The following is a 72,089-nucleotide window of genomic DNA, read 5'->3' as shown; positions in this document are numbered from 1 at the left end:
TATGACATCCCTTAGGGTTTCAACATCATTCACTTTCTCTGTCAATGCTCTGGCAGTGACATCTTCATCACCTTGTCTGAGATCAGCATTCCAAAGTTGTGTCTTTGGAGAAGTAGCTTGGCTGCTAATAGACTCCTCTGCAGTTGATTCCTCAGTGCGATTTAACTTTTCTACTTTCAATCCAGTTATCTCAAATCTTCAGAATTCATGTTAAGGGACCATGCAAGCTCTCTCAAATGTCGAAGAACGTCAGCAATGTTGTTATGATACACAATAACAGCTGTTCCGTTTCCATGTACCAGACCTCTTTGGTTGCGTGCATGAGGATCAAATATAGTAAACCAATTGCCATCTCTACTTACCATAAATGTGGTACCCTTCATAGTTATTAAGCATGCATTGAAATCAATGAAGACCATTTGCAATGCCATATCCAAAGGCTGCAGAAAGTCCTGTGCATCGTCATAGATAGACAAAACAAGCTTCTTTTTATACTGAACCTTCCATCACCCTGATGGTATGAGCCTTGTACAGGCATCTTACCTTCAGCAGCATATGATGTGGCAGGGATTTGACCATCATTATTTCCAGTGGAGGATGAACTAATGTTACCTTTCACAACATCTGCGTACGTTTTTTTTATAACTGGTTTTATCTTGGATGGCAGGTTTGGGAGATTCTGTGTCACTCAGACAGCTACTTGAGGCTTTTTCAGCTCCTTCTGTAGCTTTTCGCTTTTTCATTGTCTCACTCTTTTTACCTTTACGGGGCATCTAAAAAACAGAAAAGTAGAAATTAGAAATCAGTTTATTCACAAAAAAATCTCTGTATGATGCACTTGAGGAATTAATTTAAGGAATTTTAGGATTTTCTTCTGTCACAGCAGACAGCAATAATACATACTTTTACTACTTCTTGATCTTTAATTACATAAATAACAACATTGTATTTAAGCCATATAATTCATAACAAGAGTAGGTGATGATGTGAATTAGTGTTAATTAGTGTTAATTAACAGTTAATGTTAATTAGCATGCTAGCAGTTGATTCAATATGTGATGACATAGTCATGGGTCAAACAATTTCAGACAAAAAATATTTACGGTAATTTATTTATTTATAGTAGCATTGAGCTAACTCATTATTCACTAAAGTCACTCACTCACGGCTGGCCCCTGTGGTCCTGCCAATAACATTGTTAAAGCAGAAGTAAGCGCTTTTTTGTTGTTAGTATAAGTCTTAAATAGTTCTGTCAGTCACTCTGCAGTAAGCAGAGGAGAGCGTTTTCTGGTATCCTTCAAGCTTTATCCAATGAGGAGAGAGAACTCCATAAAGAGTCGGTCCTCTGCCCATCTGAAGGAGATGACTCGCTGTCGCTGTTCAGGGATGAGGACGAGGACTGCTAATTCCAGCTGCTGCTTTAACTAATGGTAAATGCAACCCATTTCAAAGAAACAATACAAGTCAAATCAGCATACCTTTTACTAGTATCTTGATAGGTATTCTTCTTTCTAGAGGGATGAAATCAAAAGTTAATTTACATGTAGTAGTTTAGTAGTTAGTTTAGTTTGTTAGTTTAGTTGCGTGTTTATGGATCCCCCAGGAACAGCAGGAGGAAAAGACGCCTGGGCTGCTCCTTCTCTTGCCGTTGACCTCTGACCCAGGCGGCTACAAAATGGACAGATGGTTATGCATACTATTATAAAGAAGCCAAAAGTGTGCACATCCAGGAAAATGTGTGCAGGTGCAAGACCGAAAAACACTCACTGTAAAACAAAGAGAAAGTCTGCACACTGCAGGGCTCCCAGGGAACATTTCGATCAACAGATCTTCCTCAGGCAGTTTGTGAACAGAGAAAGCATAGTGCTTTTAACAGAGATGGCAGTCAGTCAAAATCAACAACACCTGTTGACTAAACAAGAGAAACACCACAACGCTTTTACATCAATATTTAAAATAGTTAAATGTGAAAATATCAAATGTTTAAAAACCTTAACCAGGCAGAAATATTTGGTAAATATCTAATCCACATTCTGCAGACTGAAGTCTAAGTGTGAACAGGCACAAGAAATCTGCATTCAAGAAACTATAATAAACATTTGAACAGAGACAAGAAAAAATGTTACTACAAAAAGCATCCACAAGTTTTTAATGAAAGACCAATAAGGAAAAAAATATTAGAAACTTGTGGATGCTTTTGGTAGTAACATTTTTTCTTGTCTCTGTTGTTTGTGCCTGTCCACACATAGACTCAAGTCTGCAGAATGTGGATAAGATATTTACCAAATGTTCTTAAACATTTGATATTTTCAAAGGAGAAACAATGGAAAATCCAAAGAGGAGTCTGGAGCACACGAGTCACTTAGTTGCATATTTAATAGGTGCAAGGACTAACGTTTCGACGACAAGCGTCTTCCTCAGAGTCAAACTTTTGATATTTTCACATTAGCTTAACTATTTTAAATATTGATGTAAAATCTTGTAACAATTCTAATGTTTTTTTTTTTCCTGTTTACGTCTCTCTGAGGATGCTCTCTTGTGGCATTGTGGTGTTTTTCTTGTTTAGTCAACAGGTGTTGTTGATTTTGACTGCCACCTCTGTTAAAAAGCACTGTGCTTTCTCTGTTCATAAACTCCCTGAGGAAGATCTGTTGATCGAAATGTTCCTTTAATAAAAAACAAGTTGTTCACTGGGAGCCCTGCAGTGTGCAGACTTTTCTCTTTGTTCTGCTATGCATACCATTATCCTATATGAAATGGAGACAAAATTGTAAATGACAATCTAACATATCTTGCAATATTTGATACAGTAGATTAGAGTAGTACTAACAACTTCCTGAGATACTTAGACATAAGCATAATAAAGAGCAAACAATAAAGAGCAAACTATTACATAATGTACAGCAGCAAAAAAAATATTATTCTGCATCTTGTAGAGTCCTTTAATACACTGCCAAAAAATAAGGGAACACTTAATCAATCATTACAAAATTTCTAAAACATTTACCTTTAATGTAGCTTGTGAACAGTCCAGGGCCACTAGGACATGTGTACAAGGGGCCCTATGGGTGGTGGCTGTGGTGGTCTGGCCCTTACGGTGTAGTGGTGTGACCCTTTGGGTCCCACACAATAATTGTGGTAACCAGTAGCCTACTGGCAACTTTCTCTGGAAAGGAAATCAACCAATTCATTAGAATTCCTCACAATCACAACTTAACAAAGATGTTAAAATCAAGTCAGAAGAGCACTGTTTTGAAATTGTAAGGATTAAAGGTAACACTTTATAAGTCAGCCTGCGTTTTAGAGCGTACCTCTCCCCCAGGAGTTAGAGCATAATTCCTCCCTGTCACTTAAAGCAACACGGGCTGATTTATGAAGTGTTACTGGATTCAATTCCTCTGATTGGCAGGTATAAATTTACCCCTAGCTACACTTAAAAAAGAAGTACAGATGAGCACATGACATAATTGAACACCATCTTTAAAATTACCATTTAGAAAGCTAAATACACAGAGAGCGAGGCACATAAACCATTTCAAGAGACAGTTTGCATGTTTCGCAAACCTATTTAATTTGTTAATATTTCATTTAAAACTAAGAACATATTGCATGTAGCCTACTCATTTTACCCTCAGAGGAGGGAAAATGATACAGGCACTGTGTGTTGCACAGGTGTTATCACTCTAATTAGGTACTCTCTGCTCTGCTTTAGTTTGAGGTGGAAAAACACACTCTGTTCTGAATCAATCAAAGGGGCTTGAAAGGAATTTGCTCTGTCTCATTAAGTGTTTGCATTTGTGGTCATTTTAAGTTATTTTTAATATTTCAAAACATTACCTGGACTTTAAACATGTTGAATTATAAATAACAATTCTCCTTTAAATATGAGGTTATTGTTACCAGCCAACAGACAAATCTGATCCTTACCAGTTTGAAATACTGCTCTCTTGATTTAATCTTTGTTTTGCTGTGATTTTATATATATATTTTTCTCTCCGTGGTTTCTCTGTCTCCTACTCTCAGCTGGATCAGCTTGAAGTGATTCTCCTTCTTCAGTTTAAATGGAGGGTATCAATCAGCATTAAAGCACATTACCACCACCTATGTTTGGACTGGAATTACATCACCACAAAACAAACACAAAGTAATAAAAAATTCAGTTATTAGGAAAAAAATCTGAAAATGCACATATTGCATCTAGACAGCATGGAGATGTTGGTAATTTTTTTTAACAATGATTGACGTGCTCCATAAGTGAATAACTGATGTTTAAAAATGCTTCTTGCATTGACTGCAATTATTCACATGAGAGCAGAATTCAAAATGTTCTCAAAAATTCAGTTTTTTAGGTAAAATTCTGGTATTTGTCAAACATCATCTACCATGACTCTAAAAAGTGTTCAATTTTTTCATGAACATTGAAGATTTATTTATCAATTTGCAGGTATATGTTTACAGTAGTGTTCACAGTCAAACATTTTCATGCACTGTAGGCAAAAATTGTGGGAGGAGGTTTTTATAAGTTTTACAGTTTAAAAAAAAAACAGAGTGATGGACTTCATAATTTTTAATAGGTTTAAATGTACAAAAGTTTCTTTAGTACTGGGGCTACAGTTTGATGAAAGTGTGAAGTTCTAGCAGGTTGATTTGTTATGAATTTTCAATGTTTTGAACTTTAGATGCTTGCTGTAGCGCCACCATCAGGACTATTGGCTTGAGTTTACAGCTGAGGTAATCTGGCATGAGACTGGACCTTTGTGCAAAATGTGGTTAGCTTTCACCCATGGTCCGGTCCAAGCTATTTGTTTTTATTTAATTTAGAGGCTTGCTGTGATGCCACCATCAGGACAATTGTCTTGTGTTTCATGTTGAGGACATCTGACATTTTGATCTGTCATCATCATCATCACCCTTGCTGGGTCTCGAACCCACAACCCCTGACAACAAGAACCAGCTCCTAATTCCCTGAGCTAATTGGCTGGAAGTGAGACCTGCTGTGTAGCTTCATTTGTCGACTCAGGGACTCACTGTCTGGGCAGCTGTTGTCAAGGCAGATTTCAAAAATGGTCAAAATGTCAGAAATTCTGTTACCTGGACAAAAATCTGATAATGCATAAATTGCATCTTGACAGCATGGAAATGTTGGTGATTTGTTTTTAACTCTAAGTCTTTTGCTTCATAAGAGAAAATCTGATGTTTAAAAATGCCACTCTTACATTTACTCCAGTTGTTCCCATGACAGCAGAATTCAAAATGTTCTCAAAAATTCAGTTTTTGAGATAAAATTCTGATATTTGCCAGACTTCATCAACCATGACTCCAACATATTCTCATTTTTTTCAGGAAGATTGAAAATGCATTTAGCAAGAATTTGATAGTATATGTTTACAGTACTGTTTACAGTCAAACATTTTGATGCACTGTAGGCTTAATTTTTGATAAATCAAAAGTCCGAGAAACAAGTTTTGTGGAGGACGGTCTGAAGATGCTCTGTAGCAAGTTTGGTGACAATTGAGCAAAAATTGTGGGAGGAGATAGGTTTTATAAGTTTTACAGTTTTTGAAAAAAAATGAGTGATGGACTTCATAATTTGTAATGAGTTTAAGTGGACTAAAGTTTCAGCAGTATTGGGGCTACAGTTTGGTGAAAGTTTCAAAACTGTAGCATGTACTGTTGATTTTGTAGGTATTTTTAAAGATTTTTAAATTTAAACGCTTACTGTGCCCCCCTCCCCCCCCAAGGAGGAATATTGACATGTCCTTGGAATTAAGTAAATCTGGCATGGGGCCGGACATTTCTGTAAAGTATGGAGTAAGTATGAAGTATGACTTCCTCGGAAGAAAGAAAGAAAGAATTCCTAGGAATACAATAGTGTCCTGGCAGCTTAGCTGCCCGGACCCTAATAAGTTTGGTTCTGACAAAAAATCCCAACTGTTAGTTGCATAGTCGGCTTTTTTATACCCTGCACCACAGACTGTATAAAGAAGTGAATGTAGCATTGCAGTGTTTCCAACTTTATCACTATAGATTCAGTGACTTTTCAGACCCTTGCGACTTTATTTCTGAAATGCAACTGGCAAAAAAATTTGCGACTTCTGTAGCACTGTAGTGTAAGTGCTATTGCTCTCATGCCACTCAAATGTTTTGAATCTAATTCAGTAGAGTATTAATGCTTCCATTAACACATGATGACACCACCAATATGCAAATAAGCATATGACAACATCTGGTGACTTTTAGCAACGTTTGGAGCTTGTGCTGGTGACTATCATTGGAAACAAGTCGGTAACACTGAGCCTCTGGGTCTGAGAAGTGAAGTTAATGCAGAAGTGCCTTAATGGTCACTAGATGGCGACTCTACTGTCTCTGAGAGAATGACTCTACTACTCACTTGATTTATTACCTTAGTAAAGGTTTTCCTGATGAGTTCATGGCCTCAATCACTAGTTTAATGTCCTCTTCAGTACAGCAAGATGTTCATTTAGTAAGTTATGGTCCCACTTAGAGTAAAATAGACAATAACACGGTATGCTTCAGGGCGTGGCTACCTTGTGACTGACACGTCACTACCATGGTGGTTTGCTTGCGTTCTTAAGTGGGATTTATACTTCTGCATTGAATTGATGCCAAACCTACGGCGTAGAGTCTAAACTGTAGCCTGACGTTCACCTCCTCAGAAATGAAACTACATATCTTGGCGACGCAGACCTCCTGTCTATTATTGTAAGCTGAGACCATTTCCCTCAGTGGAAACAAAGCTTTTATTTACTTTAATTTCACAGATAAGAAACAATGAATTGTGAAGACAATAAAGCCTCCACAAAAAATAGCATTTTAAGTCTTGTGTGTGATTTATCCTGGCTTCATATGAGCAGAGGAAATATCAGCTCTTGGCTAGGCTAATGTATGCAGTGTAAAATGCCATAGGCTTGTGCTAATAACGTTAGCATGTTGTATTTGTGTATAAAACATGTTTAGTATAAGACAGTTGTTTTGTCAGTGAACCTTGTGAGTTGTAACTGAGCCGAATTTTGTAATGTTACCTTTGTTAAATGTTGCTGTTGTCCCTGGCTTCATGTGAGTACAGGAAAAGCCCACTAGCTGCCAGGCTAATTTATACAATGTAAATATTGTTATAGTGAAGCTGATTTGTGTACCTGTGCTTGAAACTGTCTCTATTAAGTCATATTTAATGCGTGTTTAACGTGTTTTGAATCAACTAAACTTTACAGCACAGAAACTAGTGTTCTGGAGGTGTAACTGCAGAGTGACACAGACACACCACCGCACAAGTATAAATGCTCACAACTGCGTAGGCCACGTGTGTAGGCTCTGCATAGAGCTGACACGCAAGTATAAATCCCGCATTAGTCAGATCTAGGACCCTACAATACCAGAGTGACGACACTTCCATTGACCCCTGTGGTATGCTGAAGTTAAGCCTCACGCGCCCTCTAGTGGGGCATGAGGGCATTACCTTCCCGACCAGAAAATCCATTCACTTACAGCATGTCTGATGCACACTTGCTTGTAAGTTGATGAAAACGGCCTTGTTTTTACTTTTAGGTGTCTTGATCATATTAAGTCATGCTTATAATTTGTTTATTTCAAAATGTAGAGAGTAACATTATGGTACATAATGGTACATCATGTTTTTAAAAAGAGGCTCAAGACTCATCTTTTTAATCAGGCTTTTAATTGATCTCTTTATTTATCTATTTTAAATTCCTCTTATAACCGATTTATCCATCTATTATCTATTCTTTATTTATTTTTTATATTCTTACCCTTCCTCTTTTTACATTCTTATCTCATTTAATCTTTATCTTTTGTTGTTTTAGTTTTGATGCATTTTATGTCTCTGTTTTAGATCATTCTTACCTAGCTACTAACTCAATTTTATGAGCTAAATAGCTATTTGTTGGGTGGGAGGGTTGGGTTTTCTCTTTTCTTTTTGTTTTCTGTTTTGGATCTTTGTTGTTTTTAACCTCTGTGAGGCACATGGTGTTACTGTTGTATGAAAACTGCCATTTAAATAAAGTTGATTTGATTTACACATCTGTTTGTTTGTTTTATACCTGTAAACGGGTCACCGATACTCCTATTACAGTAGATTATGGTAGATTATGCTTTTAGGTTTGCTTGACTTTGGAAACACATAAGAATTCCTGGTTGGCAGCAATGCAGCAATACTGAAGTTCAGTCAGTTCTTGGTCGGATATGCAACGGATGTCCTAGTCATATCAACCCCTCACTGCTTTACAGCTCCACTCTCTTGTCCAAATATGGTCACTTCTGGCTCCAAACAACCAAGATGGCGATGGCCAAATGCCAAAATGAGAGGCTTCAAAACAGGCCTTCACAAACATAGACATATATACATAGACGCCGCATTGACTGTCGCTGCCTATTGGAGCCGACATCCTAGCCGGCCGCCATCTTGGATGGGTCTCGCTTCGCCTCCACAGTGCACTCACTTCTATTGAGGAAGGAGCTGTATGCACAAGTAAAATAGAATAACTTACTGAATTTTCAACTGATTTTCACGCGGTTTGGTTTGTTACAAACGGCACACATGTAGTTACGATACAGGATGCTTTCGTACATTAAAAATACGGGATTTCATGCTTTAATACAATAAACAGACAGCAACAGCATGTTATTTAGGTCACAACACAGTTCTTTTATTCACCAGTATATATCTATCTATCTATCTATCTCTCTCTCTCTCTCTCTCTATATATATATATATATATATATATACTGTATATGTATATGTATCCCACTCTGGGGTTGAGGTGAATAAAAGAACTGTGCTGTGACCTAAATAACATGCTGTCGTGATCTGCAGAAAGTATTAAAGCATGAAATCCCGCATTTTTAATGTACGAAAGCATCCTGTATTATAACTACATGGGTGCTGTTTGTAACAAACCAAACCACGTGAAAATCAGTTGAAAATTCAGTGAGTTATTCTATTTTACTTGTGCATACAGCTCCTTCCTCAATAGAAGTGAATGCACTGTGGAGGCGAAGCGAGACCCATCCAAGATGGCGGTGGCGCAGGACACGCTCAGGCAGTCAATGCGGCATCTACATATATATGTCTATGTTCACAAACCAGTGGGCGACGTCATGGTGGCTCCTTCCACTTCTTTTACACAGTCTATGACCTGCACCCACATTTGACTGAAAACAACATGCTCTTTCTTTTGGAAATCACTGAATGAAGTCAAAGTAAAAATGGAAATTGTTAAATGTATGCTTCACAAAAAGCTATAAACTGAAATGTACCTGATGATTTACGCTCATCAAATCTAAAAGGTTCTCTTAATGATGCATGTTGCATTGAGTACTCCCACATCACCCTTTATAGAGAAACTCTACTTATCCATGAGACGTTTTTTGTCTTACTTTGTCTAAAAAGCATGACTTGAAATTGTGTATAGTTCTAGTAATTCCATTACTGCAAACATGTTCAAACTCTCAGACGATTTACTGATATTTATTTTATTTCACATGCTGAGGAGAAACTTATCAAAAATAGCCCACCTCTACCCTCACCTGTTACAAAGCAGAGTCATTGTTGCACTGTTGTGGACACCTTACTGACATTAAAGGGATACTTCACCCGCATATGACCATTTGTATAATAATTACTCCCTGCGTGTTACATTGAATTCTTGAAGAAAACTTTATATTCTTCCATACCTCCACAGTAAACCTTTCTGAGTAAACATATGTGACTCTCAGTCAGCATCAGGGAGAATTTACTTCTCGATGTTGACCGGGCAAGAGACCTTGACGTCTCTGAAGCTGTTGCAGTCGAAGTCGGCCATGGCGGTCTTCTCACCGGCCTTGTATGGGTAAAAAAAGAACTTGACACGAACTTGTCTGTTTGGCCTCAGATCTGGAATCCTGTGAGTAACACAAAGAGTAAAAATAAACAAAGATTAGTTTGAGAGTAAAGCTCTTTATGTTGCCTGGTGTTGTCTGGATTATAAAAAGGAAACACAACTTTGAATGGATGCACTGTTTTGCCGTCATATACCACAAACTAAAGCTGGGTGTCAAACCACAAAACCTTTTTGGTGCCGACTCAAATGTGTCCGTAGCGCCAAGTATCGAAAACTGTCAGGTACCAAAAGATGATCAGCTGTAAGAAAACACACTCACTTGACTTCAACCTCATCTCGCCACAGGCCACTTCCAGAGAGAGTCAGATGGCAGTTTGTCAGTGTCTCGTTGGCCGGGTTCCTGAAAACCACCTCCCCTACCGCTTCACGGTGGACTCGGAGCGTACCGAAAATCTGGAATACACACATTTTAACAGATAATTCAGATACACTCAGTCAGGAAACCAAACTGCAACCTCTTGAAACATCACTTCCCATCATGCATCAAGATGAGAGAAAAACAGCCCAAACACAAGATGTGCTTTTATGTAAAGAAGTTTGCAGTGTACATTTAAGGTTATATTTTTTTATATCATGAGCGTCGACAAAAATTTTTAATAAATAGATGTATGACTTTATTTTAAACCAAAAAAAAAAACATAATTAAAAACAAACAAGACGTGGATAACAGTGTCCAAACAGAAGTAGGCAGAAGTAAAAATTATAAGTCCCTGTCCCTTCCTTACATTTCTTTTTTTAACTTATACAATATTTCAACAAATTCTACAGTCTATTTACAACCCAATTAAATAAATAAGTAATAAACCCAGTTTATTTACAGTCAAAGTACCACCCAGTGTTACTAAATAAATATGCACTCTAACACAACCTGTCCTCATCTATATATCTGCCAAAAATATCCTCGTTGTATATATTTTTTTTAATTGATTGATTGATGATTTATTGATGTTAATTATTATATTTGTCTCCCAAACTCTAACCAAGTAATGACATAACAATGGCCCACATTTAAGTAAAAGTACTGACACCACTTTGTAAAATACTTCCTGCATTCAAAACCTTAAATAAAAGTATGTAAGTATTTTCAGCTAAATATACTTGAATTACTCAAAGTAAAAGTATTTTCTCTGCAGTAAATGTTCCCTGTCAGTGTTTTACTACACTATCTGATGTTTTTGGATTATTATTACTGCTGCATTAGGCTCCGATCAAACAGAATGCATTTTGCAGACCCTAAAAAAGAGGGTGGGTCATGGGGAGTACCACCAGTTGGTCCAGGAGCTTCTCCTCGATGATGGCTGTTTCTAGGCATATTTTGACAACCTGCTCTCTATCGTCCAGCTGTATAGCTCTGGGTATCCAGCAACCAATACCACCAATTTCTCCTCCATTGTTTACCAACTGTAAACTTGTTGTTGTGACCACCACAGAAGGCCCGCCTCTCAAATCATCCAATTGGACAAAGATGACGAAAAAAGAAACGTGGGGCACTTTTCCGCTCTGAGATGAAGTTTTTCAACTCAATGTGTTTAGAGCGCTGCGGCAAAAATGCCAGGCGCCTAGAGCGCAGATATGTGGGGCAGGCTGCAATGCAAAACCGCAAGCAAAAAGCTTCATTCTCATTAAAAACAATTACAAAAAGCCGCCTCCAGCTGCTAAAACACTTTCCGTGTGATCAGGGCCTATATGTTGCATTTTACTGTAGATGTTGAAGGTTGTGCTCATTTTCACTCCTAAATATACTGTTGGATAGTTTCACCTACAGCAATGCATCATGTTCTATAAGATGAGTGAGGAAGATTCTGACATGCTTGTGAAAAATACAGACGTCGTGTGCAAAAGTCAATTTGTCTTGGGCTCTACACTCATATTGCAACTATAAAAATACAACGTAGTACATCAGCAAATCAACATTATGCACCAGATGTAACAAAACAAACAAAAGATGAATGAATAAAAAACTTCAAGCACGTTGCCATTATTTAAAGCTTTATAGACAAAGGTATTAATGAATTATATTAGTATTGCTATTACTATTTCATTAGTTTTTAGATTGTTTTTCTAAAATCCCAGACTTTGAGTGTGAGATGAGATACCAATGTGACAAACAGCTGAATGAAGCCAGACAATACGGGATATTAGAGACAGAGGTTTTATACTGACCTCCAGGGAAATGGGAGGGTCAAGCAGCACAACTTCATCATCAGCCAGGTACGTGTGATCTGGGTTCTCCATGTCTGTAACCACAGCTGATACGTTCATGCTGTCAGCATTAATCATGTGTTCATGGTAGATGATGAACGGGATCCGGATAGGGATTGACAGAGCTTTGAGAGACAGAGAGGAGACGGAAGATTTAAAGTCGGTTCACAACAAATTCCATAAAAACATACAATGTTTTCTCACCTATCCCTCATAGTGTCTAAACCTGCAGACGGTTTTGGTTTTATTTCTCCACCCTTTTATTTATCTGCCTCCAGCAGTCAACAGAAACACCTCTGTCCAGTGAAAGAGATTCACCTTTCCCAAGTTCCAGTGACCTCTCCATAACCTCATGCTTGATGTTGACAGCTGGCCTGCCGTTGTAATGCATGGCTTGGACGCTGATGTTGATGGACAGCTGCCTGGCAGTACTGCTCTTCAGCGTCAGCTTCAAACTCACATCCATCCCGTTTGTCGGGTGAGTCACCTGCCATGGCAGGACGGAGACATAGATGAAGGGCCAAATGAAACTTAATTGAAACAAAGCTAAGTTGGTCTTTAATAAGGTTGATCAGTTCAGTGTTACATAAGAGTAATTATGCACTCGAGCTTGTGCTCTACCATGGGATGGTGAGAGTGTTTCTGCATGGGCACGCTATACAACAGTGCCAAAAAAACATTCCTTATTTGGGTGTGCTTTACGCAAATAAATGTGAAACCCCCATTCCATAATAACAGTTAAAGGTGTGTGTTTGTTTAAGCATGAGCCGGATTAGGGTGATTTTGTAACAGCTAAGAGGAGGTGTTAGGCACAGTGGCGTGCACAGACTTTTTGAAGGGCAGGGGCGAAAAGAAAAAAAAGGGCACATACAGCCACTGCAGAGGGCACTAAGTTCCACGTGTTTTCAAGGGCGCTTTCGACATGTTTATACAGTACAGGCCAAAAGTTTGGACACACCTTCTCATTCAATGCGTTTTCTTTATATTCATGACTATTTACATTGTAGATTCTCACTGAAGGAATCAAAGCTATGAATGAACACATGTGGAGTTATGTATTTAACAAAAAAAGGTGAAATAACTGAAAACATGTCTTATATTCTAGTTTCTTCAAAATAGCCACCCTTTGCACACTCTTGGCATTCTCTCCATGAGCTTCAAGAGGTAGTCACCTGAAATGGTTTTCCAACAGTCTTGAAGGAGTTCCCAGAGGCGTTTAGCACTTGTTGGCCCCTTTGCCTTCACTCTGTGGTCCAGCTCACCCCAAACCATCTCGATTGGGTTCAGGTCTGGTGACTGTGGAGGCCAGGTCATCTGCCGCAGCACTCCATCACTCTCCTTCTTGGTCAAATAGCCCTTACACAGCCTGGAGGTGTGTTTGGGGTCATTGTCCTGTTGAAAAATAAATGATCGTCCAACTAAACGCAAACCGGATGGGATGGCATGTCGCTGCAGGATGCTGTGGTAGCCATACTGGTTCAGTGTGCCTTCAATTTTGAATAAATCCCCAACAGTGTCACCAGCAAAACACCCCCACACCATCACACCTCCTCCTCCATGCTTCACAGTGGGAACCAGGCATGTGGAATCCATCCGTTCACCTTTTCTGCGTCTCACAAAGACACAGCGGTTGGAACCAAAGATCTCAAATTTGGACTCATCAGACCAAAGCACAGATTTCCACTGGTCTAATGTCCATTCCTTGTGTTTCTTGGCCCAAACAAATCTCTTCTGCTTGTTGCCTCTCCTTAGCAGTGGTTTCCTAGCAGCTATTTGACCATGAAGGCCTGATTCGCGCAGTCTCCTCTTAACAGTTGTTCTAGAGATGGGTCTGCTGCTAGAACTCTGTGTGGCATTCATCTGGTCTCTGATCTGAGCTGCTGTTAACTTGCGATTTCTGAGGCTGGTGACTCGGATGAACTTATCCTCAGAAGCAGAGGTGACTCTTGGTCTTCCTTTCCTGGGTCGGTCCTCATGTGTGCCAGTTTCGTTGTAGCGCTTGATGGTTTTTGCGACTCCACTTGGGGACACATTTAAAGTTTTTGCAATTTTCCGGACTGACTGATCTTCATTTCTTAAAGTAATGATGGCCACTCGTTTTTCTTTAGTTAGCTGATTGGTTCTTGCCATAATATGAATTTTAACAGTTGTCCAATAGGGCTGTCGGCTGTGTATTAACCTGACTTCTGCACAACACAACTGATGGTCCCAACCCCATTGATAAAGCAAGAAATTCCACTAATTAACCCTGATAAGGCACACCTGTGAAGTGGAAACCATTTCAGGTGACTACCTCTTGAAGCTCATCGAGAGAATGCCAAGAGTGTGCAAAGCAGTAATCAGAGCAAAGGGTGGCTATTTTGAAGAAACTAGAATATAAAACACGTTTTCAGTTATTTCACCTTTTTTTGTTAAGTACATAACTCCACATGTGTTCATTCATAGTTTTGATGCCTTCAGTGAGAATCTACAATGTAAATAGTCATGAAAATAAAGAAAACGCATTGAATGAGAAGGTGTGTCCAAACTTTTGGCCTGTACTGTGTGTTATACAAATGGCACATTATATAGCCTTAAAACAGACTAACTAGACAGACTACTCAAGTTAGTTTGTAGTTAGGATCAGCATCCACGAGAACTGTGTAGATTCAACATTGGACTGTGAAGAACACACAGACACATGGATGTATGAAAGAAATAAATCCCTGGGGGAGTCTGGGGGTCCTCCCCACAAACATTTTCAATTAAGTAGATGCCATTTCCTGTATTCTAGTGCATTTTAACACCATATTAGCACCAGATACACATATTAGCACCGGTGGTGTGTTTAGTATAAGACAGTTGTTTTGCCAGTGAACCTTGTGAGTTGTGATGGAGCCGACTTTTGTAACGTTACTTTTGTTAAATGTTGCTGTTGTCCCTGGTTTTATATGAGTAGAGGAAAAGTATGCTAGCCACTAAGCTAATTTATACAATGTAAAATGCCATAGGCTTGTACTAAAAACATTAGCATGTTGTATTTGTGTGTTTAAAGTGTGTTTCGAATCAACTTAACTTTACAGCACTTCACAGAAACCCCGCTGTCGACTAGTGTTTTGGAGGTTTAACTGCAGAGTGACACAGACACACCACTGCACAAGTATAAATGCTCACAACGCCGTAGGCCACAGTAAAGGGTCTGCCACACAAGTTTCAATCCCCCTTAACTCTGCACGCTGTTGTCTGTTTAACATTTAGCTTTCGCTCAGTGCTACATCACCAGCCACATCACTGGAAGAAAATGTTGGCATCGTATGTTTCTTCAAACCACAGATTCATAACATGGGCACATTTCATACGTATCATATCAACATCTCTAAACTGATGTAGTTTATGAGCTGACACTGTGATCTGGAGGTGGAGGAGAGGGTGGATGGCGTATCACCTAGGTGAGAAGACTGCCAAGCTGCAGACCATTGTTTGTGACTCACAAACAACAAAACCGGTTGTGATTTAGCGGGTCATTGCTGTGTTTCCAGCAACTTCTTAGCCACCAAACACAGTTGTTTTTTGTCCTTGTGTTTCTCCCAGGGTAGTGCCACAGATAGCGGTTGATTTTTACTGAGACGTCACTGCATTTCCAGCAGGGATCGGACCCCCAAAATGTGATCTTTTCCTAATCATAACCAAATGGTTTTTGTGCCTAAACCTAACCAGAGAAAAAAACATTGAGAAACAAAATTGAGACTAAAAATAAGATAAAAAACACACTGTTCAATTGCACTAAAGGGAAACTCAGGGACTTTGCTTTCTGTGACGCACCTCTACAAACGTCATGACCACTGGTGGAACTGGAGCTGGAGCTGGAGCTGGAGCTGGAGCTTCCTCATCCTCCTCTGTCTCGTCATTGTCTGGCTCCTCCACCTCTTCATCCTCAGCACCCTCCTCTGTCTCGACGCTGTCCTCCCCTTCTTCAGCGCCGTCATTCTCCTCCATCTCTTCTTCTTCTTCTTCCTCCATCTCTTCATCGTCATCAGTTGCAGAGTAGTCTTTGGTGACGTTGACGGCATACTTAAAGACAGCCCTCTCCTTATCTGACCCTATAAATGAAGAAATTCGGTCAATTTCCAGAGCCACTACTGTAGTTCAGTAGTTTGTGTGTGTGATCTGTTTGTTAGGTGAACCCACCCTCTTTTGGTTTGTAGGTGTCGGTGACGTCCACCCTCTTTTTGGAGCCGACAGCCTTGGTGGAGGTATTGATACCAACTCTCCCAGGGAAAGACTCGATCTTTGTTTGTGAGCCATCTTCTTTGACCTGACAGGACAAACAAAAGAAACAACGAAAAGAAACAATGCATCACACAAAATCTGCAATCAAAGTAGCTTTTGCTGCAGCCCTTGATTAAATGTATATGTTGATGAGGTTAGACTCAAGCTCTGCTCACTGACCAGCCATTCAACAATGTCAGCATTGACCTCAGCAAAGACAAAAGGGCAGTCATATTTGAGGTCTACTTGTCCGATCCGGATGGCTTTGACCGAGGCTGGACCGCAGCAGTAAACATCTACAGGAGAAGAGACAATTAAATCATGAAATGCTGTAACAAACTGCTCAACTTAAAGTAGATTTTTTTTTCCACCACAGAAAACCACTGTCTGATCTGAATTCCTCACTTTGCTGCCACGTGATGTCCTAATTGCTGTATTGTCGGCAACTGGAAAATGTTTCACCTCGTATCTAAGAGGCTTCGTCAGTCCTGAACTTAAGACTCCTCTTGGATAGAGTTTCCTTTTAATACAAAAAGAAACTCACATATGCAATCATAATCTCCTGCAGTCAAAGAGAACTTCTACAGGTGATAACTTTAAAAGGATACTTTGCAGATTTTCAACCAGCTTTGTGTCATAACTGTGGGTAGTATGTGTAAATGAACTATGGTAAACTTCCCTCCATCTAACCAGCGCCTTCATCTTCCTGCTCCCCTCCCAGAAAAACTCAACCTGATGATGCAAAACACGTCTTGCTGGCTCTCGGGCTGTTGCTCAAACTGCAGGCTGAACTTCCACATTTTTGTCTTGTCTGTCAGAAGAGGACCACACCCCCTCCCCGATAACTATGATGATAATTTTTCATCAATGACCTTTTTTTCCATGACGAAAACACAACAATGAAGAGCTAAAAATAGATCTTGATAATAAAAAGTAAGACAAAATCGATTATTTTTTATCATCGATGAGACAAGACGTGACGAAAATGTGGTGGACTATCTGACACTGAAAGCTGAGAGCAGCCGTGCTTGTAATTTTCTTCACATGCTGCATAAGAGACAGGCTGGTAAACTCAAGTTAATAGTCCACACCAGGATGTTTACATAGCCAGCAAAAACACTCACACTGGAGCAGCGTGCACCGTTGGTGCGAGTTGTGAGCTGTAATTCAGCAGTAAATAATCAGCCGTGTGTGTCTGACTGTGGATGGTGGAGCTATTGAATGAATTTTGTGGAGTTTGGGAGTTGCAGCGGTGGCTGTTAGCAGTTAGCTCCGGTCATTAGCCGCGGAACGGCAGTGGAGCAAGCGGCCACTGGCCGTCGGACTTCACAGCTGATCCCCGCAGGAAATGACAATTTGTAAGTGTGTAGAAATTATTAGTTGTTGTAGTAAAAATTGTCTAAATTAAATTTCTATACAACCTGTCACCTTGACTCTCATTCACTGGATTAGTTTGACGACCAAAAACATGGAAAACATAATGACTAAAATGTCGGGAATTTTTCTCGACTTAAACGTTTAGAATTTTCGTCAACTAAAACTATGACGGATAAAAATGACTAAAATATGTCTACAACTAATAAGCATTTTTCTGCATTATGAAAAGACTCTTTCCAGCAGTGAAATACTTCTTTAAAGGGGCTTTCCAGCCCGTTCTCATTCCCTGGTCATCATCATCTGCATCAAAGTCATTTTTTCATTGCATGCTACCATTAAATTATTTTTCTAAATCCCTGTTTGGATGGCATTGGACTTATGAGTGACACTGTTGATAAAATCTCAGAGTAGAAACAGGTCAGCGTGTAAAATTAGGGCGAGAAATAAGGTCATCAGAGCAGGGAAGAAAGCACATCACATTTAAAGTTTATGGAGATAAACAAAGGAGTCCGTACTATCGCTCATCTCCTGCGGTGTTGGATCCAGAACTTGCCAGCCGTCATATTTGCCTGTTTCTGACAGGTCAGGGCGCTTCATGTACGACTCCGTCCACACGTGGAAGTTCCTAAAACACAAAACAGCATTCAGATTCTGCCACAGTGGTGCAGTGAGACTGAAATACATCACTGATAAACTGGATTTAGAAGAACCAGAACATTCTGGTCCAACACACGGCCTCCTGCTTGTTTATGGTTGACTCTGTGTGTTGAATACAAACCAACTAGCCAACAGTTTGCAAGGCTGGGGTAGAGATGCATGCTCAAAAGAAAAGCCAACATTTCTGGTTGGAAGGAGAAACACAACTACTTTCAAACATCATAAAAGACTTGGATATCAACAGGTTTGTGGCTATGCGCAAATATGGTAAACTTCCCTCAACCACCTTTTCAAGAAGGTGAGAAAAACATTTTATTTTCTTCTGTTATCAGTAATGTGAGACAGGTAAATGAAATGAAACAGGTGCAGTTAACTCCGTATCATCTGAACCATCCAAAAAGTCAAACGAAAATAGTTCGACATTAAACTAGATGCAAAAAACACGCTCAAGTACACACAATAACAACAGCTACAGCAGGCTCCTCCCAGTCACAGCTCTCTGCTGCAGACGAGTGCATTGCTTACATCAGCAGAGTGACATCTCTGTCAGTCTGCCCTGAGCCTCAGCATTGTTTGTCACTGTTGTAAAATGACAACACTATTAGAACATCTTAATACAGGCAGCCTGATGTAGGCAATAACCCACCGTTAAGTTGAACAACAAGTATGATAGTCTGGCGTAAAACCACACCGTCTCCCTCCAACTCTCTGCCAGATTCGGGTTCAACAGCTGCCTGGTCGGACGGCAAATTGCTTTCCCACGTCCACAGGTCTTATTAAACCAAAACTTAATTTGAAATATTATTTACGTCTCCCACATCACGCCTCTGATAATTAAATAAAGAAAAATGATGTGCAGTTTGGGGCTGCGGTGCATAAAGAGGGCAGAGGAGGAGCATGTTGGTTTGGTTTCCACCTTCCTGGAATAGATGACATCACGATGGGGTCTGATCGCCAAAGACATTTCTCATACCTAAGTGCACCTGTAAATAAATTCTCTAAGAACGAGTCTCTCCTGATTAATGATATGATGATATAAAGATATGGGTTCACAAGAATTCGACGGATGATCAGACGCACAACCCGAAAACACAGCCACAGCTATCACTGGCATGAACGCATAAAACATTTAAAATGTCAACAGTATTTAGTCATATTGTTTTCTGATGTTTTCTGTTTTTCTGGGTGGAGAATGGCGGCGTGCACAGACGCAGCGGCTCAGTGCTCTCTGAAACCTCCAACTCTGAAACCGCACATATCCACTATGTGAGTGGATATGTGTGGGGCTGAGTGAGTCATCGCTCTCATACAGTTCAGATGAACTCTTAAATATTGGAATTGATTTGGGATGATTGTGTACACGTATGTGTTGTGTATTTATTACTGTCTATTTTTCTTATTTTTATATTCAGGCACGGCACAGCAAATTTCATTGTACTTCCTGTGCAATGACAATAAAGTCTATTCTGATATTTGAGTATAACACTTAAGGTGTTGGGAAAGACCCAAAAAAAAAAAAGTATTCAAAGCGTCATGGCATGACATGCTGTCATGATAATAGGCCTGAGAATGTGTTTAATGTGAAACCTTTTTACTCTGATCCGACCTCTATAAACTGGGAACACTTTCTCATTAAAAACATGGCAGATTGCCCTTGTTAATTTGGTTTTTATTCATTTTTGTCATTTACTCAGCTGTAAGGAGTGGCACTGGTCTGGCACGATACTTTACACACCCATGGGAATTTACAAGGCAGTGTGTCCATGAATAATTCAGCAGCATGTGAATATTATATCAGCACAGACATGGAAAAGGAATCTTTAAATAAATTCGAAAACGTCTGTAACGTGTGCTGCTAACTAGCTAGCTAACAGCTTAAAATAACTTGTGTAGTGTGACAGCATGGGTCCTTTTTTTTCCTAAATGCAGTGATATTTTTTAAATATTATTTTTGAATTATGATTGTAATGTTTTGTATACACATAATCTATCCACCTTATTCTTAGCCCCCATGATACCTTGCGTGAACTAGAAAAGCATTCAGAGTGCAGACCTCAGCCAAGTAAGTGATATTCCCTCCCCCTCTGCATCAGATTTTGCAGCCTGCATCACAGTTAGGTTATTTGCATCACTATCATTATTAGGTTATATATGCCTTCACCATGGAGACACTGTGGTGTATTTATTTCATTTTTATTTTGTAACAAAACAGAATATAATATGTTTTTTTGTATTTTTCACTTTCTTTTTTTCCAACACAGCACATCAATTTCAACTTTAGTATTACAACAATATTTAGCAAGTAGAAGAAGACATGCTTTCCAGCCACCAGATGGTACTATTTTCACCGTGTCATTAGAAATTGGAATTGCTGCTGAGGCTGTCAGACGATAGACTTCATTATTTTATCCATTTTGCTTCAATCGATCAACACCAAAATTTTATCATCTGTTCCTTGTCCCATTATCCACCTTTCCTAAAAATTTCATCAAAATTTGTTTGTAACTTTTTGAGTTATTTTGCAGACAAACAAACAAACAAACAAACAGACAAACAGACAACACCGACAAAAACATAACCTCCTTGGCGGAGGTAATTATGTGTTCAACTTCCAGCGTTGAGCCGAAACCGGTGATTTCCAGTGGTAACAGTTTGTTTACAGTACTCTATTCTTCTTTCCAAGAGTAATTGGGAAATAAAACGTGGAACACACCACCTGTTATAGCTCAAACAGGATCATGTGATCATACCTCTGCCATCTCTGACAGCCATCTCAAAGCTTTGTGTTTTTTTTTCTTTTTCAACCGAGCACGCTAGCAATTAACTCACCTTGCTCCGTTAAAATATTAACTTTAACATGGCCCGAGCTAGCTTAAGGTTAACATCTACTCCTTCTAAAGATGATTTCTTATTTCTGATGAATATGAATGATACGAACATAATTCAGTATTAACTGTAGCTCCATGTAAAGTGAATAAATGTGATGCTTCACAGCTAATCCTCCGCTCATCTGCATTAGCAATGCAGTTTACACGTTTTTTTAACTTCCGATATAAAAACTGTTCTGAGAGAAACATGAAGCTGAATTTAGCAGCAGACTTCAGTTATAGTCATATAAAGTAGTAGTTAAAAAAATAACTTTTGGCATTCGTTTTTTTATATGATATAATGGACGTACGGTAAATCAGTAACACATTCTCAGCCCTAATGACTAAATACATATTTCAATGTATGTCGCTGAGTTTATTTTACAATGAGCAATTTTCTAATGTAGATTGAGAATGAAGTCAGACGGGGAATGACAGGGATCATGTACTGACGTTGAGTGACGGACCTGTCAGTCTAAGTGTCATTCTCTTCTGCTAATTCTGATTTGATATTTTTTCGCGATGTCTCGTGAAACTTTATTTCTCAAATCAATGGCCCTCAGGAATAAGGTGCATATGATCAGTCGGTCACATTACAGATCAATGTATTGAATTTAAGGAAACTGGAAACTGAAGGACAGAATGTGGTGGGACATGTTTTACTTTTGATGGACTTGTATTAAAGCGCTGTGTGTCTCACCAAACACTGTCATGGGTCTGTTTTGGTGTGACTCCCTCTTCGGCGTAAAACCGGTCGATGGTCAGATTCCCATTGGTGTCGTGGGCTGACGCAAAATTGGTGATCGTGCGGGTGGGCACACCCAGCAGACGCATCACTGGAACCAAACACAAAGATTTGAGTCATTCCAGTAAGTCCCAAACCTAAACACATTCAATCTACAATCATATAAAACAGAGAAGAGAAACAAGTCCATACATTTGAGTCAAAAATTGTCAGTTAAGTTTGCGATGACTGGAGTTGATAATTATCTTTACATATGTTCCAGGTGTGGGACCTGCAGAGTGAGACGTTACCTGAGCACATCACACCAGCGAACACCCAGCACTGCCCGTACTTGACCGGTTTGCAATCACTGTCGTACCAGCGTTTAAGGATGGCGTGACTGCCACTCCAGTGAGAGGGTGAGAACCCGTCTTCATAATTGCCTCCCCAGTTTCCCTCCAAGACACCGTGGTCATCTTCAGAGTTGATCTGGAAGAAAACAAGGAAACTCTCATTCTTACAATGTGACTTTTTTTTGCCTCAAAATCACAACTCCAAAGAATGACCCTAAAACCGTGTCACGAGAGACATTTTCCAAGTCTTCTTAATGTTTTTATATGTGGCCTTTCTAACAGGCCTTTCTGTATAATGAATAATTTTACTTTTAACCCTTTAGTGATTTGACTGGCTGTGGGGGAGGGGCATGAAGTGGATATCATGGGAAACACTGAAGGTGGGGATGGGTCATGTGGCTTCATACCACCGTTCAAAAATATACTGATAAGGAACCATCCCTTTATTTCTCTCTCTCACACACACATACAGGAGCTAGTGTGAAATTACATAGGAGAAAAACACAGTTTGAGCACCTACTGCTTCACCAACCTGCCTCCCTGCACAGACGAGTTCTTGACTCCACAGTGTCGCATGTCAAAGTATCTTTGTGCAAGATACTGAACCCCAAATTGCTCCCGATGCCTGTTCCATTGGTTTGTGGGTATGTGTGAATGATCACTGAATAGCAGGTGGCACCATGTATGGTTGCCTTGGCCACCAGTGTGTGACTGTGTGAATGTGACGTAGTGTAAAAGCACTTTGAGTGGTCAGCAGACTAAAAAAAAGCGCTATACAAGGGCAGTCCATTTACAGTTTACTCAAGTAAGTTACCCGAGTGCTTCCACCACCACCACCATCTTAGTTTATCATGTTAGCACAATAATACTTGCTAATAAGCACAGAAAACCCAAAATAAAAACCCTACTTTTACTCTCATTTAGGGGTTGAGACTTTAATTTGTTGCAGACTCCATCCCCAGCCCCAACATGGCATCACTCTGAATCACGTAACGGCCGGATTTTGACACACAACAGTCAGAAATGTCGGCCTGTAAATGCTTCGCTGCTGTAAAAGGTTCATGGAGTTGTCTTGTGTCCTACCATGGCGCTGATCACGCGGCCGACGTAGACGGGGTCGCTGCGAGAGGCAACATCTTCAGCTGGGTTCTCATAGTGTTTGTGGCTGATGTCCAACATCTTTAAAGAAATTTTCACTATGTCTTCCTCAAACTGGACAGAAGCAGACAGGAAGAGAGGTGAGGAGGTGCAAGTTCATGTTACTGATGGTAACACAGTGGTGTTAAACTGAAGATGGGATTATTATGTAAACTTTATAAGAGACATCATCTGCTCTTATTTTATATCAGACTGCAATTATTGATTATTTATGACATATAATAATAAAACCTAGAGATGCATGATATACTGAATAAAGGCTACGTATTCAGTAGTGGTTAAATTTCACAATTAGGTATTCAGTTGCTTATAAGATTAAAATCTTTATGGCTGTTATTTGTGTGTGTGTGTGTGTGTGTACCTGTCCCAAGTCCCAGTCTAGAGGCATGATGTAGTCTTTACTTCCTCTGTACAAGACTCCTTGTTCATTCATCACATACTCCTCCACCTCCTTCGCATTTTCCATGTACACCTGGTCGTCTGCAGAGAGTGAATACATGCAGACAGACAGACAGTGTTCGGTTAAGAAGTATTCAAATACTTTACTTCAGTAAAAGTCCTGCATTCAAAGTCTTACACATAAGATAACATCAGCATTATCAGTAAAATGTATTTAACGTATTAAAAGTAAAAGATAGCAGTATATTTACTCAAGTACTGCACTTGAGTACAAACTTATTATACTTTACTTGAGTTGCCACTTTGCCACCTCCCTAATTATGACAGTTGACACGATTCTGGAAAAAATGAGAATCACGATTTTTTGGCTTATAATTGAGATCACGATTCTCTCACGATTTTTTTCAACATAAAGATATATTGTGCTTATTTCCTGATATAAAAGGAAAAGTAACAAAAATTATAAATAAACAATAAAAAAATATCATTAAATAACAAAACCTGTGCCTGATACAAGAGACACAATGCACATAAACTCTGGTCAGCTTGAAGCTGAAGTGTTTGGGGCACCATTACCTGCTCAGATTCAACTAAATGCTTCAAAACTCATTGGACGATGCTTCACAGTGCAGATGGACATTGACCTGAAGCATATTGCAAAAGCAACCAAAGACATTTTTAAGGCAAAGAAGTGGAATGTTCTGCAACGGCCAAGTCATATCATCTGACCTGAATCCAATTGAGCATGCGTTTCTCTTGCTGAAGCCAAAACTGAGGGCAAAACATCCAAAACACAAGCAGGAAGTGCAGACGGCTGCAGTAAAGGGCTGGCAGAGCATCACCAGGGAAGAAACCCAGCATCTGGTGATGTCTATGTGTCCAACACTTCAGGCAGTCATTGACTGTAAAGGATTTGCAACCAAGTATTAAAACTGACTATTTAATTGATGATTATGTTAGTTTGTCCAAATACTTATGAGCCCTTAAAGTTGGAGGACTGTGTGAAGAAATGGTTGTAATTCCTACACGGTTCATACTACATTTTTGAAAAAAGTCTTAAATGAAAGCTGAGAGTCTGCACTTTAAGCAGGTATTCATTGTTTCATTTAAAACCCATTGTGGTGGTGTACAGAGCCAAAATGATGACAACTGTATCATTGTCCAAATAATTATGTACCTGACTGTATATGTCTCTGTATATTTTTACATAAATCCCCAATATTTTATTTGCCTTTAAAAAATCCTCTTTCTTCATTTAATTTGACAATGTTTATCGTATTGTATTATATGTATTAATTCTCTACAGGATCTTATATGTTCTTTAATGTGTGTTCAATTTATTAAAAGAAAAAAAAAAACAAAAAAAATGTTTTGGTGAACCCTGCAGCAAAGTGAACCCTCTTCTGCAGTGTAAACATCTTTCGCTGGCGATTTGACAGTCACTAGAAGCACATTATGACCCTTTGTAAAAGTTTCTGTGTGGTACCTGTGTTGTACATGAGCTAACGTTAGCAGCTAAGGACTGAGAGGCTGTCCGGTGTGTGTGTGTGTGTGTGTGTGTGTGTCTGAGGAGTGTCGGTACGTTAACTTGCCCTTGCCTTGCTGTTTGTCATGTTAATGTTATCGTCGGCAGCCCTGAATAGCTTGTAAAGTTTTAGCATAGTTAGTTAACACATTTGTTATCGGCCCATGTGTTTACTGCTACAGAGAATTAATAAATCTTTGGGTTATTTGCACAACGTCGCCTCTCTGCCGTCTTTTATCACGCTTGCTAATGCTAAGTTAACTTTACCAGCAGGTCTGTATGAGGCACAAACTGAGGCTACAGTGTGCAGTGTGTTTCCCCCCTGTCTCACTGCTTTCCAATCTGCCGGCCGGCTGGTTCTCTGCATCACGTGATATAACACTGCGTCGTTGGGAGCGCTTGTTTTCAAGCAGATGATGTCCCGACTCCCGGCACGGGCGGGGCTGGCAGAATCGCCGTCACTGAAAAATTAGATCGCATATGCAAATGAATCGAGATCACGATTTTATTACGATTAATCGTGCAGCCCTACTCCTATGTAACAACTGACCTATGGCGAAGTCCTGCCCTCAAACGCGATGAGCCAATCACAGTGCGTATAGCCATTCCCATACACTCAGACATTCTCTGCCTGAACGTCCATTGAAATGCATTACAGAAAGTCAGTTTCGGTCGGTTTTATGAGCTTTTTCTGAGATTTGAAGTTTAAAAATGGTCAAACGGTGTGCATGGGGTACATGCAACTCCGACACAAGGTATCCTGAGAGGCTGGGCGACCAGGTGTATTTTTTACACTTTAAACCACATCTCAACCGAGAAAAGTGTCTCCTTTGGATAAAGTTGTGTGGTAACGTTAGACCACAACATCAACTCAACGTGAATAAGATTAACAATGATGTCTACATCTGTTCTAAGGTAAGTCAACATCGTGTTTGAGGCAACATATTGTCACTTTGCTGGAAAGAAATATAAAGTTATCTTTAACATCTCTAGCTAACGTTAGCTAAAGTTAGCCTAACGTTAGCTCCTAGCTGCGTTGTTCATCATGTCACCTTGGTTGCTGGGAGTTCATTAGCATATTTTGTTCTAGTTTTGTACTTTGGTGATCGTACATTATTGTTAGCTGTTGTCCAAAGGGCTCTAGTTAAGCTAACGTTAACTTCTGGAGCTTAGCTTCATTAAGTTATCTGTAATGGCAGAGATAACAAAGGTTGGCAAACGTTATGCTGAATGATTCAGTGTAAATACTGTAGCACCAAACTAACGGAGAGACACTCTTGGTAAAGATGGTAAAAAGGCCGTTATCCTTTTCTCATATTCTGAGCCAAAAACCTTAACTTCAATGGCACTAACTTGAGATGCGGTTCACAAGCGTACACTGTGACCTGTAAATTTTGGCTTGTAATTTAAGCTTTTCATCGACCTTCTCAACAATAAAATGATGAATATATCCCTCCAATGCGTAGTTTAGGCCCTTTTGGTTACTTCTCAATGACTTCTGATTGTTATGTCTCCAAAAATCATCAATTGCCTCCTGTGAAATGCCGTGTACTGTGACACCTGCCATAGCGCCGGTCACTGAATGTTGATTGTTTGTCCGAGTGAGTGGAGGGGGCGTGGCTTAGCAGTAGGTCAATTTGAATGCAGGAGTTTACTTGTAACAGAGTATTTTAACAGACAGACAGATAATTGACCTACCGCGACACCAGGGGTTGAAGAGCACCACAGGCTTTGCCAGCAGTTTTTCCTCATCCCTGTGCCAACCCATGACGGTGTACTCCCCTATGGGGGCATCAGCTGGGGGGGTGATGCTGAGGACCAGTTTGCCCGACTTTGGGTCAGAGTCTTTGTGAAGCTCCACCTTCCACACTGCCTTTGCTGATGCTGACCGGTTTGCAGTATCTGGGATGCCGAACGTTGATGCTGTCCCCGAGTCCTCGCTTGGTTGTTCTCCTGTAGACAGGGAGTCAGACGTTTCATTTACCGATGTAACAATCCATCCATTCATCCATTCATTCATCCATCCATTGGTTTAAACAGACTGGACCATCCAGTTAATGTAGTGATGTGATATTTCACTAGCTGTCAAGATCCCTCAAACTTTAAGATGTGAAATTAAGGAAAAACTGTGGGAAAGTTTCAAGCTAACTTAAAATGTAGTTTTACAATCTTCAGGGGAAACTCAGTACCGACTAGAGTTGAGCTGAATACTCAGATTAAAATGCATGAAATCTTACTTTATCTTATTTCTTACGCATGTGTAGAAGTGTGCATATTTTCAGTTACTGCTGCTCTGCTAAGCTAAGACGCTAACATTAACTTCCCTGTCAGGCCAACGCTAACTCTTCTGTCTCGCTAACGGTGACAATATTTCATTAATAACAATTCATATGTTTTTATACAGTAAAAAGATGCCACATGGTCGGAGTTCTTTCCAGATATTACTGTGTTTTGGCTTCGTAGAGCAGAACAGACCCTCAAAAAATACTCAAAACAAATAACTTAATGAAACACCAACCTGTACTTGCAACAATTTTGAGTGGGTGAAGTTTAGAGTCGAAAGGTTTCGTCAGTTTAACGTCCACGTCGAAGGGCTGGCCTCGCCTCACAATCAGCTCCGTCAATGAGATTTCACTGGTGTGGTGCAGAAAGTTGTTCTTCATGGGGGAAGGCTGCACAGAGTCAAAGACTGAAAGAGATTAAAAACAAACAACCATGAACAAGTTAATACAATACAACATTTATTTACTTATTTGATGGCAGTGATATTTAATTTCATTACAATCCACTTCTTATAAAGAGCAAATCTCGAGTAGAAGAAAAGTATAATTTATCCGTGACACACACGAAGATAGTGACCATAATTTAATTAATTTGCATAAATCAAATATAATGTCTAACATTTACTTGACCATCTCTTTCATATCCAAAACAAATCAGATTAGTGCAATTTTTAAGGTTGTCATCGTAGTCATAGACATGTATACCAGGGATGCATGATACTGGATTTTTTTGCTCATTGTGCAAATTTAGAAGAAGCATGTTGGCCGATTCTGGTAGTTCATTTTAAAGCTGATATTGGCCGATACCGATGATGTACTGATAATATCGTGCATCCCTTATACATAGACGCTTAACTACATAGACCAAAACCTGTTTTTCTTTGTTTGTTTTGTGTATCAGGCTGTAAACATGTTTATTTCTGCTGTAAAGTTTGGCATTTTAACATGGGAGTCTGTGTGGATTGGCTCGCTCCTGGAGCCAGCCTCAAGTGGCCATTTAAGGAACTGCAGTTTTTGGCACTTGAGTGTTGGCTTCATTTTCAGCCTTGGAGATTGCAGCCTGGTGCTGACCCAGGTGAGGGTCACGCTTGGCGAGCTCAGGTGAGGATGTGGAGAGACCCAGATTCACCTCGACAAACTGGCTGAGCATGTTGACAATTGGCGTGCTGTTTCTGGCAGAAACTGGAGCAGGGCAGGGGTGGACAGGCCAGGTTGCACATGCAACCACTTTTGGCGGAGTTACAGTATGTGGTGAAGAAATGTGCGTGGGTGGGGCATGATGCAACAGGACAGTCTAAGAGAAGAAAAGAAAAATGCTCGGCTCCACCTCAGGCCCCCCAGAACAGCAGCCCGGAAAATCACATCAGCCCCCTCCCCAAAATCTTGCGGGGGCGATGCAGTCACGCACAAACACAATCCAGACTCTGATAAAAGCAGTTTCAGCCGCCAGAGGCAATTTCATTTAACGCTGTGTGTGATACACAGCAGAGACAAGTTTGTGCAACATGAAATGACCCCTTGAACATGACACAGTAAGTCTGAAATACCTTTACAATACCTGTGCCTCAAATGTCCCGGAGGCAATTCTTGACCAGCAATGACTTAGTTGAAATTTTTAACTGTTGAGTTTAAGTTTGTCCATTGCTCCTTTGTCATGAGCTTGTTTTAAACCCCAACGTTGCATTTACAAATAAATATTTTTATATTAACAATAGATCAAATGATAATGTATAACATGAAGGATCTGCTTCCTTTGACGAACCCACAGAGAGTTATCACCTGATGTCTCAGCTGTCGTCAGCTCTACGGAGCATTTTAACCTCAGCATCTTGTTTTTTTGTGTCTCGCCACAGTCATATGAACACTTACAGCAGCAGCTGGCATGAGAACAGGCTTTGACTACCAAACCACAGACAGGCACAGTTTGAGACAAACTGAAAACATGTTTTCTGAATTAAGCTGCTAAAAAGACAGTAAAATAACAGCTGATAAACTGCATTGTCCCTGTTGCTTTTAATGTCTTTGTAGTTTTTTGTGTCGTTGTTGTTTTGTTTCTGTTTTTCTGAGAGACACATTACACCTTGTTATGAAAAACCACATGCCAGATAGCTTCATACGGAAACCAGATATGTGACTGAGCCCATGTGACCCGACAGCAGCAGCTGATCTGTGAGGATTTATTATTATGTTGATTTAATTTACTGTTTGAAGTACATACCAAGCTGTATGCATCATCCTCCAAACTTCCAGCTGACTGTACAATACCGTGTGCTTCTGTCTAAACACATTACACAACCAGATACAACATTACAGACTGTATTCATGTACAGCACAATACACTGCACGCAATCAGGTTTGGGGTGTGGATGCAGAGATCGACACAGGACAAGATAAAACGTGAAAGTGAAAACAGATACCTTTGTTAAAAACTCTAGTGTACTTACTCGACATAGTCCCCCCTGGCATCATTAGAGGAGCCTCACACGTCCCACAGGTTCTACTGATTCGAAGACAGTACAATGCAAACTGACAGGTTGTGTGCAGCGCACTGACCAATGAACCAGCTTTGGCTGATTTTAAAGACCTGGCAAGCCCAGCCCCATTCTCACATTCACATACAACACATCTTGCAACATGGATTTTTGACCACTTCCTGAAACTGCTGCATGCGATCAGACTGAAGGTTCGGTTAAGCATTGAATGATTTTAGCAGGCTTGTTACAGATGTCTGTTCACTTTGCTGCCATCACACTGTATTATGAGTGTGTGTATGTGACTGCATTTCATACTATACTGTGGGATGCGTGCAGACGCTTACTCAGCTCCAATTATATGGGCAGGTAGCAACTTGTGTAACTAAGTGTTTATGACAATAAACAACGTATTGATGGTCTGCACACTGACATAAAAATGAAAGTCAGACATGGTTTGCGAGTGCTGATGAAAATGAATTCATTCATTATTTCTAACCGCTTGTCCTGTTAAGAAACCTGGACTCTGGACAGGTTGCCAGACTATCAAAGGACTGACACATAGATTCACACCACACTCAAACCTACAAGTTCAATTTCAAGTCACCAAATAACCCAACCTGCATGTTTTTGGACTGTGGGAGGAAGTTGCAGCTTGCCTCATCACGTAACAAAAAGACGCAATGAAAAAATATCAAAAGGCAGTTGAAGAAGCGAGAGCGTTGTTCTTCTCTAAATTTAGCAAATCACTCCAACACCAGAATTTTATCCAAGTTAGTAGATTCCGTCATCACTGCCTTTCCCCCGCCATTTTACTAATGCCTCACAAGAGATGCTTTTATGTGATGTCGTCTTTTATTTATTTATATGTATTTATTTCCTTGTTATTGCTTTTGTTGTTTTTGGTCTTTTTATTTGTATTTTGAAGCAGCTGAAATGAGTTTCTTCCGTGGGGTTGCTGGGCTCAGCCTTAGAGATAGGGTGAAGAGCTCAGACATCTGGACGGAGCTCCAAGTAGAGCTGCTGCTCCTTCGCATTTAAAGGGGTCAGTTGAGGTGGTTCAGGTGTCTGATCAGGATCCTCCTGGGCGCCTACTGTTAGAGGTGTTCCAGGTACGTCCCACTGGTAGGAGGCCTCGGGGCAGACCCAGGACACGCTGGAGGGATTACATAACTCATCTGGCCTGGGAACACCTTGGAGTCCCTGAGAAGGAGCTGGAAAGTGTTGCTGGAGAGAGCAACGTCTGGGGTGCTTTGCTTGGCCTGCTGCCCCAGTGACCCAGCCCCGGATCAGCAGATGAAAATGGATGGATTTGTGTTTACTTACTAACATTTTGTGTCCTGCATTCTGTATTTTTTGTCATCTTGTTTTAACTTTTGTTTTATTGCTTTCTGAGTATCCTGTTTCTGCTTTTGCTTTGCATGTCAAAAGACTTTGTAAACTCTGTTTATAAAGGTGCTATTTAAATAAAGTGATTAGTATTATAAACGAAGCTGGTTCATCCTGAACAGCTGTATAAACAAACACAAAGTGACAAGGAGTGGCTGAGAAAATCAACCTGATCTCACAGAAATACGTGAAATGACCACGACCTCTTAACACCACATTCCGTGGTGGCAGCACGTAATAGGTTGAAATTACGTGCTGCCACCACGAAAACAATGCCAGTGTAAAGTCAATTAGGGTCCTCTCCCGTGGTGGACACACGGATTCCCTGATTCAATCACGTCACGTCAACCTCGTTTTCCTCAATGATATCTTTAACATTCCTGTATACACACAAAAACGTGGAAGTGTCCTTGATAACTCAACAATATGACAGGTTAATGTCAAGGCCATAAAATAAAATAAATGTATTTTGCCAGCTTTTGATAGCGTAGGGCTTTAAGAGCATTGTGCTGTGGGCGGATGGGGCGCGTTCCACTACTGTTTTGTAGCTGCTGTCCGCCGTCTGTGGGCTTCATTCCATTTCAGATTGCCATCCGTCTGCCGTAACTGAATCCAGACGCCACTAATAAATAAATAAATAAGAAGATAAAAATAAGGCTGAGCACAGAAGAACCAGAGAGGAAACACCATCACATGGAGCCGTCTGCCCCTGGCAACCCGGCCACCCTCCACTCCACCAGGAGAGAGTGGACCCCAAGCCAGCGCCACAGAACCAGCGGCTGCCCCGCTGGTTATACGTCCGACCGTGGCAGCTGTCACACAAACCGCTGCTGAAAATTATACATTTTGATACAGGTAGGCTATATACATATTGCAAAACTCTGTAAAAGTACACCAAAGCATATTTTCGTTTCCAAATATTTATTTGAAAACGAAACCACTCATACGGTCAATATAAAACATTTTGTTAGTAATAAAAAACAAATGTAATCTCAATGTGAGCCAGCCGGCGGGACTGTGGCTGAACCACTTCCAATGTTCATTCATTCATTCATTCATTCAATCGCGTGTTCAGTGTGTGTGTGTGTGTGTGTGTGTGTGTGTGTCAGAGAGGAGTATCAATAAAAAAAAAAGTAATTATTTCGGTGTTTATTTCTTTTATTCTTCCATTTTTTTTAAATTAAAATGCGTAATATAGCCAACAATATTATAGACCAAATGTTAATCTAATTATAATTGTAGAATGTATTTAGCAAATCACCGCTCTCAACTGGAGACAGCAGCAAAAAAAAAAAAAAAAAAAAAAAAAAAAAAAGGACAAATAGTGTTAATTAATTGACGTGAGACATTGAAGAGATTGTCTCCTATAGTTTGTAATTTTTTATTTTTTTTTATCATAACTTCTCGGAAATTACTCAAAAGTAGAACATGCTAAAAGTAAATACAATAATAGGCTAAATAGTATCTAAGCAATAATAAACTGTCTAAACAATAATGAATATTATCTAAGTTATCTATTAGGCTACCATTCCACTCTGTAAATAGATTTTAAAATTTCAATATGATTTTAATATTATTTTTGCTTATTTCATTATTGTTATTATTGGTTTTACTTTTTAGTAGTATTGTATTGTCTGAGGAAGACTCATGTTAGGAACTATCTACAGTAAAAAAGAAAAAACAAGCAAAGAAGCAAACAAAACTCATTTTATACATGGGGCCTTCAAAGTGCTCTCTGAAACTACACCTGGCATGGCTTGTGTCCAAAAAATGAAAAAATCTAAACTTTGTCGTAGAGCTAAACCAAATACATCATTGGAAAGGTCTTAACCTGGAGAGTAACATATGTCAGTATGAAGATTCTACATGGCTCCTGCTTTCAGCCATTGACCTTTGAACCTTGACCTCAGTGCATGTTTGAGGGCTTATAACTCAGCAACTAAAGGGGGTACAGACATGGGACCAACTGTTATAGAGAGCTCTTGACCTCAGCTATCATGTGAGTGTAGTCAACAACTGAGGGTGCTGTCAGATATGGATAAAATATGGATAAAATTAATTTTCACCCATTTAGAAATTAGATATTTAAAATCTGATTTCACAGATGTGTTTACCATCCCCTTAAAGTCCACAGTGTACTCTCAATTCAGTATTTACAACTTCCAAATCTGGGAAAAACACTTAGATTTTTAAAAAACTACAATTCCCTGGGACCGCGCCATGCAGTTTGATACATATCAGCAACATAGTTGTAGTTCTTCTGATTTGCAAAGTAGGGTTCTAAATAGGGTTGTAAAAAGATAGATCTACTGAATATATCTAATATCAAGTAAAGCCGAACTAGTTATTACACTGCACCTAGATGAACTATGGTAAGAAAAAGTAAAGATGTCGGCTAATTTTCGATATTTTAGCTAATACGCTAGAAACGGCGTTTTTGGGACAGTAGGTTCGTTTGCGGCTTGTAAAATAGGGTTGTAAAAAGCTAGATCTACTGAATAAATCTAATATCTAGTAAAGCCGAAGTAGTTATTACACTGCACCTAGATGAACTATGTTAAGAAAAAAAGCAAGGATATTGGCTAATCGTAGTTATTTTAGATAGTACTCTAAAAACTGCGTTTTTGGGACGGAAGGTTTTTTTGCGGCTTGTTGTAAAACAGGGTCGTAAAAAGATACATCTACTGAATATATCAAATGTCTAGTAAAGCTGAACTAGTAATGACACTGCATCTAGATGAAATATGTTAAGGAAAAAGTAGGCATGATGGTTCATTTCAGATATTTTAGCAAGTTCTCTAGAAACGGCGTTTTTGGGATTGAATATTTGAATAGGCTATAACAAATATCTAGAACAGCCGAACTATCACGTTATTATCATTATTATTATTATTGGTGGGAAATTATAACAGAGGAATATATTTGCCGTTTTAATATCAAGGACACTTCCGTGTTTTTGTGTGTATACAGGAATGTTAAAGATATCATTGAGGAAAACGAGGTTGACGTGATGTGATTGAATCAGGGAATCCGTGTGTCCACCACGGGAGAGGACCCTAATTGACTTTACACTGGCATTGTTTTCGTGGTGGCAGCACGTAATTTCAACCCATTACATGCTGCCACCACGGAATGCGGTGTTAAGAGGTCGTGGTCATTTCACGTATTTCTGTGAGATCAGGTTGGAGAAAATCTTAGATGAGATCTACTGGATGAAAAATGAGCACATAATCTGGACGAATAAAACAGTCAGCACCGCCGCTGAGGGCACGCAGGACCAAAACAGCCCAATATTATCATCATCAATCATAATCAGACATATTTCATTGACTCTCCCAGTTGAAGTTAGCATCGTCCTGGTTCAATCGTCAAAAAGCCTGCTGGATTTTTCCATTGGATTTTGACTCATTGCAGAAATTAAGCTCCGTGGCAAACATTTATGATCCCTACACTTTTTGTAATAATAATCTTCAAAAAAAACCCATTGACTTTGAGACGAGGGAACCAGGAGTGCTGAATTGCTAACTCATGTCTGGGTTTTAGGACTCTTTCCTCGGTGAGTCTGTAATGACTCTGTAATGATTTATTTAACTGAAGAAGACTGCACAAACCTGTGTGTGTGTGTCTGCTTTTCCTGTAGTTAGCTCTATAGTGTAATACACACTGGCATTGTAAAGTTCTGGTGTCTTTATTTGGCTTTTTGTCTTTGATAGGACAGTTTAATACTGTTAAAGGCCGAGGGTTAGATTGGATTAAACAACAACTGTCTTATACGAAACATGTTTTCCAAGCAAATGTAACATGCTAACGTTATTAGCACAAGCCTATGGCATTTTACACTGTATAAATTTGGTTGCCAGCTAGCAAACTTTTCCTCTTCTCATATGAAGCCAGGGACAAAGGCGACATTTAACAAAGGTAATGTCACAAAATTCAACTCTATTACAACTAATGAGGTTCACTGACAAAACAACTGTCTTAAACTAAACACGTTTTCTAAACAAATACAACATGCTAACATTATTAGCATGAGCCTATGGCATTTTACATTGTATGAATTAGCCTAGCAACGAGCTGAGATTTCCTCTACCCATATGAAGCCAGAATAAATCACACAAGAGTTAAAATGATATTTTAGTGGAGGCTTTATTGTCTTCACAGTTTATTGTTTCTCATCTGTGAAATTAAAGTTAATAAAAGCTTTGTTTCCACTGAGGGAAATGGTTTCAGCTTACAGAAATAGACAGGGGGTCTGCCTCACTGCTAGGTATGGTGTCGATTCAACGCAGAAGTATAAATTTCGCCTTAGGGCACCCAAATGTCCAGCAGCGGCCCTGAAAATGTCACTACATCTACTTGACTCTTACCCAAACACATACATGGATTTCTTTTATCTATAGAACTGTCTTAACTTTTGTATGCACAAGTTCATTCTGAGGACTTTCCTGTATTTCCAGGTGACTTTTCACCTGCAGTAACAGATTTTTCTGGCCACTTTAAAACCTGTTGTGGACACTGCATAAAGCATGACATAGCACCGCCTTTAAAGTTGTTGTGTTAAACTGTTTGCTGTTCAGTCAGTCATCAAGGAGCATCGGTTCAAGACAAATAGAAGAGATTTGCTTCTTATTGTGATTAATCCAGTTAGCAAACTGCTGTGACACAACTGTCCCTGGAACCGGTTGTGCAGTCAAGTGAAGATTAACTGAGTAGACAACACTACTGACACACAAAGAGTTCATGTTAGGACTCAAGACATCCCTTTTATTTATATGTTACACAAGCATTGATACTGCACAGTTCTTAAACATGCTCTGCATACGCATGCACACACGCACGCACGCACACACACACACACACGTACACGCACACGCATGCACGCACGCACACACACACACACACACACACACACACACACACACACTAGCTGTCTTGCTGAATAAAGTCTTTGGCTTTTTGCAGGTTGTGATCGACAGCTCCATCTAAGAACTGAACCCACGTCAGCTGGGATTCCCCGCACACATGACTGGATCTGCACAGGTGAGAGGGAGTGGAGGGTTGTAAGAAAGGCGAACAACGACAATAGAATAATAATTAAAGGTCGACCATCATCAGCTTCCATCAGTCACAGAAAGCAACCGCACGCACAGGTGGCCTCAGGGCCGTCATTAAGAAACATGAAGTGAACAAACAAACATAAGATGAGCTGATGGGATGTTATCAATTTAACTAAACATATTCATTCATTCAAAACTTTATTTAAAACTAATTTTCAATGATGTCATGCATGAACAAGGCATTAACAACAATCGATAAGCAAACAAAGAACCATCACACATAGCAATTAAAACAGAAATGTTATAACGTGTGCCTTGCTTGATTTACCTTTAAATAAAGGTATTGTGCCAAAGTTAGAAATTCCAGTTCTGTGACAACACTGATAACAGACACACCGCCCACTTGTTTCTCAAACTGCCTCTCACACCCAAACCTTTCTCTGGGGGCATCTGGCTAGTCACTACTGATTCCGTGGAAATGTTTCACCTTACCCACAGTTTCACCATGCCAAGTTCACTCCTCCTTAGCGGCACTGCCTTTAATTGACGATTTCGGATGATTTTTGTAGAGCACTTTTAATCGCTTTATTGCTGAAATGTGCGATTTAAATAAACTTGTCCTTATTGCTCCACTTTAACTCAACTGCAGCGCTGCAATCTCTTTATCATTTACAGCACTTGAAGTAACATGTCAGTGGTTTTGCATGCTGTTGCCCATAATATAAAGATTGACTGTCAGGACAACTCTCCATAGAAGGCATTAGTTTTGTCTGATGAAGGTGAATCAATCTTACCTGATAATCTCCAGAACTTTCTTCAACAGTGCTGCCAATTTAGAGGCCTGAAGAGAAAAAAAAATGTCAGCGATATGTTTAACTGAATATTTAACAACAAGGAACCTTACATCTTTACATAATCAGGCATTAAAAATAATGGACAAAAAGCCTGTCTGCTAGCATCACTGTCACATATCAGAGCAATACAATCTTCTCAGCTTTGAAGAGCTTCATCAACTTTTGTTTCCTGAAATTAGCTTTCAAATGTATCAACAGTTTAGCTCCAGTCTCATTAAACATTTATTCAAAGAGAAGACAGTAAAAGAGTAACAAGGCGCAGCGTGAAGTGCACTTGAAAAATACCACACATTACCAACTGAAATCAAACTGATGACAGATTTAAAGTTCGTCACAAGAAAGGTCGAGTGCTGGCTAAAAGCAAACCAAAGCTGTACCCACTTTTAGTTAACTGCGCCAAAAATTTCTACAATTTAAAATTGGACGTGTATTGGCATATTGTGTATAGTAGTAGATGCATTGTGGTATATGTTGTGATGTATGTATTGTGGTAAATGTATTTTATTGTGCCTTCCTTGTTAATAGTGTAAGGCAAGGCAAGGCAAGTTTATTTGTAGAGCACAATTCGTACACAAAGTAATTCAAAGTGCTTTACAGAACAAGAAAATGCATTAAAATCACAATACAAAATAAAAACATAAATAATCATTATAAAATGAACTTTAAAAGAGAAGAGTGCAGATAAGATCCTTTCAGTCATATGCACAGTGAAATAGAGCTGTTTTGAGCCTAGATTTGAACATTGTCAGAGTAGAGGCCTGTCTCACATCTTCAGAAAGACTGTTCCAGATTTTAGCTGCATAAAGCTGGAATCCTGATTCCCCATGTTTAGTCCTGACTCTGGGCACCAGCACGAGGCCGGCCCCTGAGGTCCTCAGAGTCCGAGATGGTTCATATGGCACTAACATGTCCGAGATGTACTTTGGTGTTAGGCCGTGGAGAGACTTGTACACAAGCAGAGCTGCTTTAAAGTCTATTCTCTGAGCCACAGGAAGCCAGTGTAGAGACCTGAGCACAGGACTAATGTGCTCGTACTTCCTGGTTCTGGTCAGGACCCAAGCAGCAGCATTCTGGATGTACTGCAGCTGTTTTACGGCCCGTTTGGAGAGGCCAGTGAGCAGGCCGTTAGAGTAGTCTAACCTACTAGAGACAAATGCATGGATCAGTCTCTCCAAGTCAGGTTTAGACACTATACCTTTGATTTTGGCAATGTTTTTTAGATGGTAAAAAGCTGCTGATGTTATTGATTTGATGTGGCTGTTAAAGTTCAAGTCTGAGTCCATTATTACCCCAAGATTTCTAACCTGATTTGTAGGTTTTAGAGAGAGAGACTGGAGGTGACTGCTGACACTTTCTCTTTGTTTCTGTGGACCAAATACGATGACTTCAGTCTTGTCTGAATTTAGCTGGAGAAAGTTGTTTTGCATCCACACACTGACCTGTTGGATGCAGTGACAGAGTGAATCCACTGGTCCATATTCACCTGCTGTCAGTGAGACATAGATCTGAGTGTCGTCTGCATAATTGTGGTAGGACACATTATTACTTTGTATTAACTGGCCTAAAGGCAGCATGTAGAGATTGAACAGAAGGGGTCCCAGGATTGACCCTTGGGGCACCCCACAGGTCAAGGCCATGTGGTCTGAGACACAGTTACCAATTTCAACAAAGTACTTCCTGTCTTCTAGATAGGACTTCAACCAATTTAGGGCAGTGCCAGAGATGCCCACCCAGTCCTCTAGTCTCTGTGAAAGGATCTCATGATCGACAGTGTCAAAAGCAGCAAGATCTAGCAGGACTAAAACTGAGACTTTGCCTGTGTCAGTGTTCAGGCGGATGTCATTTGTCACCTTAATAAGAGCGGTCTCAGTGCTGTGATGGGGTCTAAAACCTGACTGGAAAACATCAAAGGAGTTGTTCTTTAAGAGAAAGTCAGTAAGCTGTTGGTAAACAACTTTCTCAAGGACTTTGCCTGAAAACGGCAGATTTGAAATGGGCCAGCAGTTGTTCAGTACTGTGGCATCGAGACTGCTCTTCTTTAGGAGAGGCTTTATGTGTATTGTAGTTTTATGATGTTATAAACTGTATATCTTTAATAACATTTTAGGCTGACATGTAAAAGCCCAATTCGGGACAAGAGTTGAAAATTAGCAGCAGCTATAAACTCTCTGTGCAACACGTCGGTCCCACACTCTGTACTGGAACTATGTTTAAGTGCATCATCCCTATCAAATTAAAATAAAGAAAAAAAGAAGCTGTTTATCAACATTTAGAGTGAATCTATGATTCTGAGCCTGAGCCGGGGTTGCCTGCACAAGGCCCCAATATGGAGGTGTCTGAGCCGGTGAGTACCAGTAAACAGTGCTAGCAGCTAACTGTGCTGACAGGAGAGTGGGCGTTAGGCTTCCACGATAATGCCTTGGGTTGTAAGGGCGATATCAGCTAGGGAGTGGTTTACACACACAGGGACATTTCAGGGTATTTAGAAATCCCAACAGTATGATTTCTACACTCTCAAATATACGCCCATCTTTCTATTAAACTCATATGGAGGTGCTGTATTGAGGATGTTCTTATGTAGTACACACCACACACCACTAGAGGTCAGTCTGAGCTGACAGACATGGTGGCTGCTCGTGGTGGGGATAATATTAAGCGTCGTTTCCACCACACTTTTGGTATAGTACCTTTGGAACCAAAAGTAACCCTAAGACATGGTACCTAGACCCTAGGTCCGCTTAGTGTTTTCACTGCAAACAGTACCCTTAAATGTGGGCAGGGTTGTTGTCACTCACTGCTCCGTCCGGCACTCACTGTATTTCCTAATCAGCGGTGACACAGATAGAAATCTGCACCTGGTTTATCATCCATAGAACGAGGCTGCACGCTGACATTTTCAGAACAAAAAAGAACAGGCTGCAGTGAGAGTCTCTCTCCATGGGACATTTAAAAATAGTGGGTTTGTGCATTTAGTCCTTCTCAGGCAAGCTCAGGGGGTTTAGTGTTGCCAATGGGAACAGTGCGAAGATTAGAATATATGCAGTTCACATAACCTGGATGAAATCAATATATTACAAGTTAACGTTACAAGTTAATGTTCCACCTTAAAAGTTGTCGGCATTAAGTTTATTTTCTCAGACTCCAGCTGCTGTGAGAGGCAGCAAAACATCCTTTCATTTTATAGTTACAGTTTACCAATAAAACTCTCCACAGTATGAACAGTGGTTACATGAGCCTCAAAACCAGACACAACTCAGCCCTGAGCAGAGTGACTGTCCTCTACTGACTGCAGTGTTCACAACTCCACCTTTTAGTACCAGATCTGTGTGCTAGGTACCCCAACAGAGGGGGGACCAAACATGGGGACGGTACAGAATGGTTTCATTGGTACCATCCATAACTTTTCACAGTGGAAACTAGGGGTGGGAATCTTTGGGCACCTCACGATTCGATTACGATTACGATTCAGGGGCTACGATTCGATTATAACACGATTATTGATGCATCTTTAATTTATGTATATTGATGCACTTTTTCACAACACACATTTCTTTTTGTCTCACTGAATAAGCATTCAACACTTGCAATTTTTAAAAACAGTGCATTTGTAATAAGAAAGAGTTGAATTCATTTCCATTATATTTTATTAAACATATAAATGGAAATGCTTGCAAACTGGCAAGTTACAACTTCGTTGTACGGAACCAAAGGTAACAACAGGTATCTTAAATCACAAGATAACATGCGCAGTTTGAGTAACAAATGATTCGGTGGCGACAGACGTCCACGCATCACATGTAACCGTGTTCCTACCTGCCTGCCTTCAACAGTGAGGCCATGACTTCTGTTTTGGTTTGATGGTAGAGTGTCAGTGAAATAGCGTCGGGATGGGATGGTGTATCTGGGCTCCAGTGTATGCAGCAGTGCTCGAAATCCCTGATTTTCCACGACAGAATAAGGACGCAAATCCTTGGCAATAAATGCTGCGATGGCCTTCGTAATTCGCTTCACCTTTTCCGATGAGGGTGGCAGCTTTCTAATTGCTTCCTCGATTGTTCTCTGGTCGGTAGCGGCACTAGTTGCCGCAGCAACAACAGCCTGCCGTCTCCCTGACTCCTCCGTCAGGTGGAATCGAGTTACATGGCTTCTCATGTTTGTTGTGTTGCCAAAGTATTTTATTTTAGCACGACACAGCTTACATATAACGTGGCTCTTGTCTAGTTCGCTTCCGCCGTCAACGTTGTAGAAGCCGAAGTATTTCCACACATCTGCTTTTAAATTAGAAGAAGCTGTTCAGCTCTCACGGAGAGGTGGGTAGTGGTCAGCCATGTTTGTTTTCCTCTGTGCGCGTGTCGGCGTGTCTGCTCCAGGTGCGCATCCCAAAGTGTCCCGGAGATGCCACGTACCGCGCTTCTTAGTTCCGCATTATTTAGAACCTTCTGTATTACTCTAATTAATAGATTTAAATAATCGAAATTTGGACGTTTGTGAATCGATTCAGATTCGTCCACGTCCGAATCGCGATGCATCTAAGAATCGGAAATTTCCCCCACCCCTAGTGGAAACTGAAAAAGAGTGCACCGAACTGAACCATACCGTACTGCTCGGTGGAAACGGGGCTTTAGAGGATTGTAAACAGTCAGTCAGCAACAACAGAGACAGACGAAAGAAAAACATCATATTACAATTAACATAACAAGACTGACCGAGATAGATTTTCACCCAAATACCGTCATATAGAAATTTGAGTTTGGTATGAAGGTATGAAAAGAATTTAACCCCCAAGCCTTGTACTAATGCTCTGAATTTTGCATACTGCAACAGTAATTATATGTACTGCTAGGAATGTTGATAAGTACCTTACGCTGCTCTAAAAAAAATCCTAGGCTAAAGATACCTCTACTGAAGGTAGAACAAAGCACAGCATTGTTTGACATATTGTCTTAGGTGTCCCACTTAAGAAATTGATTCTCGTATGAAAGTGGTTAAACTGACAGATATTGTAACACACTGCAAAATGAAGCCGGGCCGAATGAGAGATGATTCAGCTTAAAGGGAAAGTTACATTTTTTACAACCTGGACCTTATTTCTGGCAATAAATACGGTTGTTTACTCACCCAGATAAGTTTGGTGTCGTTTGGAGTCCTTCGGAAGATATTTAGATCTGCGAGAGCCACGTACATCCATGTAGTGGGAATGATCGGGGCACCGACAATGAGGCTCTAAAACACATTATCTGCCGCGAAACTCGTTCATTTCACCAATATGTTTTTATGAATCGCTAGAGTTGCTTGTCATCATCATCCGGGTCATTTATACTGACCTACTAACCTCTGACCTGGATGATGTCATCCAGGTGCGCACGCCGCCGCACACCCGCGGCACGGCTCTGTTTACAACTGGAATTTGCTACTGTTAGTTTTTTGAAACGGCTGACAAATATTAACGAATATTTGTCAGATTTGAGGTTGTGGATGACGACTTTGAACATGATGGACGTCCTTACCATTTTGAGCCAGAGTTTACGGATGAGGAGCTCTTTGAAAGGAGGATGCGGAGGCAGAGAGAGGAACAGCTGGCCAGAGAACAACAAACCGCTGCATGTCCGAGAACAGATGCTAACTGGTGGTGTTCTTGTGGACAATGTTCCACTATGCCAACAGAGGAGGAATGCCTTTGTTGCTCCGAGTGGTGTTTGAGGCCAGGAGATACACGTCTGTCTCCAGAAATGACTGTCTCACAACTACAGAGGATTTCACTTCTATGATCAACCGGGCTGTTGTAGAGACTTTTTTTCATGTCCCGAAAGTAAACTGGAAGACCCAGCCAAAGCCCGCAGGACCGAATGGGCAACTTTCGATTGAGTAAGTAGGCTACACACATGCATAAGTTGTTTATTTTCCTTGAATTTGTTTGCTTGATAAGTAAATAACTATGAGAATTTACATTTCTTTAGTTTCTTCTCATCGCTTGTGTAGAACGGCCCGCACACTGCACAAAAAGCAGAGGCACTTCTTATGCAAAACGTGAATTTATTATTACATAGTGCTCAGTGACAAAAAGTGAGAAACAGAAAGGTGAAGGTTTCGGTGGTAAAGAGGATTGTTTTTACGAATTGCCTCTGTTTTTTTTTTTTTTTTTTTGCAGAGGTTAGTAGGTCAGAATAAATGACCCGGATGATGATGACAAGCAACTCTAGCCATTCATAAAAACATATTGGTGAAATGAACGAGTTTCGCGGCAGATAATGTGTTATTTAGAGCCTCATTGTCGGTGCCCCGATCATTCCCACTATATGGATGTACGCGGCTCTCGCAGATCTAAATATCTTCCGAAGGACTCCAAATGACACCAAACTTATCTGGGTGAGTAAACAACCGTATTTTGACCTGGTCACAACCTTCAGTGAGAAATCACTAGAATTAAACATCCTAAAGACTAAGGAGTTGTGCTGTGGGGTAGAAACAGAGCAGCAATCTCACCACAGCTTTTTAAACCTCTGCACATTCAGGGAGAGCAGGTGGAACAGGTGGAGTGCCTCAAATATCTGGGGACACAGATGGACACCTGCCTGTCCTTTCAAACACACTCAGACACAATTTACAATAAAGCACTACAGCGCCTCCATCTTCTCAGGAAACTGAGAAACTTCAATGTCAGTAAAAAGATCTTAATGATGGTCTACCGGTAGGGGTGGGGGAAATTTCCGATTCTTAGATGCATCGCGATTCGGACGTGGACGAATCTGAATCGATTCACAAACGTCCAAATTTCGATTGTTTAAATCTATTAATTAGAGTAATACAGAAGGTTATAAATAATGTGGAACTAAGAAGCGCGGTACGTGTCATGTCCGGGACACTTTGGGATGCGCACCTGGAGCAGACACGCCGACACACGCACAGAGGAAAACAAACATGGCTGACCGCTACCCACCTCTCCATGAGAGCTGAACAGCTTCTTCTAATTTAAAAGCAGATGTGTGGAAATACTTCGGCTTCTACAACGTTGACGGCGGAAGCGAACTGGACAAGAGCCACGTTATATGTAAGCTGTGCCGTGCTAAAATAAAATACTTTGGCAACACAACAAACATGAGAAGCCATGTAACTCGATTCCACCTGACGGAGGAGTCAGGGAGACGGCAGGCTGTTGTTGCTGCGGCAACTAGTGCCGCTACCGACCAGAGAACAATCGAGGAAGCAATTAGAAAGCTGCCACCCTCATCGGAAAAGGTGAAGCGAATTACGAAGGCCATCGCAGCATTTATTGCCAAGGATTTGCGTCCTTATTCTGTCGTGGAAAACCAGGGATTTCGAGCACTGCTGCATACACTGGAGCCCAGATACACCATCCCATCCCGACGCTATTTCACTGACACTCTACCATCAAACCAAAACAGAAGTCATGGCCTCACTGTTGAAGGCAGGCAGGTAGGAACGCGGTTACATGTGATGCGTGGACGTCTGTCGCCACCGAATCATTTGTTACTCAAACTGCGCATGTTATCTTGTGATTTAAGATACCTGTTGTTACCTTTGGTTCCGTACAACGAAGTTGTAACTTGCCAGTTTGCAAGCATTTCCATTTATATGTTTAATAAAATATAATGGAAATGAATTCAGCTCTTTCTTATTACAAATGCACTGTTTTTAAAAATTGCAAGTGTTGAATGCTTATTCAGTGAGACAAAAAGAAATGTGTGTTGTGAAAAAGTGCATCAATATACATAAATTAAAGATGCATCAATAATTGTTTTATAATCGAATCGTAGCCCCTGAATCGTAATCATAATCGAATCGTGAGGTGCCCAAAGATTCCCACCCCTATCTACCGGTCACTCATAGAATCCATTCTCACCTTCAATATCACCTCCTGGTACAACTTTCTCACCAACAAACAGAAAACAAAACTCTCACAGATCACAAATCAAGCCAGCAAAATAATCGGTTCACCACAAACTCCACTGTCCCATCTGTATGAGCGCTCTGTGATCAGGAAAGCCACCCTGATCACAGAAGAACCCTCTCATCCCCTCCATCACTCATTCAGTCTCCTCCCATCACGCAGGAGATACAAAGTCCCACTGGCCAGAAAAACAATCTACAAAAAATCATTCATTCCAACTGCAATAACAGCCCTCAACAGCAGAGGAATTACAGTGCCTTGATCATGACTTGCTGCTGGTCCTTTTCTTTTAAGTGTCAATGTTTTGTATCATCTGATGTACCTTTTTTGCGTGTTTTTTGATCCTGTAAATGTCTTGGATGTGTTTTAAATGTCTTCTGTGTGTGTGTAAACCTGGTGTTGAGCCCTGTCGAAGACAAATTTCTGTTGCCTTTTCTTTCCAAACAATAAAGTTTTCTATTCTATTCTTCTAATGCCAAAAATGAGGTCCAGGTTGTAAAAAATGGAACTTCCCCTTTAACTCATGTAATTTCAAAATGCCAGCTCAGTTTGATTCCAGATTTAATGTGACAGTGTGCAGGGGGTTCTTCTGCATGTGTAAAGAAAGACTGAATGTGAATATCTTGATGCATCGATGAAATACATAACTACAAACATACACAGGTATAATGAGCGGAAAATTCTACAGACTGAGTACTTTCACTTTGGAAACTCTGAGTCGGACTATATTTTGATGCTCACAATTTTGTACTTTTAAATACGACTTTGAATGCAGGACTAAATAATTTAACTAATAAATTTCCACACTGTGGTACTGCTACTTCAAATTTCATACAAGACTACGTCTTTCACCGCTGCGTCTGGCTGATCAACAGAGCCGTGCTGCTGCTGGTTAAAAACAGATTCTTTATCATGAGCACTTCACTGTTTCAGTGAGATACGTAAAGAGCCTGCTCCTTCAGCCTCCACCCACTCTGCTCTGTCTATACTGCATGTTTACCCTGTGGGGTGTTTGATGTCTGTAGTGAAGTTTCTCTACTTAGGAAGTTTATTTAAGGTGTTGTGGAGTTCATGTTGAGGCTCCACTCTCTGCAGAGGCATTAATGACCTTTTAGATGAGGACACAATAATACAATGTATGATAACAGACTGAACCGCGAAGCAGTAAATAAAGCAGATATGATTAGCTCCTCCTCGACCAACAATGCTCTTCAATAAAACTGATCTATTAATATAAAACAGGGACGGGGGCCATGCTGTTGCCTATTGTATGCTTTACAAGGGTTAGTGTTGAAACTGACAGGCTGGAGCATGTAAGTAAATAACGCGCGGGAGCAGCTGGCACCATCACACAAAAAACCCCAACCAACCAGATCCTGACCTGTTCTGACTGCAACGCACTGACTTTCTGCAGATGAAAGAGTCCCTTTAAAAACTGCTGACACTGTATTCTGTGAATCATCCTGAGTAATGTGGACTTTGTTTCTGAAAATGGTGAATATTTAAGTGAAATTCCATTCACCTTAAAATGAGCCAAAATTATCTGCTTAGATACGACTAGAGAAGAGTAAGAAATCACATTATTTTGTGATGTATTCTTCTTTCTCTTCATTCATCATCTGTAACCGATATCCTGTTAAGAGCTGCACAGAGGGGTGGAGGCTGGAGCCTGGATACAGCATTGTCGGCGGGGCATGGATTCCTATGACGATTGCTCAGTTGGGCATTAAACCAAAATGCTCTCTTTTCATGGTATGAAATTACCTGGATGATCAGTGCTGCTTCTGCATCACTGGGCTCACAGAGTAAGCCCATTGGAGACTTGCAGCAGCTGAGCACAGCTGAATGTGGCAAGTGGCCAACTTCCAGTTTAGCGCTCAGCTACGAATGTGGATAACATGATTTAATCATGCGGCTCTTTTAGACTTTCAAAATGTTATCTTGAAAACTTGATAGTGGAGCCAATCATTTCGAGGAGATTGGGATGTTCAAGAAAATGTATCCTCTGATTGCTAGACGTCTCTATCTAAGTCTATGGGAAAAGGTCTTTTTGGGCCGCAGGGCAACATGTGACCGAGCCCGGAAAGTGCAGTAGCACTGTTTTGCCACTACGAAAACTTCTTTAAAGCTCGGCTCACTTCCTGGGGGCCACCACAGTCCTGTAAATATTTTACAGGACCTGCATGGCTCCATAAATTACTTAAAGTGAGTGACAGGATGTTCAATATTTGACATTTCTCCAGTGTGAAGCTAGGGTTGACCTGCCTGCAGCACATGAGCGCGTGCTATATTAAATAATAGGGCACTCAGACAGCTTCAAACAACGTCAAAATATGTCTGCTAAAAGTGCATTTTTTTCCACACAGATAGGCTCGGATTGTTAGTATAATTATCCAACAAACACGGAGTACACGCAGAGCTCATTGAAACTGAAGAGCAGACTAGGAGAGAGAGGGAGCAGTGTTACTTCGGTAGCACTAAAATTGCAATAGGCAGAGGAACATGTCCGAATCCAGCTAAAGGTAAACACAGACATTCATTTCTCCTTTCCGTTATGTTGTTGGATAATTATACTAACAATCCGAGCCTATCTGTGTGAAAAAAATGCACTTTTAGTGGACGTATTTTGACGTTGTGTGAAGCTGTCTGAGTGCCCTATTATTTAATATAGCGCGCGCTCATGGGCTGCAAGCAGGTCAGCCCGAGCTTCGTACCGGAGAAATGTCAAATATTGAACATCCTATCACTCATTTAGACAAAAGTAGATCAGAAAATAGGGCCCAGGTTTAAGTAAGTTTAAGTACTGCCTTTAAATGTGGAAACATAGTAGTCATAGCCAGGCCAAGTAAAGCGGGATCACTGTATATTCATTATTTACTTATTTTGATATAATCATGTATTATTTATAACTGAGCACACCCTTCTTACCCTATTTCTGTCTACAATAAAGATAAACTACATTTATAATGAAATGGAATGAAATATGATGTTATTTATGGCTGTTATTAAAGGCAAACTCAATTTAGAAAGATTGGACTGACAGGCAGCGCCACAGCAGCAACGCTGTCTGTGTGGACACCACACATGTACAAGCTGCAGCAGTCCAGCGAGACTGTGCAGGCAGAATTAGGCAGTGTGGTCCAGGCGGCTACAATAAGAAAGAGGGGTTTTCTATTTCTGCAGACACAACAATAAGCCTGGGTGGAAGACAGCAACCGTGGTTTGCTTTGTACAGTTTCATCTATCAACATTAGGGGTGAACTGGTGAACTCAGTCAGTTAATGAGTGAACAAAGAGTAACAGGAACCAAGCAGTGCCGAGGAAAAGAGAGAAAAGGAAGTGATGTACATGAAGAAGAAAGAGGTGTCAAAATAAAGAAAATAGTAAACTTTCCTACAGCTGTGCTGGACACTGACTGGGGATACCTGGCAGGCTATGAAAACAATGAGACTGTGATGCAGCTCAGAGCAAGTGTTCTCTACAAGACAGGAATAGCCTGACAAAGGCGTTTAATTACCTTGATGACTTGGCAGATTTTTGACCTGACCCAAATTTAAGTTGTCTCTTGCCTTAGGGAGTTACAGCGAATGATATTATCTGAAATAATTAACGTTTTATTGATTAAAATACCTAATTTAATCTAATGGACTAAGAACTGCTTAATATTTCCATATATAAAATCCCTTGTAAGGCACACGTGGCGTATAGTGTCAGCTGATGTTAATTTTTGGTCAACAAAGGCGATGGACTTACATTTGTATTTTGTGCTGTCAGCATAATACTCACACTTTTAATGTGTTGGCTAAAAAAAAAAGTCTTAGTGTTTTTACACTGCTGCACTTTAGAAATGCACATGTGCTCCTAAGTTGAAAAAGTAAGGAGCGCACAAAGAACTTTAGGGGCACAATGTAAATTGATCAAATAATGTGTTTTCCGTAATAAACGTGATGCAAATAGACATTTACAAGCAAAATTATTTAATGAATTTGTATACAAAATATACAGAAAGGTAAAATCACCAAGTTTTGAAAAAGTATTGCAATTTAATTTTGTCTTTAATGTTATTATCTTATATATATTATCTTTGCAATATCATTATCTTATATGTTATTACTAGGGCTGAACGATATGGAGAAAATTTCATATCTCGATATTTATGCAAGATATCTCGATACCGATACGATACGATATGACTATGGGTTCAGTGAAAACTAAGCATTCTTTATAAATTTAAAAAAACAAAAAAAATGAGTCCGAAACATTTTCTGGAAGCCCTCTTTAGTGACTGAATACACGGGAATCATGTGTAGCAATATGGTACGTTATAGCATTTGTAATGTCTTTGTGCCTGCTGGACGTCGATTGGTATGGCATTATGCTACTGAATGCATCGGCAATCCGACCTGGCTTGGGGCAAAATTGGGACCCACGGTACGATACCACTGAAAGTATCATGGTTCTGAGTAGTATCAGGATACCACAGCCAAAATGAGGCAGATGTGCCTTTTATCATTTATAAAAAGATAAATCACTTTTCTATAATACATCAATGATATTTCAATGGAATAAAATACTTACTGACTTATTCATACTTCAAAAACAGCATCAATAAGTGATTAACATAGGGGGGATCAAAATAAAATAAATAAATGAAATAAAAATCAAGCAGCCACCCTCCTCCCCTGACAAGTAAAGAACAGTCCCTTCATAAGTAAAGAACAGTCCCTAAAGTACGGTGAGGTTTGTGGAAATGTTAACGGCTCGTTTCTCCTCTGACACGTCACATACCTGTGTGCCGCTACGGCTCGGCTGTTCCGGTACTACTGGGCAGTCATGACACCAACTTATTCACCTGGAGCCGGGGTTCTCGGTTGCCGGTAGCCTCGCGTCATCAGGCTCTTCACGTACGGCGAAACGCCGGTAAACCACGTTATCTTGCGGCGGCCATAGCGCTCCGCCGTATTCCCGTCTTTGACCCCCGTTCAACCCACAACCAGTAAGTTTCGCCTTTCGTTTCTGCTGCTAGTTGAAATCTGTACTCACACAGCGTGCTGAATGATTTAATTTGCTCGAACAAAACTATTTTTAGTTGCAAATGTGTTGTGTGTACTAGCAAGTTGCTAGCAGCAGCACGTCTCCCTCGCTCAAGGGGATGTTTGTGATTGGCTGGCTTTGTTGTCGATCCAAGGCAAGCAGGAAATGAGGTTTGTGATTGGCTGGCCGTAGCTGTACATTTAGGGCAAGCGTAAAAAGGATGTTTGTGATTGGCTGAGCTGTACATGCAGGTAAAGCTGGGGAAACTCATGGGGAAATTATATCATCAATATCGTTGCCTTTTGGGATATTAATATCTTGCATGTTCATATCTCGGTATAGATACGATAACGATATATCGTTCAGCCCTAGTTATTACTATCCTAAAACATTCTCCAGGTCCTCTGAAACTCTGTAGGACTTAAGCCTCTTTCACACAGAGCGCGATTTTCGCGGCGCCCACTGCGGGGTAGAGCACAGAGCAAGTGAGAGCAAGGCGTGCAAGACAGGATTTGGGGGAGTACAGGCTCGTTCAAGAGCTACAGCTCCATGGTGACCGCTTCCGGGTCTACTTCAGGCTCTTCTCTGCTATTGGACGCGCCGAGGTGTCGTCACAGCGTGTTGCAGTGAAATTAAAAAATTTTCAATTCGAGCGCAGGCTGGCGGCGCGCAGACGCCACGGCATCAGCTCGGCGGCAGAGCGGTGCACTCTTGCGCCGCAGTAGCACGTACACAATGAATGGGTTCGTCGGCGGAGGTTTGTGCTTTGTGCGCTCTGTGTGAAAAGGGCTTTATTTCCACCCTGCCCAGCAGCGGTACCGTGGCGAACGGTCCCTAACTGCGGGGAGAACGGAGCAGGCTTCCCCGTACGTAGGTCCGCCGCTTCCTCCACACTTTGACTTATTTTCACGCTGCCGACAGTGGGACCTTTCATTGTGCCGACAGTGGCTTGGAAACCGCCCATAACCGTGTCACACGGGGAAGAGGGAAGAGGGAAGGCGGCTGGAGTTCCTCCAACATTTGCGGTTAGATTATCATATTTTTTTATTGACAAAAATATAGGCTGCTTCGGCTGTTTTTTTTATGCGCACATGTGCCCCTAAATATTTTTTACAGTTCGCACACACCTATTTTTAGTCGCAAATGCGAGTGAAACGCTTGCACTGTCGAGCCCTGCAACCGACATGCAAGATGTTTTTCTGTGGAAGACTCTCTGTCACACCTCTTATCTTACTCAACACGCCAACGTATCCCTATAAACCTGTTGGAGCACATTCAAGCCAACACAGGTCCAAGAACAACATAACATTTGAATTGCATTACCACTGGCAAAAGATCTAGCAACTTAAATGTAGGAAAATGTTTCCAGACTGATGCCAAATGGTTAGATAATTTCATAGTGGCTTGTAACTCTTGCTTCAATAAAGGCTTGTGTGAACTAGGGCTGTAAACCACCAGTTTCATCATGATACGATATTACATCGATTCTGCGGACAACAATATAATATTTTTCGATATTACAAAGTCTGCCACGATACATTTTTGATTCGATACGATTCAGGGATCTGCGATTGATATTAGGCAAAATCAAATGCCCATTTAACACAATCTGTTACAGAAGACGCTGCCACACCTTTCTTTTTTACTTTTGACCATAAAAGAAAAAATCTTTTCATTTTAACCCAACCATGATGTTTTTCATAAAACTTCAGGAATATCTGTCTTAAAGCCCTGAAGCCAAACTTCTCCCAACAGCCATAAAACACAGATTAACAACAAGATCATTCAAGAACGGTATCACATTCAGCTCAGTAATAACTGTCAAGGTTCATGGACAAAACAGCTGTTTTTTGCTAATCACCCATTATTAGCTTAAACATGTTTACATTGCATAAATTAGCCTAGTGGACATTTTTCCTCTTCTCATAGCTTAACATATTACATGTAACATTATTATTTTTCTTACTCACCGGTGGTTTAAGTCACTGCATCTCCCGACAGAACAGAATTCTAACGTTACGTTGTGTTTTATCTCGTAACATCAGTTTACATCTGTTGATCCTTATATGCTGATTTATTCCCAAGTAAACAACGTTACCCTAATCGTCTTTCTCTTGGCTGCTTTCCATCTGCCTGCCGCTGTTTGACAGTGACACAGACTTTCAAAATAAAAGCTTATACTAAAGATGACGATATGGATCGATGTTTTCACTTTGCATCAATGTGATTGGATCATTGATCATTAAATCGATATATTGATCCAGATTGATGGATCGTTACACCCCTACTCTGAACATCAAAGAATTTTAACAATGGTGTGTGTGTTTGTGTGCGTGTGTGTCTTACGTTGCTCTCTACTCCGCTGTAGTCCATCGGTGGGTAGAGGGAGAGAGCCAGATCATCAACACTGAGGAGAAAAGACAGCAAGACACAGATTTGTTTGCATGACTGTTTAAAAATTAATATTTTATTTTGATAAAAAAAAATAAAAAAATCAAACATTAACAGCTTATTGGACAACAGCTGCTTCGCAACAATCACTAAAAGCAGGAATGAACCCTATGAATGCATAAAAACATACACCATCTCATTCGAACTGTTTCTGTGCTGACAAAGAAAGAATTACTGATTGTTTCAATGTAAGAACTCAAAACAAATTTTCCGGGAAGATCCAAAAGATGGGACGTTACGTGCACTTATGATTGCCTTGCCTCTCATCAGTTCCACTACAGCACTAATAGAATGTAACAACAAGAAATGGAGTCCGCTGAAGTCAACAAACAGCCTGTAACTACCACAACATACAGTCGACACATACTGTGTTTCCATGATACATTTTGCAACAGCAGCAGCCTGGAGACGGACCCTCACTTGGCGCCCTGTGACAACTCAAATTCACCAAGAGCCAGATCAAGCACCCGAGTGCTGGGTCTGATCCCATATCGCCCTTTCAACCAACCCAAGTCCCTGTCGGATCAGCAAACTTTCTGTTGCTGCCATTACACATGTTCGACCCAGCCGGCTGAATTTAAGTTGCTACAGCAGCCCACTTTGCTCCCAGGGACGTAGTGTCATGGCGGCAGGAAGTGAAGTGGAGGGTTCATGGGCTGTGCTAGCTAGCTAATTCTTGTCTCATTTGTGGTCAGAAAAACAATACTATGAAGTAAGTGCCCCCTGGCGCTAATGCTGACAATTTATTGATGAGCAAATGTAGCAAAGTACTGTCTTGAGTGATTAGCATATTTAATTCAGACTCCAGTTCTCATCTGGCTGGTAAAATGGCTAGCTTGCGATTGACTGCAAATTACTTCATACGCCAATGTAACAAGCAGCAACCTCCAGCACTGAAAAATGAAGCCAACATGGAAGTGCCATAAACTGCAGTTCCTCTAATGGCCACTTGAAGCTGGCTCCAAGAGCGAGTTTTGGTTTCTACAGCTAATTCCCCCTCCATGACACCTGCGCGGAGGTAAATTTTAATACAAGTCACCCGTTTACATTTTATTAAGGCTTAAAGTTATGCGTGATTAATAGTCAACAGTCTATCTGCTGATAGTGTCCTCGGCTTCTCAGTCAGATCCACCCCTCACTCCTCCGCAGCTCCAGCCTCTCACCCAAATATGATGACTTATAAAATATTGCCATACAACTCAATACAGAGAAAATCGTCACTTTGATGACACAATAATACGACTGTGTGCGTGTTCCTACCCAGGACTGATTTCCTTGGTGATGTCAGCCAGGTCGTCGAGCTGAGCCAGGTTCTGAGACGTGTTGACGTCCCCGTTGGCTTTGACGGCCAACGTCAGCTTCCTTAGACATGCTGCTGATGCTTTCATCAGCCCCTGGCACGGACCAATCACACGTCTGTCCTTCTCTGACCAGTAAGTGTCCTGGTTGCCTCGAGGCTCCTGGTCATCATCAAGAATGTCACTGAACGGGTCCTGGGCCTCAGACAGTGCCTGAGGGGGGGGGCACAAGATTCAGTAAAGGAGGTCTCTGATTAAATTATGATAACTTATTAAAATTAAAGAAAGGCCGGTCTCTAATAAAAGCCTGGATCTCTTTGCAGATGAGTGTGTGTGTGTGTGTGTGTGTGTGTGTGTGTGGTTCTACCTGTTCAATTTCTTCTATGGCATCTTTCACAACTCCAATCTGATTGGACAGAACCACCAGCACTGCTGCTTTATTATCTGTGAAACACACACGCATGTTTTTTCATCAACAAACCTGGTTACAATTTTGCAAAACTCCCAAAACAAAATAACAGAAATAAGACATGAAAGCAAAATAAACTCTTTTCATATTAGATATTTCTTTGTGTTAGCTGACCCAGTCAAAGGTAATATCACTATTGTGATTATCAGCTGTCTTTGTTAACCCAGTTTTCTTCTTCTCTGTTTGCGTTCCTATCAATGTCACATCATTTGACTTTTTTGCCACCCAAAATGGATTGATCGTGTGCCACCTACTTCATTTAAGAGGAACAGGTCATTATAATCGCACCCAGTTTGCAAACACCTGTATTCACCCTCTGTCTGAAATACTCAGATTTAGCCCCTCTTGAAAAGCACAGTCTGCTTTGACTCCATATCTGCCCTCTCAGCATCTCTGCCAGGCCCCTAAGAACATCCACGCCCCCAGGAAGTGAGCCGAGCTTTGAAGCCAATTTTTGTAGTGGTCATACCGTGTAATTACACCTTCCTGTGATGCTATGGAGCCCAAAAAGACTTTTTCACATAAACTTACAAGCAGTGATTACATTTTTTTTTTGAGCTCATTGACTCATTTCACTATCAGAATTTGCTCCATTCAGTCCGACAACATTTGGTAAATCTACATGAGCTGTACATCTCAATCATTTTAACTCTATTCAAGTTTTTCTCTGTTTTCTCTCTATTCTGTTTTGTTTGTAATGTGTTAAAGGTTACTGTTATCATAAATACAAATGAAATAAATAAATGAATACAAACACACCCATGCACACACACACACCCTCAGAGTAAACTTTCTCATTCACACACGCTCTGTATTAAACTTAACATCACCACCTGCAGGCTGCAGTAATCTACTGACACTTCTAACTCCACCATTTCTACTGTTACTTCAACAATGAAATTCAAATTAGTGAATTTGCCAGGATTTCATTGTGTCTGACTTCAGTAACGACTCCACTTATAAAAATCGAATCTATTTAAATCTACTAACCTTGTGGTAACTGGGCAAAGTGGTCGCAGGCTGACCACACACCTCCTGTTGACATCAGCTGTTCCTGGGACAGACTGAAGGTGAGCAGAGGGAGAAGAGGAGGAGGGAGAGAAAAGGAGGAAGTCAGAAAAGAAACAAACCACACTACATACTGTTTTTTGTCTGTCTGAAAATGGAAAATCGATGGTTGTAAAAAGGTTATTTTCTGTACTAATAAAACACATCAGCTAACAGAAGAAAATCATGTTGATCAGATTTCTGTATCACTAATATTGAAATTTCAGGTATTATGACAACACCAGTGTGAGTGTGTGTTTGTGTCTTTCATACATTCTGTTCTACTGTGACTCATAAATACGCTATATCTTACACTGACTCTGTGTCTGTGTATTAATGTACCTCTGTAGCGGTGAGCTCAGTATGACCTCGACCAGCTGTGTGACTCCCTCCAGAACCTGGACTGTGGCGTCTCGGACCTGTCGCCGCAGACTGACACCTGAGACACACAGAGGACAGACAACGGAAACATGGTGACAAGCTGAAGCTGCTAATAAAAGCTTTACATCCATTTTATATTAATTTTGGCTGCATGCTCTTGGTTCCACAATATCAAGTGTAGCATGAGATTCACCGAAGACTTCTAACATCCTGTGATTGTCTCCATATACTGTTGCAGTGATAATATATGAGAACAGAGAAAATACGCTGTTCCTCTGAAGTGACAGCCAAGTAGCCAAAGTCCTGCGCTCTTCAGGTGGTGAGTGGTGGCGTTACCTTGGCTCTTAGGTAGCCAGTAGTACACAGTGGACAGAGTGAGGACACTTTTCAGGATGGACTCTGCTAACTTCTCTCCATCCTGCAGAGAGGAAGGAAAGAAGAGAGACAGAATACACATGAACATGTTGGGAATTGCGTGACAATTTAACTATTAATATTAGAACTAAATATCGATGATCTTTACTGTTAACCTATTTATATTTTTTGGCATTGTGTATATTCTGGATTTGCACCTTATTAATATTTCAATTAGGGATGTCCCAATCAAGTTTTTTTGTCCCCGATCCAGAGTCATTGTTGCTTCGGTGAAACACTACGCACCTTAGATGACAGCAGTGCTCATAACTTTAGTAAATAAAATATGCTAGTCCATACCCATTGGTAGCTTTGACACCTTCTACCTATGTCAATCCTCAATGCCTATGTGCAATTTCACATAGATTGACCACGTCAGTGAGTAGAAAAACATGGGACAGACAGAATGACTGACTGACAGAGTGACACACTGACAGTTTCCGTGATTATGTACAGCATACCATACCATGACTTAGTCATACCAAAAATTAGAACAAAACAACAACATTGGTCCACAGGGGGAGCCACAGCGATCAGTCACATTTTAGCCATTTTGAAGCATTTTTCTGTTGTTATAGCGCCACCCAGTTGCCAATTAGAGTTAAATTTCTCCAGTCACCTTGAGGCGTCCTGTTCTACATATCTACCAAGTTTAGTAAAAATCCATATGGCGGTTAGGCCTAGATAAGAAATTAGCTCTCTAGCGCCCCCATTTTGTTTGATGGGGTCAATAATGGAGGGGTCCCCTCAGATTATGTGTGGTCATATGCCTACAAAGTTGCGTGGTGATGGGTGAAACCCTTGAGATGTTATACACCTTTATGTGATGAGCCACACCCTCCGCAATATTCATTGCCTTATAGAAGCTCAGTTTTAGTAAGTTTTCCAACTTTTGCCAAGAGGGAACTTTAGATATTGGTCCCTAGATTATGTTCACCCAGTTTCATGCAGATCGCTCAAACTTCCTAGGAAGAGATCCATTTGAAGTGTTTTTCAAAAAATTCAAAATGGCGGAAAATCTATATATGCGGAAGTTATGGGTTCTTGAGGCAAATGTGTTCCTCATGAGGAGAGGCATCTCTGTGCAAAAGAGACACAGACAGAGTTTTCGTCATTATATAGTAAGATAAACAGTCTCATACTGAGTTTTACTTTCGTTTATGGCGTGAACATGTGTTTTTTTGCCACAGGCAGAGCTCAGTCGCTGCTCTTATACACACACAGACAGCGGATAGTTGGAGAGCTGACAATGGCTGCACTCGCGTTGCTGTGTGTTACGTGTGGCCCTGCATTGGCCAGTGCCACTTAGTTAAAAAATGCCTTGATCCGTCCTGATAACAATCATTAAGATCCCATCCCTTTATTTTTGTACTCTCAGTCAAACTTCCTGAGAGCTTTAAAAATGAATCATAGCTGATACAACATAAACACAGCAAGGTAAACATCATGATGCTAGTAATATAATCTGACCTGCTGTGATGGCAGCGGGGGTCTGGAGAAGGCCAGGCTGAGTTTAGTGGCTTCCTGGGACACTGCCTTCACTGCCTGGTCTGAGGACAGAGGAGTTACGGTTACATCACATTTAAAGCTCCCACTAAATGAACAGGAGGATAATGGGGTGCTGGTACTTAACATAAGGAGTGTCCTGAGTTTTAAAAGATGAAAAAATATTTGTAACACAATCTGGAGGTTTCTAGAACCAGCACACAAAAATGAGGGTGTTGTTTAATATAAAAATTATGCAAAAATATGTTTGTTAAGTAACGACAAGACATCCAGGGTGACAAGATGGGATTTTTTACTAATTATGGAGCCTTCACAGAAGCAGGGAAAGGAACAGGAAGTGGAGGATGGCCACAATAAATGATACTCAACTCAGAGTGTCCCAGAAGTTGGAGAGATTGAACGCTCCATCTGACTCATTGGACTCTCCGTCTGTGGTGGAAAATGAGTGTTCGGTTAGCAAACGTTCTCTCTTCCAGGGAAAACACCATACTAAATTTTTATTATTATTATTCTTAAAAATGAAAAATGGTGATACGTGAAACCTTTCGTCAAATAATTGGTTATTTAATCACCAAAATGTGAACATTTTCAGCTTTTCTCTGTTTTAAATCAATGTAAATTGAATATATTTGGGAGTTGCAACGTCGGTCAGACAAAAGAAAACATCTGAAGACATGACCTCAGCTCTCAGAACTTGTGATGGGCACCTCGCCATTTCTGTTCCGTTAAAAACAACTGATTTTAAAGAATAATAAAAGATAATGGAATAATCGCTAGTCGCAGCGCCACAAATAGCTACAGGCTGCATGAAGTGTACTAGCTTAAGACTTCTTTTTGGCAATATGGCAACATTATCTTCATGTATATGCTCATTCCTAGAAATGGTTGCTTTTCATTACTGGCTGGTGTTATCAAGCTGTCCATTTTGTGTTCTGTTGCACCCAGTTAACAAACTGACATATTTTTAATTGCATTGTTTATGCTGTACCAGCAATATCGATCTATAATAATATATGATAATATTTCTGGGTGGATGTGTACTTCCATGGAGGGAAAATTATTGATTTATTACAGAAGCGTATTGCATTCACTTCAAAAAAATCTGTTTTATTGAGTAATTTTTTTCTGTTTTTCAGAGTATTTTTTTATTTTTCTGTTTTTCGTGGCAATTTTTTCTGTTTTTCATGGTAATTTTTTTTTTCTTCTGTTTTTCATGGTAATTTTCTTTCTTCTGTTTTTTTCGGGGTAATTTTTTCTGTTTTTCTGAGTATTTTTTTCTGAGTTAGAGCAATAGAACAACAGACGCTTTCATTCCTTTCTTGAGAGCTCAATATAATGGAAGCAAACATAAGGTGCCTACGTAAAGTCGACAAACTAATGACAACACCATCTATATGACTTAAAGACAAGAGTATCTCCCAGTGTCTCAAACCCAAAACAAAGTAAAACTGGATTAAATTAAACAAGCGGGTCATGTTTGCTTCCATTATATCGAGCTCTCGAGAAAGGAATGAAAGCATCTGTTGTTCTATTGCTCTTAACTCAGAAAAAATTACCTCGAAAAACAGAAAAAAAGTACCACGAAAAACAGAAAAATAAAAGAATTACTCCGAAAAACAGAAAAATAAAAAAAATTAGTCTGAAAAACAGAAAAAAATTATTCAATAAAACAGATTTCTTTTAATTTGTCAAGTGAATGCAATTCGCTTCCGTAATTTATCATGTGTTTTGGTCTGCTTATTTTATCCATAAACCTTTACTCAAGTGTTTTTTTTTTTCTAGAAAATGTAAAAGATCATGATATATATGCATATTTATAAAACATGTTGGCAGCAGATTTGATCCAAATTATACACTCAAACTTGAAATGTACACTCAGCTGCCAATTTAAAAACATTTGATGACAAAACTGGTTTCGAGAGGTGTTAATTCAACTTTATGGTCATTCTGGAGGCTGCAGAGCTGTGTTGTGTTTTAATCCACACCATTTAAAAATTTGCATTGTTCAAATAGTAAATGCTAATGTATTATGATAGGTTAACCTACTCAGCGATATATAAAGTGATTACTATGATCCCCATCTTTAACAGCTAAGTACAACATTAAAGTAACATACACACTGACATCACTTATTATAATTCAACAGCATAATTATGATTCTGAAATGGTGCTTTCTGTATTATGAGAAGTTTTACTCAGTACTTTAAGTATATTTTGATGCCTTTGTATATTTGTTTGAGTACAATATTGAATGACAGACTGCAGTATTGCTACTTTCACTCAAGTTACATTTCTGAATAGTTCTTCCATATGTACAGACAAAAACAACTCGCAATACTGTTTAAAACTAACGTTACAGCCTCCAAAAATTGACCATGGATGTACATCCACACGTCTATGACACAAGCTTTACAAAAACTGAGTATCAACGCCATTACATAAGGTAGCTAACGTTAATTAATTAGCGAAGAACTGTTGCTATAACTAGATGTAGCTGTATGTAAGTTACCAAATACACCGACAACCTGAGTATTTATTTTGACCAAAGACTTGAGATAAAAATCTGACAATTTCGTCAGTTTAGCAAACAGACAGGGGGTAACTCTATCTAGCTTAATTTGTAAAAGTAAATATTAAAATTCACAGCTAAGAAATCGTGCCCAGTGTAACTCCACATAAAATATAAATAACCGTTTTGACAGTTAAAGCGAAGGTTAGCACACTTAGCTTGACATCTGCTAGCATAACTTCTAGCTCGGCATAACGGCTGACTATTTGTGCTGCGTCACATCTGATGTGTCACATTTACCTCTGACCCGGTCTCTAACACACTGGATGGAGTTCAGAAGATTTCGTAAAGGCACAGAAACATTTCCACCACTATTATCAGCACTCATGTCACCAAAGTTTTTGCCAGCTAACGTCAGATACACGCGTGTTGTGGAACTACAGAATGACAGGAAGTGGGACCGGGGACAATAATGAGGGAGGCACCGACACTGCAGCCGGAGGAAATAAGAGATGACACTTTTTTATGGCTTTAGTGACACCTGGTGGTGAAACAAGAGTATTTCAGGCAGAGACTGACCACCAGTTTAAAATATGTTTTATGCTTTTTAGAGAGATTTTAAGAATAAATAGCAGAGGCCATTTTAAAATTGACCTCAATTTGAAGCAGGTTACTGGCATGAATTTAAATTTTACTTAGTAATATTAGCTACTGGGAAAAACTCACCTTAAATGTGTCTAATAAGCAAATGTTTTGGGATAACAGAAACATTTTATGGGTTATGATAACAAATTATTATTTTTATTTTATATTGGTGACATCTGTTTCTCTGCAAAGAAGCTCAATAACAGCAATGTTTTCTCGCAAAAAAATTAATCTTGTTTCAGCTGGATGAAAGACTGCATTTTATTATCTAAATACTTGATTGCAACTAAGGTGAAATATGTGTCTTTTAGGAACATTCACTGGTATAAATCCTGCAAATTTCTTTTACCAAAAAGGACACTGATGTTACTAGGGTTACAATGATATTAGATTTTCATGGTACGATAACCGTCTCAGAAAAAAATGCAGTTTCATGGTATTGCAGATTGTATGTTTTCATCAGTCAGAATGATTGCCGAAGCAATCAAAATGGAGGGCTTATTTTTGGTTGAATGAATATTTTATTACTCTGAGACTTGAAAGTCTTTCCTTTGAAAGTTACTAAAATAAAGGGGAGAATCTCCTTACAGTTGCATTTTTTTATATACATGGTGCAATAACTGTCAACGTCATATCACGCTATATCTGTTACTTGAAGTTTGGACTTAACATTTATGAACAGAGCCATGCGCAGAGATTTTTTTTTTTTCTGTCACAGAACAGCTGGCTTTGTTCCTTGATGATACCTGTTCAATAAAGTTTTAAAAAAGTTTAACAACAAAACTGAAAGAAATTTAAATTTTAATCATTTATCTTGTGTCAACAGGGGTCAAAAGCTTTTTTATGCCCTGGGGCCCACTCGTATATTAATCTGGCCCTCTTAATTACTGCACTGATGACTTTGTTCGAGGTTTTATACCTCCTATCATACCTCCTGATTTTTTTTTAACATTTAATGAGAGCTTACTGAGTTGAAACTGTTTTGAAACTCACCATTCCCTCATTTGTGTTATTTATTACAGTGTGTAAGTATGTGATAACATTGTGTTGGTATCATTAGCAAACAAGATAGGACAAGAAAATTTACAGACCACTGAATAAATCATTAATGTAAATAAGAAATAATAAAGGTCCCAAAATAGATCCTTGTGGTACGCCACATGTTATATGAACAGTTTTTGAAGCACATCCATTTATTGATACCTATTGTTCCCTGTCACTCATATGTGGTTAAATATATATATAGTTGTACATACGTATGTCATGTAACAACTCAAGCACATCATCCAACAATGATTTAACTCTTTATTAAACAACAAACAATATAAATAACATTATTCAGGTGTAGAAACTCTGAATGTTTGGGGTTAAATAAACAGTGAAAAACTCTTAAACATCGGCATCTGTGTTTGAATATGCCAACAAACATGTGAGTGCTTAGCTTCATGCTGGCTGAGCCTCTCTCAGTAGTATGTAAAGGCACTACTTTCGGTCCTTGTTAAAAAAGAAGATTCCAGTCGCGATTCCAATCAGACACAAAACGAGGCTCGCTATGAAGAATAAAGCTGCAGGGCTCAAACTGCTCTGACTCTTCTCCAGCTCTGTGGATGACACAGAAACAATCACATCCTTCTGTTAAATGTATGAGGGGAGTGAAGGAATGGTTTTTATTTTGCTGAAGTTTCATTTATAAACATTGCGTATGCACAAAACAAGACCTGAAAGAGGCGTACGCCACTTCCCACACAAAAGTTGTGATCTATAAAAACAGACTTGATGGGAGAAACTTTGACTCATGCTTATGAACATTTTGGAGACGAGAAATTGGCAACGTAGATGGTGAGTTGGAGGCCTGATTGTAGAAATGGTTGAATATTTTTTGGCCACGCCATTTTTGGCTTTTGTTTGTGCATACATTTTTAGCATGGATCTTATGCACTGTTTTATAAATGAGACCCCAGAACAGAAAAGAACTTTGTCTGAGATGAGTAACCATGAGATCTCTTAGACCAATGGTTCCCAACTGGTGGGTCCATTCTGAATGGACTGCAAGTGACTTGCAAACGTGTCTAGTTTGTAAAAAACATTTCCGAGACAGAGCTGCATTTTTTAAGCGCTGTTTCCTGCTGTAGAGTGACTGACTAACAGACAGCTACTTGACAGAGACAGCAAACTAGCTTGATGACATGGCCAAACGCAAGTATGACACTGAATGTGTTAAACAGTGTGGACCTTGAACTAACAACTAAGGCAGAATTTATACTTCTGCGTAGAGCCATACGCTGTACCCTTCACCATGGCCTGACATGCACCTCCCCAGAAATGTAACTACATGTTGCAGCGGCGCAGACCTCCTGTCTATTTTTGTAAGCTGAAACCATTTCCCTCAGTGGAAAGGAAGCTTTTATTTTCTTTAATTTCACAGATAAGAAACAATAAATTGTGAAGACAATAAAGCCTCCACAAAAATAGTACTTTACTTGTCTTGTAATAGTCTTGTGTGTAATTTATCCTTTGTGGATTTATACTTCAGAATTTATCCTGGCTTCATATGAGCAGAGGAAATCTCTGCACGTTGTTAGGCTAATTTATACAATGTAAAATGCCATAAGCTTGTGCTAATAACGTTAGCATGTTACATTTGCTTGGAAAACATGTTTAGTATAAGACAGATGTTTTGCCGGTGAACCTCATGAGTTGTAATGGAGACAAATTTTGTAATGTTACCTTAGTTAAATGTTGCTGTGACAATGTAAAATGCCATAGGTTTATGCTAAAAACATTAGCATGTTGTATTTGTGAGGAAAATGTGTCCAGATAAAGACAAGTGTTTGTCTGTGAATGCTGCGAGTTATAGTGAAGCTGATTTGTGTACTTGTGTTTGAAATTGTTGCTATCAAGTCATGTGTCATGTGTGTTTTGAGTCAACTAAACTTTACAGCACTTCACACAAACCCCACTGCCAACTAGTATTTTGGAGGTATAACTGCAGAGTGACACAGCGGCACAACGGCATAGGCTATAGCGTAGGCTCTGCATAGAGCTGACGCATGAGTATAAACCCAGCTTAAGGAGAAAACTGGACCTCGTGGCTTGACCAGTTGGGAACTAGTGTCTTAGACAGTCCTAAGAAAAATGACTCTAAAATGAATAATAAGAATAATTACAACAGTGATTTGAACGACAGACACCACAGCTCTTTGTCTTACCCCAGCTCTTGCTGAGAGGCTGATGTAAGGTTTGATGCTCCACCAAACAGGAGTAAACGTCTCCCTCCTGAGGGGTAAAAATCAATGTTGAAATTCTGTGGAATGTGCCGTCACTGTTGTGGAGGTAACGCAGGTCCAGCACTCCCTCGGTGATCTCCACCCCGTTCTTTGTCCATGTGAAGTTGATGGTGGGGGGGTAGAAGTGATTGGCGAAACAGAAGAGAGTGTTCAGCACACCGTCCTCTTCCTCATACCGGGTGTAGATGGAGATATCTGGAGCATCTGGTCAATAAGAAAAGAATGGAAAGAACTGACATTGAGGGTGTGATTTTATATTTATTATCATTATCATTATTTTATATATAATGATTAAAAATTCTAATTTTATTTTAATAAAGTTGAATAAGCTCATCACCTTGCCGTAGAATAGCACCCGGATCTGCTTTTAGTGCTCTACCTAAAATGCTGTGACAGTGAACAATGCTAGCTTTAGCAAATTCGTAAGCCGTTTTCGTTATCTCTTCTGCAGACTGTGGCACGTGAGGTACCGCAATCACCATTTCATCCTTGCTGAAATCAGCATACGCGGCCACGTCCCCGTCAACAAGGGCATCCACCCGCACTTCCCCTGATTCAAAGCATGCATAGATGTAGTGGAAGTCATGGAGAGGCGCTGAAAAGAAGGAGATGAAACAGCATTACAAGGTGGAGGCACTTTAAACACTTTGCAAGTTGATTATCAGACTGTTCTGACAATAATCAAAATCAACCAAATGGGATGGTGGGTGAAACATTTTATTCTAGCAGACAGCAGCACTATGATACACAATACTCAACTTGTAGACAAAGGAATAGTTCAGCATTTGAGGAAGTATGCTTCCGCTTTCTTGTTGATGTATGATGATGTATGATGACAGTGGTACAGCTCTCATGATAGTGACAATGACGAGATGTTAGGAGATATACAGAAAGACAACTGATGTTATGTTATGTTGATAGTGTGGTTGAGACACACAAATAAATGCTGCTGAGTGTTTGGAAGCAACATGTCTTCATATTTGTTGAATGTTATTTGTTGAAGGTTCACAGGCTGAGATCAATATAAAAAGACTTTGGATGTTAGGCAGTCATTAGACCTGTGACACACACAACTGTTTAACTTTTATAATAAATCTAAAAGGATGACTGACATGAAATATAAATCTGAAGTAAGACATTTTTAGAAAATCTTCCCCTGCCTCCCAGAAAATTAAGACTATACCCCTTCTACAAAAAGAAAAAAGTACATCATTATAAACTTTTACTTTCACTTTACACTTGCTGAGTTCTGGACAAAGAGCCATGTGAACTCTGACGAAGGCTGTAGATCATATCTTACTTGTTGCAGATGTAACTCCGGTGAATACGATCAGCAGGATCACAGACAGAGTCATCTTAACTTCAAGTCTGTTGCTGTGTTCTGGCAAAAAAATGTCTGAGGTACGAGCTCCAAACAAGCTTTAAGCAGCCAATCAGATATGATTACACCACTGTTGCCGGGTAGAACATTTTATAGCTCTTTAGCCACGATCAGGAAGTTGTCATATTTACAGTTGTCTTGAGAGGAAAAACAAAAGAGTAAGATCAGAAATATGTCAGAATCAACTGCAGTTGGAAGAAGCAGCTTTTAGCAAAAATAATTTATGTTTAACAATAATCTAAAATTTACTCAAGGACTTCTTGCCTGTGTTGATGTGCTGTGTGTGTGTTTCTGCAGGATTAAATATGGACATGTGGTTCTTGTTACCAGTTTCTCAGCTCCATTATTATTATTATTATTATTATTATTATTATTATTATTATCATGTCAGTTATTTGTCAGAAAATGAAGAAAATAATTGGAAGTGCAATTAAACTGCAAAACTCACTCTGCTTCACTGCATTAGCTGTGGGCCTAATCAGGAGCGTGATCACGAGGACTGCTGTTGTTTCCTGTTAGTTGTTGTTCCAAGAATTTCCCAGTGTTTTTGTGTTTTGGAGACTTTGGGGCCAAAACTTAAACAGAGAAAGGTCTTTGAGACAAAAATGTCGACCTTTTTTAAATAAATCAATGCAAAGGTGAAGAAGTGTGTGCAGGATTCACAATTGTTATTGATCCAAAACTAAAATAGCCCAGCACAGTGGTTCCCAACTGGTGGGTCGCAGGACTTGAGAACATGTCAAGTTCGTAAAAAACTGACTATTTTGGAGTGCAGTGCATTTTTAAAGATATTTACTTTTTGTGGGGGCTTTTTAGCCTTTAATGTATAGGACAGACAAGCGTGAAGGAGGAGAGAGAGAGAGAGAGAGAGAGAGAGGGAGTGACATGCAGCAAAGGGCCACAGGCTGGAGTCGAACCCAGGCCGCTGCGGCAACAGCCTTGTACATGGGGTATCTGCTCTACCACTAAGCCACCAGCCCCCCGTGCAGTGCATTTTTATTTAAAAGTGCCATTTCCTGCTGTAGGGTGAATAACTAAGGACGCATTCACACTGGCGCTATTTGGTCCGCTTTAAACGAACCCTGGTCCACTTCCAAGGATAGTTTGGTTCGTTTGGAGTGGTGTGAACGCTCATTCGAACTCTGGTGCGGACCAAACAAGCGAACCCTGGTCTGCTTGAAAACTGGGGGTCTCGGTTCACTTGCAAGTGAACCCTGCTGCGGTTCGCTTACAGTGGGAGATGCAAACAGACTATCTAGCGAACCAAAGAGAGGAAGTGACGTAGAGCGCAGTGCATTTTGGTGTTTGGTGTTTTTGTGGTGACCAAGCTGGCTGAAGGGGATGGATTTCCGTTTTCGGTCCTGGTCAATCGATGAGCCAGGTTTTCTTCTTCCCCATGCATGTCAGTGATCATTTCGGGCAATACCGACCCCAAACGAGCAGCTGTTGTAACTGTGTGACGTTGTCCAGGCAGTTTGGTCCGCTTTAAAAAGTGCAGTGTGAAAGTGAACTGAACCACATGAAGGTGTGAAATTTTTCAGCATTCCCCGCCCAATCGAACTGAGTCCCCCGGACCATCTTGGTGTGAATGCGCCCTAACAGACAGGTACTTCACAGAGACAGCAAACTAACTCGACGACATGGCCGAATGCAGGTATGACACTGAATATCCTCCTGAGAACCTGCGTCCTCATATGAAGACGTCACATTCTGGGTTTGTTGCATCTTATACTTCCTTCTACTTAACTTAGACCTGTGACAAGAAATCTTTAAACTGAACTGAATAGACAGATTTTCTAAGTGTTGTGTTTTTGAATTTGTACTTGACATTTATTTTGTCAGTTGAATACATTCATTGTGAGATGGAAGGTATCACACACAGATCTCAGATCAGTCTCCTTCTGTGTGGTCCACGGGTTTGATCCCAGACTTTGATATCTCATGATGATTCCTATTTTCCTGCTCATCTAAAGAGGAGAGGAGTCTTTGGGTGACAGAGGACTAACCCGTCTGCTTCAGGTCGCTCACAATGTGAAACTGAGATCTTTCTTTACGGATGTCGTGACGGTCGAGTCTGAACTTGATCAAAGTGTGTCCCTTGATCAAATCTCTGCTGTTTAAATGTTGTTGTTGGAGGTCAACATGAGGCTCTGCGTTAAAGACTCCTCTCCACTCCCAGTGACAGTTTTATCTACTAACTCTAGTTACTAACTCCAGCTTTAAATCTTCCCTTACTCCTCAAATCCGCATGACTTTAACTGAAGATGAAAACATCCACTTTGGAAGTTATCACCATTTACAATAGCAGAAGCTGCATGATCTATCTTGATAAAAAGTAGAATAATGTTGTTGGTTCTAGTTGAAAATCTTTGTGCAGTACACCCAAAAGGCCATCAGAGGGCAACATGCACCTATGGTTTCAATTGATACTAATTAAGACACACACCTGCAGCTGAAGACAAAGTCGTTACAATATGAGATGGATGCAGAGCTGTGCTGCACAGAGACATGGGCGAATTCAGTCGACAGAAAAAGTGTGTTTGAGAAAGAAGAACAGAGAAGAGTATAAAGAGACGAGGGATGTTTACAGAAGACAGTGGGAGAGTGGTTGGGGGTCAGTTGACAGTCAGGCAGGTTAGTTCATGTTTCAAGTTGTAGTTTGTATTTTTCAACAAATATCCTGCCTTTTTGCACCCGCACAACAGCAATTTTTGCTTCTGTGAAGTGTGATACATTGCATTGTGGGAGAGAGTATAAAAGAGTGTGCACTTGAAGGATGTGGCAGTCATCCCACTTATTGGATCAAGCTGAATACAAAAAACAGATCACCTTGAGAGTGATGTCAAACTTCTCATCAAACTGCAGGCAAAAAAGCACAAAATCCCATTTCTAAAACTATTCCTTTGAAGGTCAATTAGGAGAACTGTGGTGGCTGACACAAAAATGCGAAATGGCTTCTGTTGAGCCCACGTTAGATTTGTACGGTAGAAACACAGGCTGTTTTCATGCACTGTTCTTACATTTTCCTGTGAAAAGTAATGCACCAAAATTTGTGCATATCCCCCATAATGATGAGCCAGTAATTCATGCATAACCCACATATTTTGGAAGTCTGCAATCAGGTGACCAATGAGCTGACGGGAGGCTGTCGGAGTAACTAACTGCACTCCCTGAAGATATATTATCATATTTTTGTAAAAATGAAAGAGTGATTCCAGAGAGAAGCAGACAGAGGGGTCTACAGTCTGTGTTTGAAGGATATATCCAGGATGTCAAACTGACTCAGCAGCAACAACAGGTTAAAAAGACAAAGATAGTTAGAAGCTAAAGCCAAACTATAGGCTACAGATCACAGTGTAAAAGTGAACCACCACATCACTGCTGATCGCCACACAAGACAATGAATATAAAGGGAAACTTTGCTGATATTGAACCAGCTGTGTGGCATCACAGTGTGTGCAGATGAACGGTGTTTGGCTTCGTTCCTGTGCTGCCAACTGCTGGAGCTTTGCCACTGGACAGGCAGGGATCTCCAGGGGAGTCAAAAGTCAAAAAATGTTCATCTGCGCACACTGCAATGACACACAGCTGGTTGAATATCAGTAAAGTTTCCCTGCTTCCCTTCACTGGTTCCTGTACAGCAGGGTCGGTCGTTGTTTCACTGTTATAATCATTACAAAGCAAAAGCAGCATGTGTATACATTCAGTAGGCTATATCTTCAGTAGCTAGCTAGCTAACCCTACACTTTTCAGGGTTTGATTTTGGAACAGGGAAGAAACGTATATCTTTTTCCAACCTCTCCAGGTAACGAGTATCATTAATACATGACGAGCCCCAGGCACAACATTTAGCTCCAAATCCACAAAACCAGCCTGAAAATGAAGGAAATCTCAAGCCCTCAAACACAATGAGCCAGTCACAGTGCGTATAGCCATTCCCATACACTCGGACATTCTCTGCCTGGATGTTCATTGAAATGCATTACAGAAAGTTTCGTTTGGTTTTATGAGCTTTTTCTGAGATCTGAAGTTTAAAAATGGTCAAATGGTGTGCATGGGGTACATGCAACTCCGACACAAGGTATCCTGAGAGGCTGGGCGACGAGGTGTATTTTTTACTCTTTAAACCACATCTCAACCGAGAAAAGTGTCTCCTTTGGATAAAGTTGTGTGGTAACGTTAGACCACAACATCAACTCAACGTGAATAAGATTAACAATGATGTCTACATTTGTTCTAAGGTAAGTCAACATTGTGTTTGAGACAACATATTGTCACTTTGCTGGAAAGAAATATTTTTTATTTTTTAGTTTTTTTTATTAACCTTTATTTATACAGGTAAAATCTCATTGAGACCCAGGGTCTCATTTACAAGAGAGACCTGTTCCAGGTAGGCAGCAGCAGAACACAAAGTTACAGACTAACCTAACATACAGGAGACACAACACAAAACACAAACATTAAAGTAGTATAGTGCAAACTACAAAGTGCAAAGAAGAATAGGACTGGTTAAGCACATGTGCAGACCCCCACAGACTGTCTCATCAGCCTTCCTACAAGCAATTTGAAGTCCCCTAAAGGAATGAAGCCGGACAATTTCAGCCTCTGCTGGAGCATGTTCCAGGTTGCAGGCACAGCGTAGGAGAACGCCTTCTTGCCAAGTTCAGTATGGACTGACGGGATGGCAAACGAGATGAAGTCCAGGGACCAGAGGCTGCAATCGGACTGTTTCCGTGTCAAGTATGTGGACAAATAGGAGGGGAACAGTCCGATGATGGATTTATAGATAAAGAGATACCAGTGAGTGGTTCTGCGCATGGAAAGTGAAGACCAGTTTGTGAGAGAGTACAATGTACAGTGATGTGTGAGGGGTTTACAACCAGTTATGAATCTCAAGGCCCCGTGATACACGGCATCCAGCAGTTGCAGGGAGTGAGCAGAGGCATTCATATATACAACATCACCATAATCCAGGAGTGGCCGCAACAATACGTTTTCTAGCTTTAAAAGAGAAACAGGCTCTATTTCTGAAGAAAAACCCCAGCTTTAACTTCAATTTCTTCAGTAACTGGTCAACATGACATTTAAAAGAGAGGCTATCATCCACTGTGACGCCTAGATATTTGTAAGTAGCCACAGACTCAATGGGGGTACCCTGAGCAGACGTAATACAGGGTAGAACAGCAGGCACCTTCTTTTTATTTGAAAAGAACATAAACGTAGTTTTACCTGCATTTAGAACTAGTCTGAGTTGAGACAACTGTGCTTGAATGGCGTCAAATGCAGACTGCAGATCTGTGAACACCTGCACAACAGAAGATGCACAACAATAGACAACGGTGTCATCAGCATAAAGATGTACAGATGCATTAATATTTTGGCCCACCTCATTCATATAGATAGTAAAGAGAGTGGGTCCTAAGATGCAACCTTGCAGCACACCATTTACAGTGTTTAGGAACCCGGAGCAAAGACCATCGGACTGCACACACTGCTTACGGTTGGAGAGGTAGTTAGAAAACCAGCCAACTGCATGGTCTGACATTCCAATGGTGGACAGTCGCTGACGTAAAATACTGTGATCGACTGTGTCAAATGCCTTTGAAAGATCGATAAAAAGAGCAGCACAATATTTCTTGGCATCCATGGCTTCCAACATATCATTTATCACCTTAACGGTAGCAGTTGCAGTACTATGCTGCTTCCTAAAACCAGATTGAAAAGGAGATAAAATATTGTTCAGGCTCAGGTAATCTTTGACCTGGTCATTCACCAGCCTTTCAAAAAAAAATATAAAGTTATCTTTAACATCTCTAGCTAACGTTAGCTAAAGTTAGCCTAACGTTAGCTCCTAGCTGCATTGTTTATCGTGTCACCTTGTTTGCTGGGAGTTCATTAGCCTATTTTGTTCTAGTTTTGTACTTTGGTCATCGTACATCATTGTTAGCTGTTGTCCAAAGGGCTCTAGTTAAGCTAACGTTAACTTCTGGAGCTTAGCTTCATTAACTTATCTGTAATGGCAGAGATAACAAAGGTTGGCAAACGTTATGCTGAATGATTCAGTGTAAATACTGTAGCACCAAACTAACGGAGAGACACTCTTGGTAAAGATCGTAAAAAGGCCGTTATCCTTTTCTCATATTCTGAGCCAAAAACCTTAACTTCAGTGGCTCTTTGATGCACCAAAATTTAGGCAACGAAATGTGTTTTATCACGCTTACACTGTGACCTGTAAATTTTGGCTTGTAATTTAAGCTTTTCATCGACCTTCTCAACAA

At 40.2% G+C, this 72,089-nt stretch overlaps 3 protein-coding genes across 3 annotated transcripts; all 3 read right to left on the bottom strand.

The window, feature by feature from the left end:
- Positions 1-9,489: 9,489 nt before the first annotated feature.
- On the bottom strand, positions 9,490-30,980 carry LOC117256645 (protein-glutamine gamma-glutamyltransferase E-like). Its single transcript, XM_033626183.2, has 15 exons — positions 30,154-30,980; positions 27,946-28,116; positions 27,126-27,380; positions 23,865-23,983; positions 23,429-23,557; positions 22,304-22,481; positions 21,969-22,104; positions 18,260-18,369; positions 16,548-16,663; positions 16,287-16,413; positions 15,921-16,198; positions 12,438-12,606; positions 12,081-12,244; positions 10,177-10,310; positions 9,490-9,918 (listed from the first exon to the last, which is right to left on the bottom strand). The coding sequence occupies exons 1-15, from the start codon at positions 30,404-30,406 to the stop codon at positions 9,771-9,773; spliced, it is 2,487 nt and encodes an 828-aa protein (XP_033482074.2). The 5' UTR covers positions 30,407-30,980; the 3' UTR covers positions 9,490-9,770.
- Positions 30,981-36,306: 5,326 nt separating this feature from the next.
- On the bottom strand, positions 36,307-60,962 carry ccndbp1 (cyclin D-type binding-protein 1). Its single transcript, XM_078171322.1, has 11 exons — positions 60,799-60,962; positions 58,359-58,418; positions 57,954-58,033; positions 56,406-56,487; positions 56,031-56,127; positions 55,632-55,705; positions 54,540-54,616; positions 54,135-54,385; positions 52,770-52,830; positions 37,421-37,467; positions 36,307-36,601 (listed from the first exon to the last, which is right to left on the bottom strand). The coding sequence occupies exons 1-11, from the start codon at positions 60,884-60,886 to the stop codon at positions 36,493-36,495; spliced, it is 1,026 nt and encodes a 341-aa protein (XP_078027448.1). The 5' UTR covers positions 60,887-60,962; the 3' UTR covers positions 36,307-36,492.
- Positions 60,963-62,435: 1,473 nt separating this feature from the next.
- LOC117257352 (H-2 class II histocompatibility antigen, A-Q alpha chain-like) lies at positions 62,436-65,860 on the bottom strand. The gene is made up of 4 exons (XM_033627505.2): positions 65,731-65,860; positions 64,768-65,025; positions 64,353-64,634; positions 62,436-62,744 (listed from the first exon to the last, which is right to left on the bottom strand). Exons 1-4 carry the CDS (start codon positions 65,783-65,785, stop codon positions 62,626-62,628), a joined length of 714 nt encoding a protein of 237 aa, XP_033483396.2. The 5' UTR covers positions 65,786-65,860; the 3' UTR covers positions 62,436-62,625.
- Between the last annotated feature and the right edge of the window lie 6,229 nt (positions 65,861-72,089).

Source organism: Epinephelus lanceolatus, chromosome 1, assembly GCF_041903045.1.
Source record: "Epinephelus lanceolatus isolate andai-2023 chromosome 1, ASM4190304v1, whole genome shotgun sequence".
Taxonomy (NCBI): Eukaryota; Metazoa; Chordata; class Actinopteri; order Perciformes; family Serranidae; genus Epinephelus; species Epinephelus lanceolatus.
Note: the sequence above shows the minus strand (reverse complement) of the source record. Positions and strands in the feature narration are given on the sequence as shown.

Bases quoted from the DNA above. Each gene is read 5' to 3' on its own strand.
- LOC117257352 (XM_033627505.2), bottom strand. From the start codon at position 65,785: ATGACTCTGTCTGTGATCCTGCTGATCGTATTCACCGGAGTTACATCT. The intron at 65,026-65,730 runs GTAAGATATGAT...CCTTCTTTTCAG, and splicing joins CGGAGTTACATCTGCAACAA to CGCCTCTCCATGACTTCCAC. The intron at 64,635-64,767 runs GTGATGAGCTTA...CTTATTGACCAG, and splicing joins GGGTGCTATTCTACGGCAAG to ATGCTCCAGATATCTCCATC.
- LOC117256645 (XM_033626183.2), bottom strand. From the start codon at position 30,406: ATGCTTAACCGAACCTTCAGTCTGATCGCATGCAGCAGTTTCAGGAAG. The intron at 23,558-23,864 runs GTACACACACAC...GCTTCTGTCCAG, and splicing joins TAGACTGGGACTTGGGACAG to TTTGAGGAAGACATAGTGAA. The intron at 22,482-23,428 runs GTAGGACACAAG...GTTTTCTTCCAG, and splicing joins GCCGCGTGATCAGCGCCATG to ATCAACTCTGAAGATGACCA.
- ccndbp1 (XM_078171322.1), bottom strand. From the start codon at position 60,886: ATGAGTGCTGATAATAGTGGTGGAAATGTTTCTGTGCCTTTACGAAAT. The intron at 37,468-52,769 runs GTAAGACACACA...TTTTCTCTTCAG, and splicing joins ACAGCGGAGTAGAGAGCAAC to GCCTCTAAATTGGCAGCACT. The intron at 36,602-37,420 runs GTAAGATTGATT...TCACCTGTGCAG, and splicing joins AAAGTTCTGGAGATTATCAG to ATCCAGTCATGTGTGCGGGG.